General features: G+C 42.7%; 1 protein-coding gene across 5 annotated transcripts; it reads right to left on the reverse strand.

The window, feature by feature from the left end:
• Positions 1-275: 275 nt before the first annotated feature.
• On the reverse strand, positions 276-54,592 carry LOC132836831 (rho-related BTB domain-containing protein 2-like). 5 transcript variants are annotated; one of them, XM_060856350.1, is made up of 10 exons: positions 54,145-54,592; positions 39,319-39,521; positions 33,602-33,705; positions 31,930-32,115; positions 28,936-29,921; positions 21,287-21,405; positions 11,264-11,414; positions 10,811-10,899; positions 5,576-5,681; positions 276-2,293 (listed from the first exon to the last, which is right to left on the reverse strand). In XM_060856350.1, the coding sequence occupies exons 2-10, from the start codon at positions 39,508-39,510 to the stop codon at positions 2,100-2,102; spliced, it is 2,127 nt and encodes a 708-aa protein (XP_060712333.1). In that variant the 5' UTR covers positions 39,511-39,521; positions 54,145-54,592; the 3' UTR covers positions 276-2,099. The 5 variants fall into 5 exon arrangements, 3 of the variants coding, with proteins under 3 accessions (XP_060712333.1, XP_060712335.1, XP_060712334.1); XM_060856351.1 differs by lacking the exon at positions 5,576-5,681 and having other exon boundaries at positions 2,161-2,293; XR_009647401.1 differs by lacking the exon at positions 5,576-5,681 and having other exon boundaries at positions 2,279-2,293; positions 10,811-10,894.
• Positions 54,593-72,089: the final 17,497 nt, after the last annotated feature.

Genomic DNA, 72,089 nt, shown 5'->3' on the forward strand with positions numbered 1-72,089 from the left:
ACATTTACAAAGACATTTTCGTGTATTTACACAAGGATCCCTACACTCAAGAGACAAAAACTTACCAACTGACAACATTTAAAAAATATTTTCACATCCAGTTTATTCTTCAACTCGATCACTTTCTGCTAAACAACTACCCAAGAGAAATCTCCGATTTCCTTAAAAATGAATTGTTCATGTTGATTCACAAGGTAACAAATGAAGGTGAATGTTTGATTCTAATAAAAAGACTACTTTAGATCCATACAATAAATAAGTAGATATACGGACTCAATGTTCAATCTAAAAGGATTCACAACTCAAAAACTCATCCAACAGGTGATTTCTAAATGCTTAAGTACACAAGCTCAGCAATTGGTAGAATTACTACAAATCACCAACCGATTTGTTGTGCACTCTGGTTTCATAATGATTTTATAAGATGACGGAGGCATTTGGACTTTGCTTTCACAACATACAAGTGATGCCCATCAGTGCCTGCTTATTGAAGAACCGCCACAAGGAGGGGTGTCTTGTTCTTGCTTCATGACTCAAACTGTGCTCATTTACACTTGTCTTGTTTTGGATCAATCCATCCATTGTTGCAGGAGAGCTTTGGAACAGTCTGGTGTTCCCCATGTGCTTCCAGCACCAATGCATCACCCGAAGTATGTACAAGTACAGTCTCAGGATGTGCATGGGGTACAGTCAAACAACATGGGGGCTGTAACTAAGTTTGAAAACTGTCCAACCCAAGAATCACGATACAATCGCTATTTTTCCAGCACAAGCCGAAGGAAATGGAAATGGATCAAAAGGAAACTGACTTTTCCTTGATTCCATCCCAATTTCCAACGGCCCAGACCTGGAGAACATTCTCGATGCATGTCATGAAGAAAATTTCAATATGTGAAAGCTGCATCAAATATACCTGCAATATCTTGTCTGACCTTAGGTTCAGTCTCTCCCCAGGGCTGTCCTGGACTGAAGATTTAAGAACAGTTCAGTCAAAATGCAACATTAAAAAAAACGGCAGCATTTTTAAAAAATGATGTATCACAATTGGGGGAAAAAAATGCACCTGAAGAAATTGCTGTGTGTAAACCTCCTCGGAGCTGGGAAGAAAATAATTCAACTCGCTCCTCTCTCACCTCACATTGTCCCCTTATGGTGTGTCAGAGTTCAGTTTGCACAGGTATCATTTTACAACACTGAATCTTAGATGTCACGTTGAGAAGGAATCACCTTGCTCCTGACTGAGATTTATTCACTGAAACTTCCAGTTCACTTGACTTCAGTTTTTCAAATACAAAACACGTACATTTTGTACATAGGTCCAGCGTGTAAAGGGTAAATTCCAAATGCAGGGATTACTTTTTAAGTCAACAAAAAAAAATTCTTAGGTGACATTCCGACATTCAGGAGGAAGATAAGTATTCTGTGATAAAACTTCCATGAAATTAACCCTGACTTCTCATTCTTTAAACAGAAGCTATGAGCAGTATATATAGGTGATCAGAACCATTCCATTCAAACCCAAATAATGAACCCTTGGATATACCAGAGCTGGCTCAGCCATAGTAGGATCCATGCAAAGGAGATAGCATGCTTCCCCGAAATGTACTACTGTAAGAGATGGCTCCCTGTTAGCAACCAGGTTTAAACAGAAGCTGCCAATTATAAAATCACAATCAAAAATCTCCCACTGCTTTACTGTAGTTTATCTGATCTGATCAATGTGGCAGAGGATTCAGTTTCACCAAACCCTCCCAAGTCTGGCAATAATTATGGGGTTGAGCCAACAGTTCAGCTTTATTAATGCCTCGTTTGTGTGTTGGTGTGTATACATGTGCTTGTGTGTGTGTGTTAGTGTGTTTGTGTACATATGAATGAGAGAGGGAGAGAGAGAGAAAGAAAGTTGGCACCAGCCATCAGAAAATAAAAACTCACTTTGGCTCCCATGGTTTAGCTGTCTTTCACCACTTTGGCCCAGTCGTTATTAAAATCCACTGAAGGCTTGGCCAATTGGAAACTAAGGCCTTCAAACCGCCGTACGCTGGGTGAACCGACAGTTTTTTTTCTAAAATAGAAAGGGTCAATCAATCCAAGCCATAGTTTCAGACAACAGTGGAAGAGGACGAGGCTGTGGAAGGTGAACTTGAATTCCAGAAAAACCACTTGCGCTTCAGCTGACGTTTCTGGCACAAGTAATCCTCTTTGTCACGTTCTTTCCTGGCTCGCTGGTAGTGATCATCCTCTTTTAGAAACCAGACAGGAGGCCAGCGGTGCTTTTCAAAGTAGTCCTGGTTTTCTGAAAGGACATGTTAACAAAATCATCAATGCAGTGTTTGCTTCACACTGATTTCACACCACCTTATATAAGGTCTTCCCTTCCTGAGTGGAACCTGCAAGCCTGCATTGTCCAACACAATCTTTATAGCTCCACACACACAATCCCCCTGCTATTCCAAGTATGAGAAACAACTTGGATTTTATTTGTGTCTTTGACAACCTGAGACAACAGAAAATGTCTCACGACCCATTAAGTACTTCTCAAGTGTTGCCATCCACAGAGGGAACACCGTGGACGATCAGTGCATAGGAAGATCCCACAGAAATGAGGTAATGTGATTGCATGATAATCATGATGGTTGAGGATAATTGTACAAGACTCCTCTGTTTTTTTTTCGGAGCAGTCACCAGGGATCTTCTACATCCAAAGAGGGCAGACATGGTTTAGCTAACATCTCGTCCAAAGAACAGCACCTCCAGACAATGCAGGGATCTCCCAGGACTGCATAGGATTCTCAGCTGAGATTATGTCGTCAACCCTCCGGAGTGATATTTGAACTCCGTTTTCATTTCATGGTTAGCTCTGATCTGGGTACATTTCCCAACCTAAAGGCTCCAGAGTTTTCCTAACCTTTCTGCTCAAAGGCTGCGGATGTTGGAAGACAACTGCACCTTTCCACACTGAATTAGACTGTGATTTTTGTGAAGTAATTCTATAAAGGGATACGGAGCTCAAGCAGCTCGTCATAGCTCGGGTACGGATCAGTCATAATCAAATAGTAGAGCAGACTGAATGGTGAACTAATTCTCTTTTATGAATCCTGTCGTATATTGGAATTTCCTTCTGGATAAGTGTGCAATTCCCATCAAAAGTACCAGACTACAGAATAACGACAGGCAATTTGTTCAAAGCACGGACTCATGAAATCCCAAAAACTTTTAGCTACTTGTGTTACAGGGAGGGGGAAGGTGTGCAAAATGATGCTTCACACTCCTTTTATTGAGATTCCACAACTGACCAGACAAATCTGTCTGGGTGGGATGAAGGAGGACTTTAAAAAGGGAGATGGACTGAGGATGTTTCATCCCAGCAAATATAAACCTCAGGGCTAAAAGTAGGATTGTCATTAATAACTGGATGAGGGAATTCAGGGGCCTTTTCTCCAAGAGTGGAGAAAGGAAAAGTAGAATTTGCTCTCTATTATCGGCAGTGTTTTTGGGAAATGATATCAGTGCATTTACAGGAAAGCAAGAAAAGCAAATGATGCAAGAATTTGATCGGAGGAGATGAGTAAGCTGGGAAGTAGTAGCTCAGATGGATCACCGATCTGTGGTGCTCAATAACCTTTTTCATTTTGTAATGTTCAATGTAATTTTACTTTGAGCAATGCTCCCAGATCCCATCCTCAAAGCTAAATACTTCAACACTTCAAAATTTACAGCTGAAGACTGGCTGATAGCCTGTGGGATTCCTACCTGGACAGAAATGTCCAATAGCTCCAATAATGGCCTTCAAAGTGAGTGAAGCTCCCAAAAGGAAGTCAATACGTCAATCTGGGGGCATTTTAACCTTCAGCCCACCAGATGGATTGGTGCAGAAATTCACAAAATCCAGCCTGATATTGTGGTGTAGGACTAAGGAATGCAGAAAATCTTTCAGGTCAGGTTTCAGAAAAAGTCCTTATCAGCCCTCTCAAATAGAGATGAAACATTGCATAGTCTACATAAAGAAGAGGAGAAAGGAAGGGCTGCAGATGCTGGAGATCAGAATTAACAGGTGTGGCACTGGAGAAGCCGGTCAGGCAACATCCGAGGAACAGAGAGTTGTCATTTCGAGTACAAGCCCTTCCTGATGAAGGGCTTCTGCCCGAAATGTTGACTCTCCTGCTTCTCAAATGCTGCCTGACCTGCTTTTCCAGTGCCACACTATCTAAAGAAGAGGAGACTTCTAATATCTGGTCTTCTTGTCAATATTTATCCCCCAACCAAAATAATTGAAAACAGAGCATCACGCAACAGTATGTAGGATCTGGTTGTGTAAATTGGCTGCTGTGATTCTGACTTTAAGGCACTGACAACACTTTACAAGCACTTCAGAGGCAGTGAAACAGTACGTGATATCCCAATATCACAACAGTACAATCTCAAAAAGAAAATCTGCTTTTTCATCTTTCTGAATGGAAAGAGACTGTTAGCTAGGACTGAAATAAACAAACAATCTCTTAGTGAATGAGTGAAACAGCTTCTCAAAAGAGTTTCATGTTAAAGGACCATTGTGGTCAGCTCCAACATTTTGAAATAAGGCTGGACTGAGTCAAACAAGTGAACCATGGGCAGTGCTTACAAAATCCTATCGTTCCCCTCTCAAGCAATTGACAACTATTACCGTGACGTGTTGGAACAAGAATGGAACTTGGAGCAATTTTAACCAGAAAAGGGTGACAAACTGAAACAAGAAAATGGCTGAAAATGTGTTGCTGGAAAAGCGCAGCAGGTCAGGCAGCATCTAAGGAGCAGGAGAATCCATGTTTTGGGTATGAGCCCTTCTTCGGGAATCATGCCCAAAATGTTGATTCTCCTGTTCCTTGGATGCTGCCTGACCTGCTGCGCTTTTCCAGCAGCACATTTTCAGCTCTGATCTCCAGTCCTCACTTTCTCCCTGAAACAAGAATATACCAGTTACCAAATCAGAGTGTCAGACAGCACAGCAGTCCACCACTGGGCCCATTGTACCCCTGCTAGCTTTCTGACTGAGCCCCAGTTTGTGCTGTTTTCCTGCACTTGTCCCAAATAATTTATTTTCAAAGAGCAATCCAATTCTCTCCTGAGAGTTACTGTTCAATCTCCTTGTGCCATTCTTTCAGGTAATGCATTGTGGATCATAAAACCTCACTGCATTAATTCACATTTCCCCCTCTAGCTTCATTGGTTTCCATCTGTGTACTCTAGTTCCAGAACCTGCTGTTGATAGAGAGGTCCCCTGTGAATTCAGTTCTAGAGAGAATGACATCCAGGATTGTTGGAAGTTGTGTTATTTCTTTGAATTCTCACAATAGACTTAGCTCACATCATACTCTACCTCTAATCTAATTTTTAAAAAAAATTAAAAGGGCTCTAACTGCCTAAAAGTCAAAGCACAAATTAAAGAAAGGAACCTGAACCTCTTGTGAATGATCAAGGATCATTAACAAATTGAACACTGAACACTGAGTGAACACTGTAGGGTGTTACAATGATGAAAGTCAAATTGTATGGCAGACCACATGGTGGTGTTGAACGAGAAAGGGTATCGGAATCCTACCGGGAGACTTGGCCTTCATTTCCCTGGGAAACTTGCGACATACGTTGTTGTAGTTTGTACAGATGTGATGCAGGCACCATTCAGCTAGTTGATGGGCACAGTGGAACTGCTCAGAAAGCAAGAGAGAGAGATACATATCAGCTTATTGTTGCTCTTCATTAAATCCACTGCTCAATTAACCTTTTCATCAATCACAAGCCTCATTTAGACAGAAGCTCCCAGAGTCCCAGTCAACACTTGTCCAGACACCAGGCTGGTCACTGCATGGCAATAGAAATCTGGGAACAGATGTGCTGATGTTGTGAAACCTGAAAGGATTCAGAAAAGATTTACAAAGATGTTGCCAGGGTGGGAGGATCTGAGCTACAGGGAGAGGCTGAACAGGCTGGGGCTGTTTTCCCTGGAGCATCGGAGGCTGAGGGGTGACCTTATCGAGGTTTATAAAATCATGAGGGGCATGGATAGGATAAATAGACGAAGTCTTTTCCCTGAGGCGCGGGAGTTCAGAACTAGGGGGCATGGGTTTAGGGTGAGAGGGGAAAGATAAGACACTAAAGAAGCTCATTGACTTCTGGGACAGAAAGCAGCATTGGGTCTCTGCATCAGTTCTATGCCCCCTGCTTATGGAGGGCAAACAGGTCCTGGTGTGCTTTCACACCCAGACGGCAACCTTCTGGCCTCAAGACCCACCAGCGATATCTACGTGGCTCCCCATTGGAAAGGTATGTTTACAAATTGAAAAAGTCTTGTGGTATCTTGCGAGAGTTGCCTGCCTTTGACCAGATGTCGAACAAATTCTGGAACACGGTCTGGCTCTGACCTGAGCTCCCTCCCTTCAGAGTAACGGCCATGGTCGGGAAGCTCCTGCTGAGTATTTTGCAACTCAAGTCAACATGGATTCACCATGCTGCTGGATGAATGAGAGGGCTGGACTGCTGAAGGGACAACAGTTGGGAGGACATGCTGGATGGTGGAGGAGTGAGCCAATGGAAACAATGGGAATTTGTGTTTTGTGTGTCCTGTGTGTGTCCAGCTCAATGCCAAACCATTCAAAAACTATCGTGCTCAACCTGCACTCATGGTGGTCAATGCAACTCCGATATACTGATCATCCCTCAGTTTGAACTGACCCCTGACTGGACGTAATTTCACACTGGGCCTGGGCTGTGTAACCACTCTCAGTAATCGCAGTCTCACATCTTAAGCTGTCTGTTAGCAATATCTCTTGCACCATTCCTTTCTGCACACAGGGATTTCCTGCTCCACTGCATTGACTTTGTCACTCTTGTCCCTGGTCAGGCACTCCATGGCCTTCCGACCTGCCAGTGGAAGTACAGCCCCCCCCCTTTCTCCATCATGTGTTTGGCAGGGAGCAAGTTGCACACAGCAGTCCCACACATTCAGTGAACAAGGAGTTAATGGAGTCTAAACTGTTAGTTATCTCTGGGGCCCAAGGAGGCCAAATTCTTCATTTAATATTGGTTGTGCAATGTTTCAGACCCATCTTCACTACTGGAAGGGGCTGCTCTTCAACGTATTGTTGGATTCCAGCCCCTTCTTCCTGATCCTTGGCCAGCCAGTGAGAAGTTGGAGGGAGTCGGTCCTTGTTAGTCTGTTTCTGAACCTTGCTGAGGTGGGAGCGGTTTGTTCCACACATTGGCCCATGGAGCCGAGGCTGAGTGTGATTGAGGGGGAGGGGGCTTGAGTGTGTCGACTGCTGCCAGTTATCCATGGCTCCCTGGAGGAGAAATACCTGGTACCCTTGAGGGCATCTAGGACCAATTGGCATATCAGGGCCTGAAAAGCAGCTCCAGGCTTTCAAATGACATGTTAATTGAAATTGATACATTTCTATCGAGGTTTGTTTGTGAGTCCTGCCCGAGAGCATGAATTAATCTATTTATTACATCTGATGATTTATAAAGAGGGATGGTCTCCTCTGTCATTTCCATTTCGTTTCGTTTCAATAACCTGACAAGACCCTTTAAAGGAGTTTGTCATTTGGTTTATTGCTTATTTTGTTCCTCAAATGAAAAAAAAAGTGGTCCCATTAAATTCATGAATTAATGTAATTATTAAAGAGTATAGAAGGGAGAAAGAGACTGGAGTGTATTATCTCATCCATAATGCTTTTTAATTTGTTAACCTTCCTTTCAACAACTGTGCTTTTGTTACAATAATCTGAAAACACCCCTTAAAAAGAATTTGATATTCATTTGTGAATGTACACTGAAAGTACCATCAGAAAGCACTGTCCGACAGTGAGTGGATTGCTAGCCAGGGAGCAGAGGTCGGTGATGCTGCTTTGTGGGAATAAACTTTCCATCAAGTAAATAATCGGTGTTCAGGTTCACATCTCCCCAGCTACTTCACATGGTGGGAAGAGAAGAGGAGGGAAAAGTAACCGGGATGGCCTCCCTAAACTAAAAGTAACACTTGGATACTTAACACTCACAGCATGATTGTCGACGATGACCTTACTGTTAATGAGCTATAATTTTTACTATTGAGATAGACAGATTGTTAATCAGTAAAAAGGTCATGGGGGGGAAGGCAGCAAAGTGGAGGTGCGGATGATCAGATCTGCAATGATCAAATTGAACAGTGGAGCAGACTTCATGGGCTGAATGTCTTAATCTACTCGGTTTGCACATTCTCCCCGTGTCTGCGTGGCTCTCCTCTGGGTCGTACGGTTTCCTCCCACAGTCCCAAGATGTGTAGGTCGGGTGAATTGGCCTTGCTCAATTGCCCATAGTGCGAGGTGCATTAGTCAGAGGGAAATGGGTCTGGTTGGGTTACTCTTTGGAGGGTCGGTGTGGACTTGTTGGGCCAAAGGGCCTGTTTCCACACTGTAGGGAATCTAATCTAATATAATCTAATCTAATTTGTCCTCAGTCTAATGCAGCACTGATCACTTCAATCTGTTTCAACACACAATGGTGCAAATCCTTGACATCTGTATTGCTTTCAGCATTTGGTGTTTCATCTTATCATTTGTAAACTGGCTAAACAGAGTTTTTGAGCTGTCTTCCTGTTAGGTTCAGATACATTCTAAAGACATTTGGACATTAATGGCTTTGAATAAATAACACAAGGATCTTGGCAAGTTGGATTTCAGCTCCAGGCATGTCCTTCATTGTGCAAATTAAAATAGTCTTGGTATTCAGCGTGGAACGAAACTAAGTGCATTCCTCTCAGCTATCACTCATTGATAAAGAATTGAAGGCAGAAAGCCTCTCTCCCTGGCCCTTGCTGTAAGGTCATAAGAACAGCAGGACCAGGAGCAGAAGCCGGCCATCTGGCCAAACCTGCCTGCTCCGCCATTCAATAAAACCATGGCTGATATTTTCTTGGTCTCAACTCCATTTACTCGTCCGCTCACTTTCATCCTGTTTGGAAATAGGAACATAAGCTCCTCAGTTAAGTTCACTTTCTATATTAATGATCAGGATGAAGGGACTGGGGGCATTCTGGTGAAGTTCGCCGATGATATGAAGTTTTGCAGACAGGCAGGTAGTACTGAGGAAGTGGAGAGGCTGCACAAAGATTCAGACAGTTTTGGAGAGTGGTCCAGGAAATGGCTGATGAAATTCAACGTGAGCAAGTACAAGGTCTTGCACTTTGGAAAAAAAGAATACAGGCATGGACTATTTTTTAAAACGGTGAGAAAACGGGTGGCATGGCGTTCCACTGCTGCCTCACAGCGCCTGAGACCCGGGTTCAATTCCCAACTCATGCGACTGACTGTGTGGAGTTTGCACGTTCTCCCCGTGTCTGCGTGGGTTTCCTCCGGGTGCTCCGGTTTCCTCCCACAATCCAAAAACATGCAGGTCAGGTGAATTGGCCATGGGAAATTGCACAGAGTGTTAGGCGAAGGGGGTAAATGTAGGGGAATGGGCCTCAATGGGTGCGCTTCGGTGGGTTGGTGTGGACTTGTTGGGCCGAAGAGCCTGTTTCCACACTGTAAGTAATCTAATCTAATCTATAAAAATTCATAAACCCGAAGTCCAAAGGGATCTGGGAGTGCTAGTCCAGGATTCTCTAAAAGTTGATTTTCAGGTTGAGTCGGTGATTAAGAAAGCGAATGTAATGTTGTCATTTATCTCAAGAGGGTTGGAATGTAAAAGCAGTGATGTGCTTCTGAGAGTTTGTAAAGCTTTAATTAGGCCCCATTTAGAATATTGTGTTCCAGTTTTGGGCCCCACACATCAGGAAGGACACATTGGCACTGGAGCGTGTCCAGTGGAGATTCACATGGATGATCCCTGGAATAGTTGGCCTATCGTATGAGGATCAGCTGAGGATCTTGGGATTGTATTCATTCGACTTTAGAAGGATGAGGGGAGATCAAACAGAAACTTACAAGATAATGCATGGCTTACAAAGGATGGATGCTGACAAATTGTTTACAGTAGGCAGGGTGACAAGGACCCGTAGGCACAGCCTTAAAAAGTAGAGGGAGTCAATTTAGAATGGAAATGAGGAGACATTTCTTCAGCCAGAGTGGTGGGCCTGTGGAACCCATTGCCACAGAGCGCAGTGGAGGCTGGGACATGGGGTACCTTCTGCAACTAGTTCACTTCCTGACTCCCTACCTCCTCATCACTACCTGTGAGGCACAAGTCAGAAGTCTCATTGAATACTTTCCATTTCCCTGGATGGGTGCAGCTGCAACAACAGTTAACCTGGACAACACAACCCACTGGACGATGATGAACTCAATCAGGAGTTAAGCATCCACAACAGGACTGACAGCAGTTTGTTCTCCCCTCTTTGACAGCACCTCCAAAATATGTGACCTCTTTCCCCTTCAACTCATGCAACATCGTGACTTGGACATCCAGCTCCATTTCTTTTTGGTAGCTTAGACAATATCCTGGAAGCAAATTTACAAAAGCAGATCACGTCGGTCTGCATTTACTTCTCAAGGGCAACAAGGGATTGCAAACAAGGTCACGCCTTGCCAGAGATGCCAAAACCCCAAAAATAAATTTTAAAAAGCAAGTTTTGAAATGGAATTTTTCTGTTTTTCTCGTCATCCCTGTTCAATCTCTTCCTTTGTGCAAAGCGGTCTCCATTCCCATTACTGTGCTTACCGACGGGCATGGGACATACCTGGTTTCTCTGTTTGTGGCCAACTTGGACAGTGCCTTTTTGAGCAGCAAATGGATTTGACCATCTAATTTAGCTGGGATTACAAACCAGTAGACGTGATCCTTCAAAACACACTCTTACCTGAGCCATTTCCAGGTACAGAAGAACATCTCCATCGATGTCTACACCTTGATGGGTTGCTTCAATCAGGCCCATTACTGTGTACTGCTCTACAACAAAGCAAAACCAATTCATTCATTTCATTTCTCAGTTATCAGATCTTGAAGATGACACACAAAATCTGGATTTATTTTATGCACTGAATGTGGAAGAAAGCGGGAAGAACTTTAGGCAGGGACAAGGGAATTGGGAATGGATGATGTGGAAATGGTGAAGAATCTGAACAGTTACGTTACACCTGTGTGCACATCAGATAGATTTTGGTAAGGTCCCACCTGGGAGATAGGAAAGAGAAGCACTTGTGGGAACAACATTTTTAAAAGTTAAAACTGAAGCATTTTCAAAAGCAAACTCATTTCCCACCAAAGATGAGGATCTCAACACCGTGAACCTTAACAAGATCCAATTTCTTACCTGTTAGTGCTACCAGGTGAGGTAGGCAGAGGCGGTTTGCCAGCACAATGAGTTCCATGGAATCCAGGTCCAGGCTAGAACAGAACTGTCCTGTGTACAGGTATTCTAGCACAGCTTGCATGCAACTCTTGTACGTGTTTGGAAAGTACACCTTTTGAAATATAAAAAAAAGGGTAAAACGTCTCGGATATACTGAATGAGAAGCATAATGCCAATATCGCAACATGACCTGACGATAAAAATTAACCAGACTCTTTTCTTTCAGTTCACAGGAGAGAAATATTTTGTTGCAAACCGCACAATTTCAGAATTCCCAGTGTCAGCTGTCAGTCAGTAGGAGTGTGTTTGCTTGTAAGTTTCACACTGAAGACCTCTGAGTAGTTCAACTTGAATTCCATTAGAGTACACTCATGAAGCACTGCCCCATTGTTCAAAACGGAGTGCCTGCACGATGTTTAATCAGGATCTCAAGTTGCCCTCATGGATCTCCCTGGTGTTCTGGTCAACTTTCATGCCTCAATTAACACCATCAAAACAGATTACTTGGCCATTGTCCCATTGCTGCTGGTGTTATGTGGATGTGGAATGCTGTCTTTTCTACATTACAATAGGAACTGCACTAACTCTTGCGCAACTAAGAGGTATCTTTGGTTTGTTTTTTGGATAGAGTCAAACTCCAATGTTTGTTTCTTTTCTTCATATGTTTCTGTACAAAACTGCTTTAGTGAATTTGTATGCATAAAAACTCTTATGAATAAAGTATTTTTTGAAATGTGAAAAAAAAAGTCACTGCACTTACAAGTGTATTGCTTTGGGATGTCCTGAAATTGTAAAAGATGCTGTGGAAAATTTATGTTACTGCACGAATAATAAAAAAAAACAACTTTTCAGCTAAAAGAATGTTTAATAATCACAGAATTGAGAAGATACCTCAGATGGACCTAAGATGACTTTGTCTAGATCAGCTTTGTGAAAAGAATATGTCACCGATATATTCTGTACACATTCTCCCACACACACTGTGTTCTAACTAGCTCAGCTTACGAAGCTCACAGTAATCATGTCAGGACCAAGCAAACCTACACACCTAGTGGGGCAATCCACGTGACTCCAATCACTAGTTTTCTGTATTGGAATCATGGAATGATGCAATGCCACAGAAGCCATTTGGCCTCTCATGGTGGTGTGGGAAGAGCTGTGTTGTCAATCCCTGTGCCTCCTTTAAAGGTTCATATGCCCTGGGCCTGTGCCATGATTCCTATTCCTTTCTAATTCATTGCATATCAGGTAGGAAATACAACTGAAGGCATTATGTTGTGAATCTGAAACCTCACAACTAGGATTGGCCATGGTTCAGAATTGTCCTTGCGTCTCCAGGTAATGAAGATACATCTCTCAATTATGCCAACAAATCTGAGCAAAACAATATGTGCTTCATTTTTGAATATCTTTACTCCCTGCTGTATAACTCAGTGATTCTTCAGTCCAAATTGGCCAGGCACATTGATCCAGTCCCATTTGTCAGTATTTGGCCCATATCCCTTCTAAATTTTTCCAATTCATGTACCCGTCCAAATACCTTTTCAATGTTGTAATTGTACCTGCCTCCACTGCCACCTCTGGTAGTTCTCTCCATACTTGCACCATCTATGTGAAGGAAGCTCACCCTCATGTCCTTGTTAAAGCTTTCCCCACTCACCCACGCCCTCTACATGTGGACTCCCCCGAATTGAGAAAAGGACCTTGGCTATTCACGCTGATGATTATATGAACTTCTATAACATCAGACCTCAGCCCTTGCTGCTCTAGGGACAATAACTCCAGCCTATTCAGCCTCTCCCTCTAACTCAAAACTCTAGTTCCTTTAACATCCTTCAAGATCTTTTATAAATCCTTTCAAGTTTAACAACATCTTGTTCGTAGGATACAGACTGGAAGTGTGCACAGTTTTCCAAAATTGGCCTGACCAATGTCCTGTCCAGCTACAACATGACATGGCAACTCCGATACTCAATGGAGTAACCGATGAAGACAAGCATGCCAAATATCTTGTTCACCACCCTGTCTACCTGGGACTTCCCTTGCAAAGATCTGTGCACCTGCACCCCTCGGTCTCTTGGTTCGGCTACACTACCCACAACCTTACCATTAAGTGTATGAAGTTCGAGTTGTTCCAAAGTGGAGGAAAGCTGTTTTGGAATGACTGCCAATAATCAATGGACAGGTTCCATATCAAGGGCAGGAGAAATTTGGCATGGAGGGATTAATCCCCAAACTCAACACTGGGATGGCAGGAATTTCTGATGATGTGACATTGAGGAGACTATGCTGGTCATCTGTTATGTCATCAAGAAGTAGAAGTAAGCTCATTGAAACACACACACATCTTACAGTTCCCCTGACTGGTGCATCTTGGGTGGGGGGGGGGGGGGGGAAGGAGGCATTATTTCTAGGATAAGGGGTAGACCACTCCAGACTGAGTTGCGAAGGAATTACTTCACCCAGAGGGTGGTGGTTGGTGGACTTCTCTACCTCAGGGGAATGTGGAAGCTTAGATATTGATCTCAGAGCACTGGAGATTTTGGAAGACGAAAGGACAGCAAGAGATACGGAGAAAGTGCAGAAAAGTGCCATTGATGGAGATGATCAGCTGTGATCTAGTTGAATGGTGAAAACAGGATAAAGAGGCCGAATGACCTACTCCTTTGATCTTACCAATCATCCATTCAGGCAACTCAGAACCTCTCCAGGTAGCAGACTAACGCCAGCGGACAGTCGCTGCACCATCTCGTGTCGCCGTTGATAATAACGCGCCTGGATATAACTTGATCTCAGTCAGTCTTTGCTCTCACAATTCGGGGACAGAAACAAAATGCACAAATTGCATCAGTCAAGGCACACCGACATGTTCTGACACACGGTGCAACGAGACTGACGCTGTGTGGGTGTGTGTTTTGTGCTGACATTTGCACACCACATTCATGAAACACTGACCGCTGTGGAAAATACATCGACTTCTCTCTCCTTCGCAAAGTGGGGGAAGGATCTGACAGAGCCAGGAAAGCTACTGCTAACGAAAAGCAAACTGGGATCAGCCACGACCCTGTCTGCACGGCTGTTTCCTCAAAAAACCCAGACTCTGCCTTTGCCAAAAGAAAAATCACCAAACATCTCAGGAACAGGTCCGAGTCAACAAAACCCTTTCTCTCTCTCTCTGTCTGTCTGTGAGCAGCTGGTTTCAGTTTCTTCGATTGATCTGTATCATCGTCGTTTTGCTTTGAACTTGAAATAAGGGAATGTCAAGTTGCTGGATCGTCAGCTCTATAAATAGCGCGATAACCTTCAGCCAGGAAAAACACAGCGCTGGAAGGTCAGAGCTGCATCCCCTCACATCTCTCTCAATTACTGCTCAAAAGATCAAATCAAGCCCTCCAGATCTTTCAAGCAACTGACATCATTGGTACACTGACGACTGACTGGTTAATAAAACAAGATTGACATGGGCATTTTCACCATGTTTTGTGTTATATAACAGTGCGGCAAAGTACAGATGTACTCAACTGCTGTCACTGAAACACACAGCAGCTTGCTGGCCGGTGGATGGGAAATCTCTGTCTCAAACACACGGCACCTGGCCCCAGGTTTTCCAGCGGTTCTGGGGATAGATTGATCGCTTGACCAAGATGAGGGCGGGGGAAAATACAGCTCTCAGCTCATTTACTTTATTGACGTTGTGGGGTCTTGCTCTGTGTTCATCGGCTGCAATCTCAGAACGATTACAACAACATGGAAGGAGACCATTCGGCCCCACGTGTCTGCACCGGCTCTCCCACTCAGCAATTCACTGAGTGCCATCCTGCTGCACATTATTCCTTTTGAGGTCACACACTCCAGTTCTCCAAGCTTCACACCCGACCCTGCCTTCACTATAGTCTCAGGCAGTGCATTTCCCCCCAGCCAGTCATTGCGGGACAAACGTTTTTCCTCATATTCATTTTGCTTTGGTTGTCAAGTCTCTGTTCAGGTCCCTCCTCATTTTGAATGTGTCAGATATTTTCTCAGCCTTTTCATCTTCAAGGAGACCAAGCCCCAAATTATTCCATCAGTCTTCAGAATTAAAGTTGCTCATCCCCGGACATATTTCTGCAGGAGCATGGAGAGGCTGAGTGGGGACTGCGTTGTTCTTCCCAATCACCTTTCTCTCTGCGATACATTTCCCTTCCCACTCCTATCTCCATTCAGTAAAGACCATTCTCTCTGGCGTCTCGTCAGGTCCATGACCCTCACCAAACCCTATCCCCACCCCGACACCTTCCCCGGCCACTGCAGCAGAAATTGCAAAACCTGAGGCCACACTTCCCCACCCCCTCACCTCACCTCCATCCAAGGCCCCTAAGGATCCTTCCACATCCATCAGAGATTTACCTGCACTTCCACATGTGTCATTACGGTTTCCTCTAAATTGGGGAGACAGGACACCTATCTGCAGAATGCTTCAGCGAACATCTCCAGGATGCATAAAGCAACCCCACTGTCCCATGGATGAACACTTCAACTCCCCATGCCAACTCCCACAAGGAGATGCTGGTCCTGGGCCTCCTCCATCGCCAAGCCCTTACTCCCTGCCACCTGGAAGAAGAATGCCCTTTCTTCCACCTTGTGACCCTCCAACCACATGAAACCAATGTGGATTTCACCAGTTTCCCCTATTCTCCTCCCCCCCACCTTATCCCAGATCCAACCTTCCAACTTGGCATCACCCTCCTGACCTGTCTACCTTTCTTCCCGCCCATCCGTTCCACTCTCCTTTCCAACCTATCACCAATACCCCCCACCTCCATCGACCTATCACACTCTCACCTACCTTAACCCCAGCCCCACTGCCCTCCCATTTATCTCTCAGCCCCTTTGGCCCACAAGCCTCATTCCTGAAGGGCTTATGCCTGAAAAGGTGATCCTCCTGCTCCTCGGATACTGCCTGACCACCTGTGCTTTTCCAGCACCACACTGTGGACATGCTCCTCCAGATTCCTGTTCGTAAATCCAACCATATTCTGTTCTGGCACCTGCTCATGACGTATGTATATACACCCTAGTCTCTGCTGCTGCACATGGTTTCCAAATAATCACCTTCATTTTAGACTGCCTTGGTGTTTTTTTTCCCCAACAAATGGAATACCTCATGTTTCTCTGGGTTGTGCTTCGTCTGCAACCTGGATGGTCACTCCATCCACTCGTCCCTGTCCTTTTGAAATTCTACACCACCCCCCTCACAGTTCACAACACTGCCTGGTTTTGGATCATCTGTAAATTTGGAAATTGTACCTGGTTCACCCAGGTCGACATCAGCAATACATCTCAGAAGGTGCAGTCAAACGGACTCATCACTCATTGCTGGATTTCTCTTGTAACCCTGTTTCAGTTGAAGGTGTAACTTTTGATAATCTCAATCCTCTGACGTCATCCTTCAGTTAAAGAATGCATGAAAATTGCTGACCACCCTCCCTCCCCTTGGTCTCAGTGAACACATCTCATCTGCACCACAGCCTTTCCAGTGTGTGATACATACAGCTGATCAAATACCTTCTCCTTATTAATTTGGAACTCCTGTCCTGAATGAATGACCTCTCCTGTCAGCCTGGCCTCATCAGCATCCCCTTCCTTGGTGTGGACAGATGTTAAATATTCATTTGGTGCCTCAGCTCTGCCCCATGTCTCCACATATAAATCCTCTCCGAAGTCCCGATTAGACCTAACTTGCCATTTTCACACTTGTTACTTTTCGTGTGCTGATACAAAACTTGGGAATGTCCTTTTATGCTGGCTGACCATCCCATTTCATGCTTCCTCTTTGCTCCACTTCTTGGTTTTTATACCTTCTGTCCGCACCTTCCAATATTACAACCATTCCAATGTGCTTTATTGGCTGCAAGACATGGAGACATTGTGACAGATTCCAGTCCTAGCAATCTTGAAATGCTTCCTATTAGTAAATGTGCCTGTCCTTGACACATTTACACTCCCTAAGAACTCTCATTTACAATACTTCACTTATCTCCAGATAGTGATGCAGGAAAGCAGAGAAATGGATAGAAACTAGCCTTCTATCCTGTTTTGGTGTTTACCTTACTGGACCTTGTCACAATGCTGCTTTACACTCCTTCACATCCCCCGTTTGGTTTTGATCTTGCAAATGTCTTTCTTGTTATTAACTCTGGCTATTTCTTCAGGCTGGGGACCTGTACCAATGCACACTATCTTGCTTGTAGGTTTGGCTGGGTTCTTCCACAGCCAGCAAGTCCTGGAAAGGGTCTTCAAATTCAGGCCTTCTAGTTCAGGGGCAGGTGATCTACCCACTCCAGGCACCCAAGTGTGTTTTCACAGCAGTCTGATATGGAAACATCTTTCAGAACAGGTCAATGAAGAACGAGAATATAATTGTCTCCATTGTTATCATCCACTGAGGTTTTTGAGGCGATGTGAAGACAGGGGCACTGCTGGTCATGAAGAATGAGGACATGACTGGTTTCCCCCATTCTCCCATGACTCATCACTGTCCTGAGGTCCTTCAATGACAGCACTTGCAGTCAGAGCAGTTCAGCTTCCAGATGAGGTTTATTTTATTTTTCAGCAAGATGAAACTGAGGAACTACCTTTTCCTTGTAAACTTTGTACCGATATATTTTTTGCTTTGGTTGTGTTTAGCATTCAGTTCACACACCCCATCAATGTAATGTGCTATCAAATGTAGTGTCGTATAGCCATGCCAGCTGATTCAAATATAAACCCTCATGAAATAACTACCAGGGAGTCAATGGTTCTTGAGGGTTCAGCAGGAGTTTGGAGTTGAGACCACAATCAGTGCCGCCATGATCTTGTTGAATGGTGAAGCAGGCTAGAGAGGCTGAATAGCCTCCTCCTGCTCCTAATTCTTTCAAAGATTATTTGTTTGTGGGATATGGGCATTGGTGGGTGGCCAGCATTTATGCCCATTTCTAGTTGCCCTTGAGAAGGTGGGGGTGAGCTGCCTTCTTGAACCACTGCAGTTCACCACCTGTCCATGGACCCACAATAGCTTTAGGGAGGGAATTCCAGGATCTTGACCCAGTGACAATGAAGGAACGGTGATACATTTGCGAGTCAGGATGGTGAGTGGCTTGGAGGGAAACCTGCAGGTGAATGTGTAGCCATGTATCTGCTGCCTTTGTCCTTCTAGATGGGAGTGGTTGTAGGCAAGGAGGGTGCTGTCTGAGGATCGTTGGTAAATTTCTGCAGTGAATTTTGTAGCAGTAGCAGCAGTGTACACTGAGGGTGGGTGATGGACGAACTGCATGCTTGTAGATGTAGTGCTAACCAAGTGGGCTGCTTTGTCCTGGATGGTATCAAGCTTTTAAAGTGTTGTTGATGATGCACCCATCCAGGCCAGTGGGAGTATTCCATAATCAATGCAGCCTTGTGTCTTGTAGATGGTGACAAGGCTTTGGGGAGTCAAAGGAATGGTGTTACTTGCCATATTATTCCTCGCGCTGACTGCTCATGTAGCCATTCTGTTCATGTGGCGAATCCAGTTGAGCCTCTGGTCAGTGGTACCCCCAGGAAGTTGATGGTCTGGGATTCAGTGATGGAACACCTTTGAATGTCAAGGAGTTGTGGTTAGATGGTCTCTGACTGGTGACGGGCACAGCCTGTCATTTGCATGGTGCAAATGTTACTTGTCACTTGTCAGCCCAAGCTTGGATATTGTCCAGATATTGTTACATTTGAACATGAACCGCTTCAGTGTCTGAGGGATGGTGAATGGTGCTGAACATTGTGCAATCATCAGGGAAAAATCCCACTTCTGAATTTATGATGGAGGGAAGGTGATTGAAGAAGGAGCTGAAGATGGTTAGGCCTAGGATACCAGATTCTGGATGAGTGGTGCTGGAAGAGCACAGCAGTTCAGGCAGCATCCGAGGAGCAGCGAAATTGACGTTTCGGGCAAAAGCCCTTCATCAGGAATAAAGGCAGTGAGCCTGAAGCGTGGAGAGATAAGCTAGAGGAGGGTGGGGGTGGGGAGAAAGTAGCATAGAGTACAATGGGTGAGTGGGGGAGGGGATGAAGGTGATAGGTCAGGGAGGAGAGGGTGGAGTGGATAGGCGGAAAAGAAGATAGGCAGGTAGGACAAGTCCTAGGATACCAACCTGAGGAACCCCTGCAGAGACGTGCTGGAGCTGAGATGAGTAACCTCCAACAGCCACAACCATCAATGTGTGCGGTATGACTGTAACCACCAGAGAGTTTTCCCCTTCACCCCCATTCATTCCTGTTTTGCTCGGGCTGTGTGATGCCACACTCACTCCAGGGTCGTCATTCTCACCTCTTTTGTCCATGTTTGAACCAAGACTGGAATGAGGTCCGGTGCTGAGTGGTCCTGGCAGAAACCGAACTGGACGTCAGTCAGTGGGCAGGTTGTTGCTGAGCAGGTACAGCTGACCAAACTGTTGATGACATATCCCATCACTTTACTGATGATCGAGAGTGGATGGATGGGACGGTAATTGGCTAGACTGGTCCTGCTTTTTGTGTACAGGATATATTTGGGCCATTTTCCACATTGTTGTGTAGATGCCAGTGTTTTGACTGTACTGAAAGAGCTTGACCAGGGGAGCAGCAAGGTCTGGAGCATAAATCTTTAGTACAACTGGTAGAATGTTGTCCGAGCCTGTAACCTTGGCAGTATTCAGTGTCGCCAACTGTTTCTTGATAGCATGTGGAGTGAATCGAATTGGCTGAAGACTGGTATTTGTAATACTGGCAACTACTGGAGGAGGCTGAGATGAATCATCCACTTGCAACTTCTGGCTGAAGGTCAGCCTTATCTTTTGTACTGAGCTCTTCCATCACTGAGGATGGAGATAGGTGTAGGGCCTCCTCCTCCTCCTCCTCCATAGATTTACACTACAAATGTTGCTAAGCTGATGGGAAAGGATCACGCTGTCGTCACTGAGGAAATGTAGCCAAAGGGCTGAAGCTCAGAACAGCACTGGGGTTGAAAGAAGGAGAGGATAACTCAGATAGCAAGCTTTGGTCCAAACACTGTGGTACAATTGGTGAGTTGAAAGGAATGCCATCAATTCTGAGATTTTGATTCAGAATAGGAAATTATTCAGGGTCAGTCCTAATCTCAACAGCATAAAACCTGGAAGGTAGAAGGACAGCATGTGTTTCAGCTGGTTTACAGGTTAGCCTAAAAAGATAGGAAGTTTTGAGTGAGCTAAGAATGAGGACTGGAGATGGCATATGGAAACCCAAAGTAAAGGAAGTGTAAGTAAGATCACTTCCACTGTAGATGGGCAGGTTTCTTTCAATGTTACGTGAGAGACATGTTTCTGAACCAAACAATAACAGAATTGGTGAATCAATTATTTTCCAGTGTCAGACAATTGTTTATGCCTTCAGACAAGGCAGCATTCTTTGAGCCACAGCACAGGAAACAAAATTTGATCAGCATTGGCAATGGTGTGATACATTCAAATTTCTCTTGGATATTTTCAGTTTCTTGATGAAACAAACTACTCTATTGGAGACCCCTGTGTGGGACGCAAGACATGTCCCTTTAACATGAACACAAAATTGTGACCCAATGACATTTCTGCGTGGTGCACTTGGCCAACGCTGGGCACTGCAATTTGAATGCAACCTCAACATTTCATACTGCCAGATTTCCTGACCTCACACTGCAGCTGCACTGCAGAATTCAATGCAGTGCTGGCAGTTACATTTTCTCTGACATTTCCTTTCAATAATGATTGATGCACCATGCCATGTCATGCTGATTGTTCCTGGAAGTTACTACACTCAGGCTTTGGCTGCTTTTCAGTACTAGCTGCAGTTGAAGTCAATGTCTTTGATGCAGTATTTGAGCACCTTTGATTTGGGTGCTATACGTAGCAAACATCTTGTTTCACTATCAATCCCTTTCATCAGCAATTCCTGAATATGCAAAATTATGTCAACGAACAACATCCGATGTTTCCTTACCTCCTTAGTTGAGCTTTCCATGAACGGACCACCAAACATTGCAGCCATCCAATCACAGCTAGAAATCAGCAAGGGCTTGTGTGCACAGATTGTCCCATCTTCCAACTTAAAAACCACATCTGCCAGCAGAGAAGAACAGGAGAAAGGCTCATTTCAACATGATCTACGTCTCTGAAAGTTTCACAAATTGTAACAAACTCAGAACATGAAGCATCTGTTTCATCAGCTGGACAGATTTGAAGTTAATATTGATTTGGAATGATTTAAATGACCTCTCCCCACCTTTGCCAAGCAAAGCAGCCCCAACTTTTTCCATCTATCTTCATAACTGCAATTTCTCACCCTAGAATCAATCTTGTAAATCTTTTACTCTCCTCAGTGTCTTTACATCCTTCCTCTTTAAGTTGTTGCCATGGAGATGTTTCGCTAACTCCGTTCAGAAAGATACGTGCTGCAATATTGACAGAGATCCTCATTCCTCAGGCAATCAGACACCAACTTCCTGAACAATGCACAGCATGATGCTGCTAATGACTGGTGAGAAATTTACCACAGTGGGATATATGTTACACAAGTCAGAAGCTTTTAACATGACAAGTGATCCAACCAAAGTAAGGACTGTCAGAAATCATGACAGCAATTGGCTGCTGCCCAACTAAAGGATGACTGGATAAAGTGTTTCTGAATGGAAGATATACAATTAAACTTGGTGCTCAACATCCAATCATCAACCATGAACTTTTTCCATCTCTGCAGGAAGCTCACAATAGGAATGAGCAACATTTGTCTGTGACCCCATGTTAAAATGACGATTGATATGCAGTTGCCGTGTGACTAGCTTTTAATTCCAGATTGACTTGGGTTCAAATGTCAACATAATCAAATTTGAACACACATCTCCAGATCAGTAATCCTAAATAAAATCACCTCCAAATCCTTTCACCTATTCAATGCAAGCCAAGACATAAAACTTGGCCTGATCGCGGTCTGGCTTTTGTTTCTATTATTTGTGCATGTTTCCGGGACAGTGCCCTGTTGAATCTTCCAGATTGAGTTTCTCTATGTTCTTCAAGACAGTAATGAATACCCAGCCCTTTCCACATCATGAGGGACTCTGTTTCTTTATATTCCTCCTAAATTCAGGTAAGAGCTGTCACACTGCTACCTTTGAGTCAGTTTTTCATCTCCTGACATCCTTTAAAGTAAGATTTCTGATCTCCAAAGCGACCCTCATCTCTGAAAATGTCTCTTTGATACCATCAAGAACACAGACATCATTCTTTACTCAGGTAGCTTGAACTACAGGATTCAGATATTCTTAATTTTGGAATATTGGGATTTAATTAGGTCATCTACTCTCTCCATCTGTCAGAATGACATAATTGTAACAGCACAGAAAGAGAATATTTGGCCAGTCAAGTCTTTGTCGACTCTGAATGAGAATCACTTTTTGTTTTTATTCAGTCATTTGTTTTGTATCTCTATTGATCTGCCTTGGTTTCACTGACCTCAAAACCTTTCTCCAGCAAACAATTTATCAATGAGCTTTGAAGTTCACAATCCATTCCCACCCCCAACATGTTCTGGTCAGTAGAAAAGTTGAAGACTTGGATGAAGCGTGCTTTCACTAGACCTGACTTGATCTCATTTTAAGTTGATGTGTTCCTGTCTGCAATCACCAGAAGAAATGGTCAGGATTAAGGCAACAGAATCATGAATTAATATCTGATAGCTCCAGGACAGAACATGAGATGCTTTGGCTTGCACTCCTGTTCACTGAAACACACTTGAAGGCTCTGGAGAAATAGGCCAAAGTACAAAGACACTGTGAATTTGCTTTCCCAACTTCCTGTCGCTGATTCAGCAGAAACACTTCGGCGAAGGTCAAGAGCATAAAGAAATTGCTCGATCGTGTTTAAGTTGTGTACTGTCACAAGCAATCACAAAGTCAAAGCTTTTCACCTTGCACTCAACCAACCAAAGACTTGAGAAAAAGGGACACCAATTTATGCAGCATGAGAAGAGATTGATGAGTACAACAAGATTCAACAAGAACAGTAAACTGTCAATCTTAACTGTCAGTGTCAGCTGGCAAATTTCAATTGGTCAAGCTGTTACCATAGCAATGCCAACGTGACTGCCTGTCTCCTTCATCTCTTTCTGATTAAAAACCAAACCGTGCAATGTCATTTGCCTGATTTGACAAACAGAGATTTATCTGCCCAATGTCCTGGCAGAATCCTCACGAGAAATTCAGTACAAATTGGATTCGGCCAAAAACAACCGAAGATTCAGCCAATTAATTTCCTCACTCCCAAGAGAAAAATCTTGTCTTATCTCGTCTGACCATCTCATTGATGTCTGCTAAGACTCTGAATATCTTTGTTGTACCCTCACTGGATCCTGACATTGCACTTGTCTGGTGAAAAAAAAAGACGTCTCTTGTAAAATTGCTTTAACTTACTTACTTTGGCAAGAACAGAATGCTGGAGAAGGAATCAGTACGTCCGATCGAAACACTGGGAGTGTGTGGAATTACCAAGGCTGACAAGAGAACATCTCCTTTACTCATTGCATGGCTCTGGCTAAAATAACCCAAAAGTTTTGAAGCTCTGTTCACTGACTCAAGCTCAGTCAAGGCACACGAGTCAAATATTACTAGCAGCTGAATGAAGAATGAGATAAATGACACCTACATTGCACCCAATGAGCTGTCAGTCAATACTACCTAAAAGTTTTATTTCTGAATATTTTAAAGGAAGAGTATGGAAACCTTTCTTCCAAACTCGGTTTCTTGATTGTGATGAGAACTCCGTGAACTTTTGCCTACACATAATCCTTTCATGTCAGACAAAAGAACAGAGCCACCTCTGTGACAAATCCCTTTCATGTGCACAAAATGAAATTGTCAGAGGAATGCAAATAATTTCCCAGATATACCTTCAGCACAACTTCCAAGCACAGTCGATCTTCCAGGGAGAGAAAATGGAGAAAAGCAATAGAGCTGGATTGAGCATCCGAACATTTCACTTCAGCTGAGAAAAGTGAGGATTCACACCTGAAAATTATGAGCAACTTCAAGGTGCTTTGTTAAGAAAGTGTTGGACTAAAATACTTTCCAAACTGGGAACTGTGATCATTTCTGTTGGTCGAGCAGACTGTTTCCCTGCAATTTTTAAAGATTAAATGGAAATATATCTCTGGACATTAAGGTAACATTGCAAAGGGTTAAACTACACTGAGTGAACATTCTGGAAGTGGGTGGGGATGACAGACAGACAGGAATGTGAATGATTCCCACTCCGATTAGACAGTCATTTGCTACTACTCCCCTTACTATAATCAAATTCAACTATGACTTAATCTATTCCATACTTTCATAGCCATCCCCAAACCAATCAGGTTCCCTTGCATGCTCACCACTGCAGCCCATCACACCAACATCATGGGAGGAAGCAGCAGCAGCCAGAACTCATTTGCAGGGCCACCCGAAGCTAGGACACATCACACCGACATGGTTTTGGGGAATCACCAAGTCAGAAAATAGTCTGCGTAACGATTCCCCAGGATTAGGACATTAGCATTTGCATTAACTCAGAGGACGACCTCATCTGACCATTGGACCTGGGAAACATCTGACTGTGAGGCTGGGGGTAGTCTTGAATGGCATGTGACTGTGGGGGAGTGGCCAGACTATCTGGAAGCATTGCCAACTGACCTATATAAAAGGGGATTGTTTACTTTATTCGGGTCTCTCTTCTGACTCAACTTGGCAAGCCTGCGAAGAGTATCAGAGGGGTCACCCAGCTTGTACAAGCTTCATTAAACTTTTAACTGTTTGCAGAAGTTGGTGTGTGTGAATTGCATCCAGTGTATGAAACCTCGAGAAAAGAACCAAACATGCCAGCCCAAGGAAATATATGAAAAAGAAGCCAGTGTGGTTTTAATTATGTTCCATTCACGTCTGCCATCTGTTACCTGCACACATGGGTCAATAGGCAATGTTAAGAGGCTATGTGTACGTTCTGGTTAATTCTCAATCATGGAAGTGAAACACATGTTCCTCTGTGAAAAGCCACTGAGTACTTCAGCTGCTCTCATATCAATTCAATAAAATGCTTTCCAGTTACATCATCTTCCCGTGATCATTGAACTTAGTGCAGCTTTCTTTAATAAGAAAGACAGTGAATTCCTGATAGGGGAGTCGAGTGTTGGTGCTTCTCAACTTGTAGAATCTAAGTGATTTAGAATAAAGCTTTTCGGACACGCCAAAACTGAAATTCTCAAACACCTAACATATCCGTCCAATGTAATGTAAACAAACAGGCCATACTACCCCACTGGTTTTTACAATCCACACAAGCCTCCTGCCATTCCTTTTCAACTCACTCTGTCAACGTATCCTTCTATTCCATTCTCCAGCATGTGATTATCTGGCCTCCTGTTCATTCCTCATCTACTCCTTGTTCTCTCTACTCTCTGGGTTAAGATGTTCCTGCTGAGTTGACAATTGGATTTCAGAATGTCTCTTGCAGTTACAGTCAGAGTTACTATGTTACTTGACGTTCAGATGAGTCTGAATCATCCCAACTTTACTCTTAGCTCACAACACAATAAACCAATTCCTGTGCTCGTATTTTTAATTTCATGTCTGTGCCAAATATCCTTTTTAAGTAAAATTGGCTCAGCAATCTGGATTGGATCCATACTTAAAGTGCAAAGGTGAAAAGACAAATCTGTGATTGGCCTTGAAGTATACAAGGAGGCATTTCATCTCCTCGAAGCTGTTCTGCAATTGTTTTATAACATCACTTATCTGCCTCTCAATTTGCATGCCTCATTCTCATTTCACAAGCAAGAATAGACTTTAATCCAGAGGAGGGTGGGGGTGGGGAGAAAGTCGCATAAAGTACAATGGGTGAGTGGGGGAGGGGATGAAGGTGATCGGTCAGGGAGGAGACGGTGGAGTGGATAGGTGGAAAAGGAGCTAGGCAGGTCAGACAAGTCCGGACAGCACTACCTGTCTCCAAAAAGCATATTGTAAACGTCATGCACAAGGCATCAACTGTCAAGGTTCATTCTTGTCAGCAAAATATGTATTCTTGGACTCTAATTACTTAACACAATTTTATTTGAAGGTTTGCATCACCGTCATATCCAACATCCCCGCTGACTACTCACACAGAGTTAGGAATCAAGGTTCATTTACAATGATGCAAGGCTAATAGGAAGAAACATATTGCCAAGTTCACCTTCCACCTCAGGAAGAGACACAGGGACCTGGCTGAAGTCTACAATACCTGTTAGATTATAGTAACTGAAGTCAGGATAACATGGTCAGCTTCTTTCAAAGGTGATTAAAGGGAACAGGCTCAAGATTGTGATGATGCCTGACCTGCTGTGCTTTCCTCAAGATTGTGAAGGGCAATTTTAGTCTTCTCCTGGCATCGAGGCTCATCATCAACAAGAAGTTAAAAGGAAGACACAAGGTTGACATGGCAACTTTGCATTAATTTTATTACCCCTAACCCTATCTGACAACGCAATAAGGAGTTGGCGAGGCTGATGTTTTTGCAGGGTGACAATCAAAGCAGCCGAACAGCCTTCATTGCAAAAAAAATCCTGCTGAGAGACACAGTGGCCGGATTTACACCACCGAAACCAAACAGTCATCAATCTTAGCGCAGTCAGTGTATTCAACATCATGATGTACGCTGGGCTTTGAACCTGTACAGTTCTGCTATGTTGCATTCTGCACTCAGCTTATATTATTGGGAAGAAGCAATTTTTCACGGATGCAGCGACCTAGACATCCTGCTGGAAGGGCAGGCACTATGTTGGGCAGCTGCAGTTAGTCATGATGAGCCCATTGTGAACATTAAAATGTTAGGGTCAAAAAGTGTGGTGCTGGAAAAGAACAGTAGGTCAGGCAGCATCCAAGGAGCAGGACTGTTGACATTTCAGGCAAAAACCCTTCATCAGGAATGTGATTAAAATCTTACAGGCTACAAAGAATTTGCTTTGCGATGTAAAGTACAACACACACACTCCTCCATCTCCAAGCAGTGGAACCATGCCTCTTTCAGGCCCCCAATTGTCAGATTGTTTTGATCAATGACTGCCCCACCAAAGCCCCCAACCACTGTCCACAGTCAGCACCCAGATTCACGAGATCAGCACTCTCAGATTTGTAAGAGCATAAGACACCGGAGCAGAATTGAGGCCATTCAGTCCATCGACTCTGCTCCACCATTCAATCACGGCTGATCAGTTTCTCAACCCCATTCTCCCGCTTTTTCCCCATAACACTTGATCCCCTTGATACTAAAGAACCTATCTATCTCAATCTTAAATATACTGACTGACCTGGCCTCCACAGCCTTCTGTGGCAATGAATTCCACACATTCCCCACTCTCTGGCTGAAGAGGTTTCTCCTTATCCCTGTTCTTAAAGGTCTTCCCTTTACTCTAAGTCTGTGCCCTCAGGTCCTCGTCTTTCCTCCCAATGGAACCATCTTCCCAAAATCCACTCTGTCCAGGCCATTCAGTATTCTGTCTGTTGCAATTAGATTCCCCCTCATCCTTCTGAACTGAGTATAGATGCAAAGTCTCCAACGTCCCTCATGTTCCAGCGTTTCATTCCTGGGACCATTCTCATGAACCTTCTCTGAAGATGCTCCAAGATTAGTCCATCCTTCCTGAGAAATGGGGTGCAAAACCACACACAATACTCCAAATGTGGTCTGACCAGAGCCTTGCACAACCTGAGAGGTACATCCCTGCTTTTATATTCAGTGCAGCATCAGCCAAGTACACACACCTCTGTACAGAGAAACACCTTCCCATTCAACTGGCACCATTCCATAAAATCATCATCAAAATAGAACACTGGGGCAATGTATATCTTCACCACACTCAATGCTGTGGGCATGTGTCATCCCATCAATCACAGAATCCTGACAGTGTGGGAGCAGGCCATTCAGTCTATCAAGTTTACACTGATTCTCTGAACAGCATCCCACTTACACCTACCCCCACCCCTTTCCTGTTACCCTCCATTTCCCATGGCTAACCCATATAGCCTGCACATCTCTGCGCAATGGACAATTTAGCATGGCCAGTCCAACTAAGCTGCACATCTTTGGACATTGGGAGGAAACCAGAGCATACAGAGGAAACCACACTGACTTAAGGAGAACGTGCAAACTCCAAGCAGACAGTGGTCCCTGGTGCTGTGAGGCAGCAGTGCTAACCACTGAGGCATAATGCTGAAGAAATGGAAAGCAAGTTTTCAGCATCAAAAAACTCTCAAGCCTCTGCCTCAGAAAGCTTGCAGGCAGGGGAGTTAACAGCCCGAATGTTTGTCCTGAAGGTATAAAACAAAAGAAACAGTGTTATTTTGCCAAGATGTGGAACTGAAGTCAGGGTTATCATTATAAATCCATGTACTGCCTCAGGTCCTCTGATTAAACGGCCATTTCAAATATATTGACTGGCTGAACACTGTTGAACTGGGGACAGATACAACACACAACCAAGGAAGCCAAGAGATGACTGGTCTGGGCAGACTGGAGTTACATTTTCAGATTTACAGGTTTTTTTTAAGCTGTTTTTGAAACACACATTGAAAGCACACCAAACAGGTTTACCTGAGAAGGTCCCCTTGGCAAGGCATTCTTTGACACGGTTTGCCCTCCTCACGTGGAATGCTTTGGTAATCTCTTGGTTCATGAAGGCCTCATTGTTTAAAATATTGGCGACCATCATCCGCAAGTCAAAAACCTCCAGCAGCTCTGCAATGTGGGCTATCTGCATCAGCTCCTTCTCATTCTCATCCAGCTGGCCAGTGTACAAGTAATGCATGACAGCACTGAACGCATCAGGGTGGACAGAGTAGTCCATCCTGACAACAGTCATCAGCCGATTGTTCAACGTGATGGGATCTTCAGCTAGCTCTTCTTGGATGCTGATAAAAGCTCTGCTCCACGTTGATAATATCTTTCTTCTTTTCAGCCATGCTTTTGCACTTTGATCACAGGCATTCAGTTTCAAGATACCATCACTGGTAGAGGCTCGAAGATTGGATAACAGCTGGGTGGTTGGAACTTCATCTGTACTCTCACTGACGTCAAAACTAGCAGCTCTCATTAAGTGTTCCCTGCCCTGCCTGTCACTGTGGCCCACTGCTCTTTCGCTGCCAGACTCTGGCTCTTCATTGAGGTCCATTAGAAACAAGTCATAGAATTTAGAGGAGGAGGTAGACAAATAAATCTTGTGGGCGTAGATTTTAACCTTGTCTTGAAGCACCAAGATGACATCTGCACAAAGAGGATTGGCCAATAAGTGGGCGGGATGCTCCTCATTGGTTTTGGGGGGATCTGGGACAGTGATGATGGGGGGAGGTGGCTTGGGAGGCAGAAATGGGGCCTGGAGTAAAGGCTTTTGTACATTCCTCAGGTGTGACTTCCAGAACTGGAGGTGCCGCCTGGAAATTAAGGCAGCTCTGATGGCATTATCGAAGACATCTTTAATGCCGAATTGGGCCACCACACTGGTTTCATAATAGGGGATTCCCAGTTCTTTGGCCACCTCACGACCCTTTTCTGGAGGCAAAATCTCATTGTGTCGTATTGGCCTGTGAATGAATAAAGCCAGAATGTAAGATCAACAAAATTAACTCAAAACCACTTATGTCTTCTCATTTTCTCTCACTGCTTCAAAGGCCCAAAATGTCAAACTTGTTGGAAGCACCAAATCGCGATGTTTGAGATTTGTGACTGTATTTAAAATATTACTTAAATCCAGATTTTCTTCATATGAAGTACAAATCAATATTTTAACCATGCAGGCACCTCAGTTAATCTGTATTCTCGTTCATGATTCTTGGACAGATTTGCAGCACAAGCAAAGTACATCGGAGATCGGAGTAACTCAAACATCTCAGATGCACTTTGACAGGAACAAAGTGGAAAATTAAAAAGAAACACAACACAGCTGCAGTAATTGAACAAAAAGTGAATTATGCAGTCCTGTACTTCAAAAAATTAGAGGATACCACATCCCAGTGACAAATTCTAAGTCTCTGAGCCACAAGACATTCCAATTTGCTCAGCCAGTTCTTCACTGGGTTGGGGGTTGGAGAATCCAACAACTGAAAGGTTTTCCATGTAAAGGGAGAATAAAGAAAAAAGATCCACGTAATTCCCTGTTTTCTCTTGAATTTACAAGGTTAAAGGGTGATCTGATCAAAGTCTTCAAGACATTAACAGCAAAAGACAGGGGAAGATAAAGATGAATTATTTCCGATGGTTGGGACTTCGAGGACTTGGGACAAAGTCTGAGAATTAGGTCCAGACTGTTCAGGAGAGATGTTCGGAAGCACTTCCACACACAAAGGGTGGGAAAGGATTGGAACTCTTCCACAAACAGCAGTGGATTCCGGATCAGTTTTCCGTTTTAAACAGATACCTTTCTATTGAGCAAGTATGAAGGGATATGGGCCAAAGGGAGTGGATGGATTAGGCTACAGATCAGCAAGGACCTGATTGAATGATAGAACAGGCTTGAGGGGCTGAATGGCCTTCTCCAGTTCCTATGTTGTAGATTCTTATATTCATAATGGGAGATTGAAGCTGATCATGAAGAAGCACATGGGGTAAGGTCAGATGGTGGTACAAACCTACTGTATCTAAGTGATTCCCTATCGTGAATATTCCACCTCAACCCCAGATCTCAATGATATTCAATTTCTCTACATTCAATGAAACTGAATATTCTCTGGCACATGTGACAGCATATTAATAAGTTACTGCCTAAAATTTACGTCTGTAGCAGTGAATTAAGTATTGCCAGTTTTGCATGGGAAATAACAGGCTTTGCATGGTTACAGCATTGAGAAAACCTTTAAATAACATGGGCAGCAGTTAGAAATATTCAATACTCACGAGTATCATTTTCATCCAGGTAATTCTTAATCTCACATGAAACAAACATTAAACCAAGGCTTTTCAATGAACGAGATGGCTTTATAAACAGTGCAGCAGATGATTTGGGAGTTAACAGTACAGAGTTGCTACTCTGTTGAAGGGTAAGGGTGGGATGGCCAGCAAGTTGAGGAGACATGTTGAAGGGTACTGGAGATTTGATATTTCTTCGTTTTAATTTTCCAAACCGAAACATCATAAAAAGGAGTCAGGCTGGCCAATCACATCCATGATGTATTCCCGAATTCTCTCTTCATAGGTTTCTCCTGAATGACTCACAATGAGGTTGCTATGCACTGGCACGGATTACCTGTTGGTACCTCATTCAGATACACATTTCTACTTGTGATCCAGGTTCAGTCAGTCTATTCTGGTGGGGGAGCGAAGGGCACAAAACCTGGCCCAATTCTACCTCCACCCAATTTTAGTATGGATTCCTTCCCATACTTCACCCGTCAGAGGATACTGGACTGGCTATCCTGACCAAAGTTCGCAGACTCACATTTCACATGGACTGTCTGCTCATCAATTCTTTAGATAAAGTCAATTGAACTTTCAGGGGAAAACTCTTGCTGTTGGTTATAATTTGACCTGATACTAAAATAGGAGTAGAAATTACACTTCCTCACTTGACGTGAACATAGGCATTAAGGATTGTACCTTGCAAGAGGCCTCCGTGCACGATTAACAGCTTCCAGGTCAGTGTACCGCAAGTCCAACTGGCAGCCTACCAAAATGACAGGGGCACGTGGACAGAAGTGTTTAATCTCCTGGTACCACATGGTTTTTACGTGATGCAGAGAGTTGGGGTTTGCAATGGAGAAACAGAGCACAACCACGTCAGATCTGAGCAAGAGAGAGAGAGAGAGAACAAATGTACCCATTACAATTCCAAAAGAGCTAGAGACCACACAGTGACATAATGCTTGTGTAGCCAATGGATGTATCAGAAACCTTAGCGCTTGCATTTTATTGCATAGCATGCATCACACAGCAACAGACCATTCAGCCTGCCTGATGCATGCTGGTGTTTAATGTTTCCAATGGACTCGCCCTATTTAATCTTAGCTGAAAATGTGTTGCTGGTTAAAGCACAGCAGGTTAGGCAGCATCCAAGGAACAGGAAATTCGACGTTTCGGGCCAGAGCCCACACATTTTCAGCTCTGATCTCCAGCATCTGCAGACCTCACTTTTTACTCCTATTTAATCTTAGCCTGTCACAACATTATTATGGATGAGTGGTGCTGGAAAAGCACAGCAGTTCAGGCAGCAGTCGAGGAGCAGGAAAATTGATGTTTCGGGCAAAAGCCCTTCATCAGGAATACAGACAGAGAGCCTGAAGGGTGGAGAGATAAATGAGAGGGAAGTGGGCAGAAAGTAGAATAGAGGAGAGGTTCAGGGCAGAGGAAATGACCTGGGAGTTGCAGTGGGAGAGGGACTCCCTGAGATTCTTGTCGAGAGAGGAGGAAAACTTCAAGGCAGGCATCCTGCCTGACCTGCTGTGCTTTTCCAGCACCACTGATCCAGAATCTGGTTTCCAGCATCTGCAGTCCTTGTTTTTACCTACATCATTATTCTGGCCTTCTTCCCCAGATACATTTATCCAGCCTCCCCTTAAATGCAGCCGTAATTTGCTTAATAAATAGCTGTTCTTCACTGACATCTCTAGGAACGAAGCACTGCAATATCTGACTGTGTCTATTATTGAAGTGAACGTCGATTGCATGTGGATTAAATCATTGCAAATTAGCTGCACTTGAAAATCAAATATATGGACTAAAATAGTTGCAAATGAAACTCCTCCTCGATTGACACCAATGGAAGTTTGATCTCAGGCTACTTCATTGGCCAGGTTTTCAAAATGATGCACAGGATGTCTCCAGAGTGAAAGGTTCACAGTGCAGTTGAGTGACGCAGCAGAGATGCTGCATCATTCGGAGAGGATATTTCATTGGCTGAGGGCTGCAATTCCCCAGATTCACAACCTTCTCTCATTTCAGATTTGTTCATGAAATACCGAGTGACTCAAAAAGGATTACAGTTTGGCATTGAATGCTAATTTTCATTTCATGATTGTTCACTCTGAAAATAAGCCCTGCAGGACGTTGTGAGGCATGCATTTACAAAGGTGAAAAAAAGTCTTTTTTCACATTTGAATTGTGGTGGAATGTAGCTTATGGAAAGCAGAATATTCGGAAGAGAATGGAGTTTTCATGTCATTGGTTGCTTCAGTATTTTTTTTCTCCATGACTAAATGCTTCAACTGGAAATCTGGAGTTTCCCACTCAAACAAATCCAAGAATAACATCTTCACCTTTTGCATTGCTGTACCTGCCATAGGCAAAGCGCCTATCCTTGTGATGATCACCAAACGTATCCCAGAGCCGCAGTGAAACACTGACATCATCAACCACATCACGTGAACGCTCCAGAACCTTTCAAACAAAAAAAAACAACTGAGGAGGTGATTTTATGCATTTCCAATCCCTTGCCTTAAAAGTGACACCCCCAGTCCCTGCCCCATAATGACCAGTGCAAAGGAACAGAACATAAACCAGACATTTCTTCCATGAAGAATGTTGTCCGAGTTGACACCCACATGTAGTAGAGTCAGGTGCTTAAGTTGATTTAGCAGATTGCGTGCCCACCCAATGTTCAGTTACACTCAGATTGAACTAGGTTGCCAAAATACTTGTCTGCACTGCCAAAATACCAGAGTGTGGGAGAGAACAAACTGTCTCCGAGGTGCATAATAACAGGACACCATCTTGAATTCTCCTTCACCTTTTGGTGTGAAGATACAAGGAAGACATTCAAGCATTGGCAACAGTGTAAAGAAGAACTAAAAAGGTTGGTGTCTGATGGTGGAAGGCTGAGTCGTAATTTTGGATTGGTGCTTGTTCGTGCTGCCCATGACCACATGGCACAAAATAACCAATGGTTGACCATAACTGATTAGACAATGGCTGACAGAATGCAGCAGAACATGGCTGACAGTAGACAGACAGCCTTGAGAAAATGGGGTCTCAGCAAGTCAAACAGAGCAAAACTGTTCAATCAAGGTCACTAGCTTAGATTGAGCATACAGCTTACATAAACAGTTGTTTCTCTTCAATCATTTAATCAATCTGTTGCAATATTAAGAGTCGGTTTTAGTTCAGATTCTTCAGATAATCATAGATATAGATTCTGAGGTAGTTATAGATCCGCATATATGCGAAAAATTCACCAAAAGAAACAATTCAAACCAGGTTCAGCCCCCTCCCCATCCCCACCGCCCACCTTATCATTGAAGTTAGTGAAAATATCATGATCATGTCCATCTCTTTTATATGTTCTATGAGACAGCTAATTACAGAGGGGCATCTCAGTGTCACAGACCAATAATATCAAGGGGGATGTGGGCACTCTAAGTTTGAACTGCACACAATCTGAAGTCTTTGCATGCCTTACTGCAAAAAAAAACCTGAAGCTGTAACAAAGTGGTACCTGAATCTATCAGTGGACTCAAAGTCTGATTGGAAAAATGCAAGAGTGTTCTTGGTGATCTCAGAATGGTGTGGAACAGTTATAAATATGGGGAAGGATGCAACTGGAACATGAATGTAAGTTATACTGAAATTGTACAGCAGGGGAATATAGCTTCCAACTGTTAAAAAGCTATGTCAAGAACTTTTAATGATCTCAGTAGAATAGAGGATGAACAATCAACCCTGATTTGCCAGTGCTGTCACATTGAGCAGGTAAAACACCATGCCTTTACAGAAAGGAAATTGGGATGATGTAACGAACACCAGTGATGTCCTCTTGAGTCTGCAACTCAACATACCTATATCTATTTATAAATTAAAACTTACATCTTCAAAAACTTGTCAGCTACCGACCAATGTTAACGTGTTTTTAATAGGTTAAACTGGATGCTCCTGATAAAACTATCTGCATTAAAAAGTAACTTCGATGATTTTGGGACATCCTGGACTGTTTCGCAGTTAAACATGTTTTATTTAAGTGTATTTGTCATCATCTTTCTACTGAAGAGCAATGATGGACATACAGTAAACAATTCATTGTAGTGCAATGTACTGAAGTGTACGCACTGTTGTAATACAGCACTCCACCGGAGAACAGCCAATTCCCATCGAAAACAATACAATGATAAACAGATAACCTGCCACATTGACTGATGTTGTGTTTCCTTTGTTGCTAAAGAGCTCTTACTGACCCTGTCAATCTGGACCTATGAATACATTCCAAGTATTACGTCATCTGACAGATGACATGATATCTTGTATGATAGTTATGCAGGTAATGGACAAAACCAGTAAAAGCCAGACTGAGAAATAAATATTGGCCAAGACATTACACTGGCAAAACTTTCCCTACTGTTCAATGAATGAAGATTGCAGGGCTGAACATGTCCACCCGGGGGTTCTGTTTCATAATCCACATGAAAGATGGCACCTTGGACACGGTTGCCCTGCCTATGCATCTATAAATCAGCAGAGATTACATGCTCAAGATGTCTGTTGTGGTAGTGTCCCCACCTCTGGGCAACCGGCCCAGGTTAAAGTCCTACCTGCTCAGACATGAGTAATAGCATCACTGATGAGGAAGTTAGCTAAATTATTTGCCCAGGTTCCTGGAGCAGTTGAACCTACAATGGGTTGGAATGGTGAGCCCACGACATTCTGACAGAGGCGAGGACGTGACTGACTGACATATTTTCAAAGACATTACCCTCTTCAGCTGTAATTAATGCCAACATCAATTCTCTTTCCCCAGTGATACAACACGTCATGCTCCATGATTTTCAATGCTGTTCAGATTTCTTGAACCTCAGAAGTAGAGCGCAACACCAACCTACCCATGTGAATGATAATGAGTCAAATTAAACTACTCTGCCTTTCACAAAATCCAATTGAGGGTACTGGAGCTTGGCAATGACGATACCAGACCTCTAATCAAGGGATTAAGTGTTTAGGTCACACCATCGCTAAACATACTTTATTAAATCTGACTCAAGCTCATCAAACTGAAGGGTAATCCCTTTCTCTCTCCACAGATACTGCCTGACCTACTGAGTACTTGGGGCATTTTCTGCCTTTATTTTGAAGTTTAAGTGTTTGTTGCGCTGTGTTATTGTTTTCCACTCAAATAAATGTAAGTACAAATAACCATGTGCAACAATAACTTATATAGAGTCATATAGTTATACATGACGGAAACAGTCCATGCTGACGAGACATCCCAATCTGGCCCATATCCCCCTCATCCCTTCTTATTCATATACCCGTCCAGATGCCTTTTAAATGTTCACTTGTACCCACCTCCATCGTCTTCTCTGGTAGCTTGATCCATACACCCAACATCCTCTGCCCCTCAGATCCCTTTTAAATCTTGCCCCTCTCACCTTTAACCTATACCTTCCAGTTTTGGACTCTCCTAGCCTGGAAAGAAAAGACCTATTCACCCTATCCATTCCCCTCATTTTATAAACCTCTTAAAGATCAGCCCTCAGTCTCCAACGCTCCAGGGAAAAAGTCCCCAGCCTATTCAGCCTCTTTCTATAGCTCAAACCCTCAAGTCTCAGCAACATCCTTTCAAATCTTTTCTGGACCCTTTCAAGTTTAGCAACATCTTTCCTATAACAGTAAGATCAGAAGTGAATGCAATATTCCAAAAGTGGCCGAACTACCATCCTCTCCGGCCACATGATGACAACCCAACTCCTCGACTTCATGTTATGACCAATGAACCCTATCTACCTGTGACTCCATTTCCATGGAACTACGCACCTGCACCCCAACGTCTCTATTCATCAACACTCCCCAACCATTAACTGTCTAAGTTCTGCCCTGGTTTGCCTCATCAAAATGCAGCATCTTGTATTCATTTATATTCAACCATTTCTTGGCCCATTGGTACCTTGATCAGAAGGGCCAATGTACCCCAAGATAAAGTTCTTCATTGTCCGTTACACCTCCAATTTGGGTGTCATATGCAAACTTATTAACGTACCTTCTATATTCATATCCAAGATACTTATATAAATGAAGGAGAAATAAATCTAGTACTTGCCAATTTGTCACAGGCCTCCAGTCCAAAAAACAATCCTGCACCATCACCCTCTTCTAACTTCTCGCCAATTTTGTACGGAATTGGCTAGCACTCTCTGGATCTCATGTGATCTCACCTGACTAACCAGTCTACCATGCAGAAGTTTCTCGACTGCTTGGCTGAAGTCCATAGAGATAAAGCCTACAATCTTGTTTGTCACCTCATCAAAAAACTCAATCAAGTTGGTGAAATATGATTTCCCATAATTTCCAAATCTATGCTTACTATCCCTGATCAGTCCTTGCTTTTCCAAATGCACGTCAAGTCCTGTCGCTGAGAATCGGCTCTGACAAGTTACCCAACATTGACTGAAGGCTTACCTGTTTTTAGCTCCTTGGCTTTTCCTCAAAGTGTTTCTTAAATAATGCCAATGCATTAGCAAACCTTCAGTCTCTCAGCATCTCCCCCATGGTTGTTGATGTTCCAAATATCACAGTAAGGGGCCCAGAAATCTCTTCTTGCAAACTTTCCGGGAAGCACCTGATCAGGCCCCAGGGAATTATCGACCTTATTGTGTTCCAAGGCCTCTAGCACCTCTTCATCTCAAATATGAACTCTCTTCAAGGCATGACCATTTATTTTGCCAAGTTCCCTCATTTCCATATCCTTCTCTACAGTAAATATTGATGCTAAAGATTTTTTTAGTATCTCAACCATTTCCTGTGGTTCCATATTTGGACAGCCATGTTGATCTTTCCGGGGCCCCGATTGTCTCCCTGGTTACTCTTTTGTCCTTATTGTTTTTGTAGAATCTCTTTGGATTCTCCTGAAGTCTATTTGTCAAATCTATCTCACATCCACTTTTTACTCTCCTGATTTCGCTCTTAAGCATACACCTACTGCCCGAATAACTCTTTCAGGGATTCACTGGATTGCAGCTGTCAAGACCTGATATATGCTTCCTTCTTTTGTTTTTGACCAGAGCCTCATTTTCTATCATCTAGCATCCTCAACACCTACCAGCCCTGCCCTTCACAACTTGAATTTAGATTGCATCTTTAAAGTAATACACTACCCTGCATACTTCACAGAATATTATGAAATCAAATATAATATTGAATCACAAAGGAAATTTTAGATCAGTTAACCAGGAGTTGGATTAAACACACAAAATGGATGGACGGACGGACGGACGGACGGAAGGAAAGGAAGGAGACACTTGAAGGAGGATATTGAGAAAATTGCAGAGCTGAGGGCCAAAGCAACTGAGTAACAGTTGCCTCTCTGCAAAGGCCCAAATTTCATGGAATGAGTCCCACTTGGTCCTACCTAACCGACACACATACAAAGTCAGACTGACCCTCAAGACAAGCAGAAACTCAACTGGTCTGGTAGCAGCATCTGTGAAGAGAAACAGAGTTAATCTTTCTAACACCATTCTGACAAAGGGACACTGGACTCGACATGTTGAATCTGTTTCTCTCTCTACAGATGCTGTCCGACCTGCTGAGGTTCTTCCACACTTGGTGTCTCAGATTTACAGCAACTGCAGTTCTTTGGTTATACTTTATAGAAACAGCATGACCAACATTCCAAAGACAAATGAAATGGCAAGATACCGTGAGTACAAGCATAAATTCCAGTTCTTATTATAGTGCATCCATACGGAGACACACAGCAGGAGCCCAACAGGGCCATTTCGCCCCAACTCTTCTGTACCATTCACTCAGTCAATCTGACTGTACCTTCAATGGCTCTTCCCTGCCTAATCAATAACCTTTGACTTCCTCGTTGGTCAAGAATCCGTCTGCCTTGACTTCAAGAATATCACCAGGCCTCCACTGCTCTCGAGACAAGAATAGTCAACATTTCTTCTGCACAAGATCCTGCTTTTGCAATATCTGAAATCTCACTATCAACTTCTGAGTAAAAAAAGGTTTCACAAATGATCTAAAATGGATAGCACTGCACTAAATGCATGTTCTACTTACCTCTTGGCACACACGGTACTGGTCAATGGCCCAGACTGTTGGTACATGAGTGGCCAATAGTTGGTATTGTGTTAGGGTGGCATTACAGGCTCTTGCACAGATAAGCCTGGTCTTTCCTACTGCGTTGTCGCCCACGACCACACACTTGATGGTTTCTACGTTTGGTCTTTCGTAGTCCATGTTTGTATCCATCAACCCATGGGCTAGATAGGATAAACAAAATGATCAAATTAAAACAAAACGTACACACTGGAAATGCCAGAATTATTGCTTTATTTCTTCCTACCAGAGTTTGCAGCTGAAAATGACATTCAGCCCATTGTGTTGCGCCAACTCTGTGCTGGGACAGTACTAAACAATTAACCCAGCGCTCTGCACGCCCCTCCTTGAACTGTACACATTAAATTGCAACAATCTGACAAGTTGTGCTCTGATAATGTGAAGGAATCACAAGGTTTTTTTGTATGGCTTCTAAATTATTTCACTAGCTTTGAGATGTCCTGAAGCTATGAAGGGTGCATCATCTATATTTGCAGGAATGTCTATAAAAATCATATGTACTCGGAGAAATAGCTGTAATAAATTGCGTTTCAAGGGTTTTTTCTCAAATGTAACTCAGTCACCACTCTACATTTTGTTTGTTCCCTCACTAAACATAGCTGTGATTAAACACACATTGCATCCTGGTAATGTTGCAGTGACCTCGCACAAGAGACAATACCCCCTGATGAATATCAGCACCTGTAGCACAGACATGGACAGAATGCTCTAACTGCAAGGAAAATTTAAATTTCTTACATAGAAATCAAACAAACTGTGTAAAGTGTGTGTAACTTGGGAAAGCTGAGTGTTGTTACTGACAACTGAAACTGCAATGTAATCTTAGGTGCCAGCTGGGATTTATAAATAGCACAAGTATTTATCATGCATTTATTGAGCATACCATTCTTTCAAGTATTATCTGTGTCTCAGAGAATATTTCTCAATCTAATGTTGCTATCAGATTTTTATAACTAAAAAGATAGCAATTTTCCACTGATTGAAATGACTGGATAAAAGATTGCAGGCAGACAGTTGCACAAGTAGGTGACCTAACTTTGGGCAGGGTACACTCGTCACCATATTCCATCACTCAGAACTGATGAATGATTACACTGACAGACTGAAAAGCCCAGACATGTTCGCAAGCACACATTCAGAAGATGGATCAGGATCAAGCACAGAAACAGCTGAATGGTTTCCCCTTCCTGTTGGACAAGGCACTCTACAATCTGTGCTGCCTATCCATCAGCTGACTCAACACTGGGCAGGAATGGAATCTGGGATCTCTCCAGCTCTCCATGCCACAGCTGATCTTTAGATAAACAAACTATCCAGCACATTGGATTAACATATTTACCTATCCATCAACTCAATGAGATTGAAGTCAGAGCTTGGCTTATGATTGGCACAGACGTCATTGATCTTAAAGTGGCAGGGGAGCTCAGTGGGTATAACTGCTGACTTACAGCACCAGGGACCCAGGTTTGTCTCCAGCCTCGAGTGACTGTCTGTGTGTTGTTTACACATTCTCCTGATTGGTTTCCTCCCACAGTCCAAAATGTGCAGAATTACAGGGACGGAATAGGGAGGAGAGAGAAAAAAAATAAAAAAAAAACAAAGAGTCTGGGTGGTATGCTCTTCAGAGGGTTGGTATGGACTTGATGAGATGAATGGCCTGCTTCTACACTGTAGGGATTCCATGAAACCACATTCTTGCTTTCATCCAATGAGTTGTGGCCCAGTGCCAGCACTGTTGCCACTGCCCCCTCTGCAATGGGTAGGATGTGTATCTCTGATGTATCAACAGAAGGGATCAAAAAACCTCAAGGTGGAGGAAATGCACTCCAATTCTCTCCTGACAGATGCCTGAAACACAAACCATGTGATCTTTATCATTTCAGGTTACTGTGTACTCGGCAAACTGGGCTGCAGTTTATTTATAGACTCTGTCAGGCCCAGTGAAACTGAAGTGCTCTTGAATTCTTTCTGCACATCACACATATTAGATCTCATCTCAAATGCATTCGTGGCACACAACAGCAGGGTCTCAGGTTATTTGGTTTTACATTAGCCAGTAATAGATGATATTATGAAAGATGCTGATGTGCCACAGTATGCCCTCTGAAACATGGGAATGGTTTGTCCTTTTGCCCATTTAATTTCTCCTGGCAATTGAACTGTGCAAGGTATTCCAAATTGGCCGTGGTGGATTACAGTTCACGCAAGGAGTCAGAGTTGCTATGGCAACATGCACTTTCTTGTGTGTAGTTGAGTTTGGAGCTGTGAATAGTGATGAGCAAAGCCCCAACATGTTATGGCTGATCAGGTGTCTCTCCTCTTCCTAGCACCTGTTATAGACCAAATACTCAACCTGTCTGGCCATATTATAAATGCACCTTCATTGACCATCAAGTCCTGGACCAGGTCTTCACACCAGAGCTCATCATTCAGAGAAAGGGATGCCAACAATGGGACACTGAAGACACTACCTGGGTCAGGAGCAGATCGCAACAGGAGAAGGTCACTCTACCCCTTTGACCTATTTTATCAATTGCTGAGGTCAGAACAAATTGCTAACTAAATCTGGACCCCAACCTTGGCACATATCCTTTAATATCTGTGGATATCAAAAATCCACAAACCTCAAATTTAAAAGAGAGATCTAATCCAGCATTAATTCCACTATTTGTGGAAGTGAGTTCCAAAATTCATTCCAACAATTGTGAGATGTGTTACCTGATAGCACTTCAGAAAGGTTTGACTGTAATTTTTAAGCCACACCTTCCTGCCCAAGATACGTCGACCAGCAGAAACGGGTTCTCTCTATCTATCCTCTTTGTTTCCTTTCATGTTTTACTCACTTTGTTCACATCACAGAAGGAGTCATCAAGTCTGTAGATGCCCTTGAAATGAGCATCATTCCGTGTAGCCAATTTTCTGCTTTTTATCCCCAGTCCCTTGCAAATTATTCCAATCCAAATATTAAGCCCATGCCCCTCTTGAATGCCTCAGGTGAACCGGCCTCCACACACTTCCAGGCAGTGCATTCCAGCGACTGTGTGAAGAACTTGTTTTTTGGATCACATCTGCTCCTTTTGGAAATGATTTAAATTTATGCTCTCTTGTTCATAATCCTTTTTAGATTTCTCCTTATCTCCCCCATCAAGCCTCCTCATTATTTTGAAAAGCTCGGAAATGGTCTCTCACACCCCTGACCTGTCCCTTCAGCTTGGGTGAAGAAGTGGTACGTAATGTTCACACCACACAATTGCCAGGCGATGGTCATCTCCAACAAGAAACAGACAGACAGACAAACAAACAAACAAACAAACAAACACAAACAAACACTGCCACTTGACATTCAATAGTACTACCATCACTGAATCCCCCACCATCTACATCCTGGAGGTTACCATTGACTAGGAACTCAACTGGAGGAGACATACAAATGCTGTTAGCAATTTTTGAGAAGATTTGTAGCCCAGGTTGATGATAAGTACGTGAGCTAACTCGCTGTGGCTGAGAGTAGGTCAGAGGTTCGGAATCCGACAGCGGGTAATTTACCTCTTCACTCCCCACCATCTGCAAGGCACCAGTCAGGAGTGTGATAGAATATTTCTCATTTGCTCCAACTTACTCAAATACTTAAGTTCACCCAGGACATTGCAGCCTGCTTAACTGGCACCACATGCACATCCACTCCCTCTGCCACCGATGCTCAGCAGCAATAGCATCCAACATCTACAATTTGCACTGTAGAAAAATCACCAACACTCTTAGGACAGCACCTTCCAAACCCATGGCCAATAACATCAAAAGCACAGAGGTAGCAGATACAAGTTCCCTTCCAAGTCACTCACCATGCAGAATTGGAAATGTATCGCTGTTCCTTTGTTGTTGCTGGTTAAACGTCCTGGAGCACCCTCCAAATAGCACTGTCAGTGTACTGACACCCCAGGGATTGCAGTGCTTCAACAAGGCAGCTCACTATCACCATCTCCAGGGCAATTAGGGATGGGCATCATGCTGGTCCAGCCAGTGATATTTTCAAAAGCTGAATGAATTGGGATTTAGAATCACCTTTGGCCAGACACAGTAAGAGTGGCCAATTATGTGCCCAGAAGTGAAACACTTGAATTTTTTGTTGTCATTAGCAGGAAAGCTGAAACCATATTTTCTGAATTCTTTCGGCATTACCTATTCACCAGCAAAACCAATTGAACACAACCATACTAACTGTTAATTACCACAAGAAAAATCCACTTGAAAAGAATGAAAGGTTGAGCAAGATTTGAACCATCCATACATCAATGTCTTTGATACAAAACAGCATGTTGTATCATGGTTCCCAACCTCTCCGCCCCCACCCCCTCTCCGGCCTATCACCCTCACCTTAACCTCTTCTACCTATCGCATTCCCAACACCCCTCCCCCAAGTCCCTCCTCCCTACCTTTTATCTTAGCTTGCTTGGCACACCCTCCTCATTCCTGAAGAAGGGCTTATGCCCAAAACGTCGATTCTCCCGCTCCTTGGATGCTGCCTGACCTGCTGCACTTTTCCAGCAACACATTTTTAAGCTATCATATCATGGTTATAAATCTAATGCAACCAAAGGTGACTCAATTTGTTATCACCTCCATTTGGAACCACCTGCTAATTTCAAAATGCATTGACTCGCCTTCCTATACACAGAGACACAGGCACCCACACAATCAGCTGTTCACATTTACAGATCATAAATATCCTGAGAATTCACTGCATCTCATTTCTCCACACACTCTAACCCCATTTGAATCTTTCTCCTTCACTTTTATTAGCAACAATTTTGCACTTAATTGATGCCGTGTGAAACTTCACACAAGTGGGAGCTCAAATGCTATTTCTGTTTGGGTTATTTATGGAATGTCAGTCACACCACCGATCATTTCATCTAACACCATTCTCACGTTCCAGCAGCTCCCCTCAGAATAGGAATTATTGCTAGAAGCATGCTTTATTTTTCCTTTCTCCCACTCAGGAGGGTAAAACTCAACATCTCCTGTTGTTGCAAATGCCGTGTCAACTTGGTGGATATCTGATTTGTTTTTGTAAACCGATTTTGCGAATGAACCCGTGCAGAAATATTTTGTTACACACCTCTGGAGCAGATGGGGCTTGAACCCGGGTCTCCCGGTCCATAGGTGGGGACACTACCACTGTGTCACACGAGGACCCTCACACATGCATGAATGTTCAAGTTGGGATTAACAGCAGCTGATAGCAACCACCAAAGATCAGGAGATGTATCAAAGACCACTTTAGGGTCTTACACATTGGTAGAGTCCTGATCGAAAGGATCACCTGGTAAAGCTCCCAATCAAAATTCCCTTACAAATTCGCTGATTACGAAGCACAGATCATCATCGGTGCTCAAGCAATGCTAGCTGCAAAGTGGGGCCATGCAAAGTCAAACTCCTCCCCTTCAGGATGCCCTTGCTCACATTTATTTTGCTGAACAGATAGTTTCATTCCCAAGCCTGATTCATATTTAAATTTCAAATCCTTTTCCCAATCCAACACAGACCTTCCCCTCCAACGTTATTGCGAAAAAAAGTTCAATGGAAGCTCAAGTTGCAGAACATCAAATTTTGATTAAATATCTGACAAATAGTGTAACAATGTCAGACCGTAACCTGTTACCATTTTTCAAATGACAGCTCATGGTTCTGCTGTAGTCATCTACAGACCCGTTAAATGAGCTTTTGTTCTCTTCTGGGTCGATTACCACCCTTTCCTGACCTGTTGTTACCCCACACACACACACACACACACACAAATACGACCGCCAGGAAGGTCTTCATTAGATGGGTCAGTGGGTCAAGGAGTGGCAGATGGAGTTTAATTTAGATAATGTGAGGTGCCGCATTTTGGAAAGGCAAATCAGGGCAGGGCTTATACACTAAATGTTAAGGTCCTGGGGAATGTTGCTGAAGAAAGACACCTTGGAGTACAGGTTAATCGTTCCTCAAAAGTGGAGTTGCAGGTAGACAGGATAATGAAGGTGGCATTTGGTATGCTTTCCTTTATTGGTAAGTGTTTTGAGAATAGGAGTTGGGAGGTCATGTTACAGCTGTACAGACGTTGGTAAGGCCACTTTTGGAATACTATGTTCACTTCTGGTCTCCCTGCTGTAGGAAAGATGTTGTGAAACTTTAAAAGGGTTCGGAAAAGATTCACAAGAACATTGCTAGGATTGGAGGGTTTGAGCTATAGGGAGAGGCTGAATAGACCAAAGCTGATTTACCTGGAGGCTGAGTTGTGATCTTATAGAGGCTTCTAAAATCATGAGGGGCATAGATAGGGTGAATAGCTAATGCATTTTCCCGAGAGCAGTGGAGTCCAAAAGTAAAGTGCATAGGTTTAAGGTGAGAAGGCAAAGATTTAAAAGAGATGCAAGGGGCAACTTTTCGAAGCAGAGGGTGGTGCAAATAATGAAATTAACTGCCAGAGGAAGTGGTGGAGGCTGGTACAATGACAACATTGAAAAGTCATCTGGATGGGGATATCAAGACAAAGCATATGGGCCAAATGCTGGCAAATGGTACGAGATTAATTGAGGATATCTGATTGGCATGGATCAGTTGGGCCGAAGGGTCTGTTTCCATGCTGTACAGCTCTATGACTGCCTTCCAACCTGCCACATACCATCCCTTTTGCTCTGTATTCCCCTGTGCCTGCCTCTAGATTTGCTGAAGAACTATTACACCCTTGACATCACCGAAGTGAAACTCTTCACATTGTTTCTCTGGACAGAGGTGCTGCATGACCTGCTGAGTATTGTCTGCATTTTCCATCTAATTCTCAAGAATGCTGTGCCTTAAGACTGAAAGAGTGTTGTGATGTATGGGTGCAGTGAAACATCAATAATATCAGTATGTGGAATGAGCTGAACTAAGTGGGAGGATCCCAGTGAGGATCACAAACATCAGTCAAGATCTATTAGGTCAAATGGCCATTTTCTGTGCCACAAATACAACCACATCAACCAGCAGCAGGCCTGCCTTTTTAAGACACCCATGTGTGACAATGCTGCTCCTTTAACAAGGTCATGTTGTCATTTTTTTTTCAGCAGGGTCATAAAGACATGGGTTCCGAGGTTCAGTGTTTATCTACTTGAAGAAGTTTTGAAGCTTAAAAAAAAACCCTTGTCCAATGAAAAGGGAGTGGCCAGTTCTCCCAGCTCAGCTTTTCTCTGGTTTGGTTTGGTTTTAGCAGTCTGGTTGCTCAGAGCTGCTGGTCAGGTTAAGCTGGGAAATCCAAAGGAACAACAACAGTGGAAGGAGGTTCCATGTTCAATCTCTCTACCATCTCTCTCTCTCTCTCTCTCTCTCCCCTGTAACAACCTGTGGCTAGTTTTACCTTTTTGCTGAGGTGGGGCAGGGGGCAGAAGGTGGCAGGGGGATTGGTTAAGTTATTTTGTTTTCTGTTCTCTTTCATTCGGTACACTATAAATGGATTTGTATTTTTTTAAACTCTTGAAAACTCCACTCATACCTGCTTGATCTAATGAGAAAAGTTTGGGTCTGGGCTTTCTTCTGGAAGTGTTTTCAGGAGGAACTGGCCTGGGTTCACATCACATGAATAATTTCTGGTTTGACAGAAGCACCAAGTCTAGATGGCAATGTGAATTCAAAACATAGACAACAGGCTCAAAGGGACCACATGGTCTATATCTGCTCCTATTTTGTATGCTCATATTACACATTTCAGTGAAGATGCATAGTTAGAACGAGAGACTTGATTTAAATTATTCCAGAGCCAATGAAGAACACGAGTTGAGCATCTACTTTGAATGTGAAAACATACGTAATGTTTTCGCAGATCGATCTAATCTGCAGCATGTCACACTGATTCCCAACATTACTGATTTATTTCCTTTTCACCCCAAAACAACAAGAATAAATTGCTCTTACACCAACAGACCATGTAAAACTTTAGTGCAAAGTCTGTTTCAAGAAATGCCTATTCTAATTCCATGATAATAAAAATACTTTACTCAGTGAAATGACAATGGTTGGCAAAACTCAGAAAAGTTTTAGCAACAGTTTTATGCACAGCCATATTGCATTCCTTGCAATTCCTCAAACAAAGTAACACCTGAGCAAATGAATACACCTACAAATTATACAAAGGAAATGAATTTCTCAACTAATCCAGAAGTTATGATTATTTGCCAATGCACCATGGTGAATTGCATTCTGCTGTTCAAGCATATCAAATAGAGCTCCATGTGCTGGAAAACGTGGTTTGTATTACAGTCAGGGAGATCACGTGGCTTGTGGTTACAGTGTAAGGTGTATATTGTGATAGACAAGGCATTACAAATAGCGTAATAAGTTGAATTATTAGTCACAGAATTTCATGCCTTCCAAGTTGCAAGGACATTGGCAGCGTTGTTCTTGCATGTTAGAATAGTCATAATCATAGAGTCAGAGATGTACAGCATGGAAACATACCCTTCAGTCCAACTGGTCCATGTCAAACAGATATCCGAAATTAATCTCGTCCCATTTGCCAGCACTTGGCCCATATCCATCTCAATCCTTCTGATTTATATATCCATCCAGATGCCTTTTCAATGTTATAATTGTACCAGCCTCCACCACCTCTGCTGGCAGCTCATTCCATATACTCGCCATTCTGGTGTGAAAACGATGTTCCCTTGCAAATCTTTTTCCTTTCACCTTAAACCTCTAGCTTTGGACTCCCCTACTCTGGGGAAAAGGGTTTTGTGTATTTACTCTACACCTCATGATTTTATAAACCTCAGCCTCCGAAACTCCAGGGAAAATAGCCACAACCTATTCAGCCTCTCCCAACAGCTCAAACCCTCCAGCCCAAGCAACATCCTTGTAAATCTTTTCCGAACTCCTTAAAATGTCACAGCATGATTCCGACCTGTGCTGGATAATTCAATCTCATTGGTTCAAAGAAATCTGTGAAGTTAAAAAAGAGATAACAACTTGAAATGCAGTTGGTTCATAAATATCTCTCCAGTTTCCGCCAAAACACAATCGGCTGAAAGTGTTTTTGGGAAGTAGTAATGTTTGTATGATGGATGCTCAGAAGCCAAGTACAGCTTCATCCTATGGGTTTCAAAGAAGAACTCTTCGGTGTCAGTCAGGAATCCCAGCTGTCAGTCTGACTTCAGCTCTTTCACACCTCACAGTCGAGAGTGTGTTGCTGGAAAAGCACAGCAGGTCAGGCAGCATCCGAGGAGCAGGAGAATCGATGTTTCAGGCATCAGCCCTTCATCAGGAATTAGGCTCATTCCTCATGAAGGGCTTATGCCCGAAACGTCAATTCTCCTGCTCCTTGGATGCTGCCTGACCTGCTGTGCTTTTCCAGCAACACACTCTCGACTCTGATCTCCGGCATCTGCAGTCCTCACTTGCTCCTCTTTCACACCCAGTCATCTCAAACCAGCGCACACCAATTATGGTTTGGTTTTTGAAGTGTCAAGTAGATTGTCTTCAACCTTATTGAAAATTATAGTCAGCTCAGCACGATTTAATTTCCATCCCAAATAGAATCGCAGCTATTGATTCCGTACAATTTCACAATTTTGAGGTCCAATGCGTCACACTCTCCTATCTGAGTCAGACGGTTATGAGTTTACGTCTCAATCCAGGAGGGGAAGAGACAAGTCAAGGATGATAATCTAGTTCAGTACCATGCGAGTGCTCCATTGTCACAGGGCTTTTTTTCAGGATCAGATGTTGAACTACGTTCCCATCTTCTCTCTTAAATGAGCAAAAAACATGGAAAACAGCAGTGCTGGAAATCAGAATCCAGCAATTCACAGCTCTTCGTTCCATTTTTAATTTTAAATAATCCCTTGACAATATTCCAATTCAGAATCAGGGTATTGTGCATTGCTGGAATGGCAAGTTAAGCAGAACTGTCAAGTAACTTCAACACAAGAAAACAAATCGAGGCATTTCAGGGTGGCAATATAAAACTAACTTTTACAATGAGCAACGTCTGATGACAAAGAGCTTGATCAAATCTTTTGGTTTTAACATGTGCCTCAAAGATGTAAAGCCGGGTCTGAAAGGAAAGAGATTAAGGGAAGAAATTTTAAAAATTTCAGGCACCAACATCTAGAGGGACTGCTCCCTCTGACAGGATTAAACTTGGAGATGTTGAAGAGACCAGAATGGCATGAACACAGTGATATCAAGTAGTTGTGGGGCTGGAGAATTTTGCAGAGAGGCTGGGTCATGAAGCAATTTGGAAACAAGGGAATTTTCAAATCAATTGCTCCTTGGTGGTGTGTGCCATTGCTGTTTAAGGAGCCCAAGGGTGATACAGGAACAGGACGGTCTGAGTTCAGACATGGTCAGCAAGATGGCCTCAAATTAACAGTCAAGTTTGACAGGTCAGTCACAATTTGGGTTAAAATAATTTTAACAGCCAAATAAAATGGGGGTAATAGCTGACATGACACTTTGGTCTTCAGGTCAATATCACTGTCCAGTCTCCATTGACTGTTCTAGAATAGGAGAAACTTGACCACAAAGGCTGAAGCAAGCAAAATTGTGGATCTCTGTTCCAGAAAACAACCCATTCCTGTCAATACAACAGATCTAAAATGTCTTCTTTTTGACTTGATCCATCACAAGTATTCAGTGGTCAATCGCATATACAGAAGCTATCAAACACAATTTTCAAATAACTTAAAATTTACTCAATCTTGCTTCCATGATTAGCAAGAATTTTTTTTGTAAATCTCAAGGACCGTGGATCAAAGCTGAAAGCTTGCTCATCTGCTTGCTGTACTACATCCTCAATTGGGTACTCAGTATGTTCAGTTCATGGCTAAAATTAACACTGTGCTTGTTAAAACTTAAATTAGTTTGTAAGTCTTCTTTCCTTGTTGCAAATCCTGAGCAGTACGTGGTGGAAACTAACAAGGCCCCAGCAGTTTGAGGAGTGGAGTTTCTCCTGGTGTCCTGGCCAGTTGTATCCCTCATGTCAGCAATCGAGTTAGCTGGTGACGTATCCCATTGCTTTATGTTTGAGACCTCACTGTACTCAAACTTGACTGCCAAATTTCCAAGGTGACCACACTTCTAATGTAAATCACGACTGTCAAGTGCCTTGGTTAACAAAGACACAATTCACATCCAACTTATTTCATTTCCTGAACCTCACGGTTGCTGGTTCAGTCACATTGGACATTTTCTGTCAATCCAGGGCAGTAAAGCCTGCCAAACAATAATTTCCACAAACCATCTCAATAATATCAAAGAAGTAAACTACACTGCAGAATGCATGCATAAGATCTCCTTCAGAGAAGTATCTGGCTACTCAAACGAGCATTCAACTCAAATCCTATGAGATGCAGTTGCCTCTTAATACTTAGGCAATAAATGATTTCTATCAATGTTGGTCAACTTGAGGAACAAATTAAAAGATGGAAAAATAAAAATGTGTCTGTAGATACAGTGGAATAACATGCTGTCCATTCTGGTTGGGGATGCTTCCACACACTCAAGTATCAAACACACAGACAATCACACACAATCACAAAGAAATTAGCCCTCATAAAACATTCAATGCTTTCAGGAAGTTTGATACCAGGTTCAGCCAAGGTCCATTGCAAGGTTAAAACATCTGCACCAGCATTACAAGGATGGAGACTAAGGAAAGACCATTCACTCCCTTGAAGAAGTATCTTTGAACTGGAAACATTGACTGTTTTTCTCTCCACCAATGCTGCCAAACCTGCTGAGTTTCTCCAGCACTGGCTGTTTTTATTTCACACCCCTCCAGCTCATTCTAATCATTCAATTAGATCATGGCTGATCTGCATCTAAGCTGTTGTTGCTTAATTAGGTTACATAAGACGAAATTTCAGTGCCTCATATGCAAGTCAAATGATGTCATTTCACATGTTACTATGCATTTGAACTTGTGTACAAATCTGCAAGGATTACTAATTTGGTAAATTTTACAATGGATGTTTTGTGCTCTAGCATGTGAATAATTATGTGTTGAGTCATTTACTAAAACTATTCTGACTAATGTTTAAAATCTACAAACAGTAATAAAGAAACCAAATTACGTCAACTGTTCTGTTTTCTGTCTGGGTCTTGCAATTTTTACAATGGAAATATTTACTCACTTAGACATAGTTTTCAAAGTTTAAATCCACTTAAATAAGATATTGAATTACAAATACCCTGTGGATATAATAAAACATGGAATTAAGTCAGGATGGAGGAGATGATGGCTCCCAGGCTAATGCTGTTATTTGAGGGTTTCACTCCATCATAACAGTTGGTTGAATGTAAATTCATTTAACAAATTTGGAAATTAAAGTTTCTGTTTCCTTTGAGAAAGGAAATCTGTCATCTATACCTGGACTGGTCTGCAGATGACTTCAAAGGCACAGCTATCTAACTGATGCTTAAATGCCCATTGAAATGGTCAAGCAGGTTACTCACTGGAAGAACATTTAGGGATGGGCAACAGATGCTGGTCAGTGACATCCAAATCTCAAAGAAGAATAAAACAAAGTCATTATGACCCTTATCGACAATGATTACACTTACCCAGTTTTGCAATAAGGTATAGAGCCATAGAGATGTGCAGCACGGAAACATACCCTCTGGTCCAACCTGTCCATGCTGACCAGATATCCCAACCCAATCTGGCCAGCACCCGGCCCATATCCCTCCAAACCCTTCCTATTCACATTCCCATCCAGATGCCTCTTAAGTGTTGCAATTGTATCATCCTCCACCACATCCTCTGGCAGCTCATTCCATACACATAGAACCCTCTGTGTGAAAAAGTTGCCCCTTAGGTCTCTCATATCTTTCCCCTCTCACCCTAAATCTATACCCTCTAGTTCTGAGCTCCCCAACCCCAGGGAAAAGACTTGGTCTATTTATCCTATCCATGCCCCTCATGATTTTATAAACCTCTGTAAGATCACCCTGCAGCACCACATAGCAGTCAGGACAGGAGAAGGGGAATAGGCGCCTCCTGTTTATCGATGAGGTGGTGACTGATGGTGGTATCCTGACTTAGAATGTCCTTGCTTAACAGAATTTTAAAAACTCAATCTTAAATTTAAACTGATCAAATTGAATCTTCTGAGGCAGCTCAGAGGCCACTCAGAATGAAGAAAGGGCTCTCCTGACCCCTCTCGAGATATGACCAACAGCAGAAAACCTCTCTCTCTCTATTAACACCAGTAACTCCTTCCAAACTTTGAAACACATAGAATCCTCACAGTGTGGAAGCTGGTCAGTCTGTTGTTAGAGAATTCTGGATCATTTTTAAAATTTGGGGAAACAGCCACAACTTAGAGAGGAATGTTTTTGAGTTTCAGCTTTTACTGAAGTTTTAAGCAGACCTGAGGTCCTTGAACTCAGATGGTTGTGGATACCACTACTTCCGAGAAGGAAAGAATATATAGTGAACTTGGCAGTGCAAAATTAGTGTCAGTCCTAGATGAGAAGTACTGAGATAAGCTGAGGTGTATGACAGTTCCAGAAAGCAGTTAGCTGCAGTTCCAGTCTAAAAGTTGAAGTCACAAGGGACTGAAATCTATCAAGATGCTCTACACAGGGACTCTGGTGTGAGGTGTATGGTGCTTTGATTAGGAGTAGGAATTAGGCCATCATGAACTAATCTATCATGTGGCTCGATGTACAGGTATGATCTCTGAACTGCTTAATTCTCAAATTTATATGCATTTTATTTTTCTGTAATGGGTAAAGGTCGCTGCCTCAGGCCGTCTAGCTGAAGTGCACTGCGGGGCTGGAGACTGTAAAATTGCACAGGCTGAGTACCTGACAAGATACACTGTGTAACAAGAACATCAAAAACATACTGAAGCAGCTCAGAGAAGCAAAATGATGCACTGAGAAAAAATACCCATTGCTCTTCCTGGGTCGAAGGGCCTGTTTCCACACTGTAAGTAATCTAATCTAATCAATATCCAGTTTGAACCTCCCCCCCCCACCCCCATCCCACCCCGGGCTGTATATCTGACATGGAGTGTTAGAGGAGTGCTCTTATACAGAGTGTAACGTGCTGTAAGTGGAGGTGTTCTTGCTAATCCTGTCATTTTCAAGTTGAAATGTTTTGTCGTGTATTGTGACAAATTTTATGAATAAAGTATATTTGGGGAGGGGGAGAAAAGCTGGGCTTCCCTTTTTCCTATGTTGAAAAATAATTCAGAAATACCTATTTCTATAAAGCTGCATGAAATATGACTGCCTCCCCACCTGCGTCTGTTACAAAGTGGGGGCCTGCAGGAAATGTTCAATTGCAGGAGGAAAACACTACGTTAAAAAGGTGTGAATGGGAATTATGAATCCCCTGCAGCACGATTGATTAATAATCCAGCCCGAGAAGACTTGGAGAGGGGAGGGGGAGCAAATACTTGGAACATGACACGATGGGCTCAGACAGGAGCTGAACCACATGCAGTGCTTGTGTGGGTCAGGCTCCAGGCGAAGTGAACGCGGCGCTCGACCCAACCCTCAAACCGAGTGCGCGCAGCTTGTGTGCTCTGCACTCAGAGAAAAGTCCACATCCCGAACCCTGTTACCAGGACAACCAGCTCAAATTTAGCCACTAATGAGCACGAATGGACTCTTAACAGAGACAGTCATTTCCCAAAATAGAAGAAGGATACATACCTATAAACATGTCATCAATTTATGTTTATACACGCACACACACAGATATATCCAGCAAAATGGTAATAAATCATCACGTACCGTGCCCAATGGAAAATCTTTCTTCAATGAGGAAGTAGGTTCCTCTCGGTTCGCCTGTTTTTCTCAGTGAATCGCAGGCACCTTCGTCATTGTATCCATTTGAATAGTGTATCAATTAAAAATAAATAACTCGACATTGTCGCAAAGGGAATGACTTCACGCTACGAGCTAAGACAAGAGAATCGTGCCACAAGCCGAAATCCCTGAAGGAATCATCTCTTCCGCAGAAATTACAGCGCCTGACTCCTGAATGTGGGAGAGAGAGAGAGAGAGAGAAGATGGAGTTGCGGGGAATGGAGGGGGGGGGGAGGTGGCAACAAGGGCTGCAGATCCAGGTCTGAAGGAAGATTGTTTTCCAACCAGCTTCACGCTGCAGCTATTACCTTCATTCATAAAAAAAGAAAGAGCAGGGATTCTGCAGCGGAGAGCGAGCGAGGGCTCAGAGATACTGTGCCCACCTCCTTTCCCCATCCCCATTGGCGCAGACAACAGCCCGCCCACTGCCCTGTCACAAGGATTTGGGGTGTTACCGACACGCCGATTGGCTGAGCATCATGGCCAGGATCTGATATTGGAAAGAGTCAGTCCCCTCCCCTTGTCCCAATCCCGCTGCTCCTCCCACTATCACCTGATGAGGGGAGCGACGCTCCGAAAGCTAGTGCCTCCAATGCAACCTGTTGGGACAATGACCTGGTGCTGTGTGGGTTTTAAGTCCAACAGCAGCATCTCCAAATCATGACTCCTCCGGCCAGCAGCTCACCCAACACCCATGTCCAGAATACAAACAGGAGGTACTCAATCCTTCACCAAAAGGACAATCTAACTGCTGCACGGAATTACAATGCTGAGAACACTTGCTGTAAAAAATAAAGATAGGGTCTATTAGATATTTTGAAAATAGTGAAAATATTGTACTGGAGCAACTCGGCAGTGACTGTGCAGGGAGAAACAAAAATGAACGCTTCCAGACCAGTTTTTTTGGTGTTATTTTTCCCGAGCGTCTGAAAACAGATGACACTATTTCCGTGTTTGATGAAAAGCAGATACGTTTGATGCGAGGAACAATAACACCCGAGCTGAACAAGATGGATTATGTTGCGGGCACACAGTCAAACTTTGATCCAAATTTTATGCCACGCCCCACCCCCCCAGCAGCTGATGCCTGGCTCGAAATCAACTTTGATTCCCGTCCTCCTGCCTAACTCACCTGACCATCTCAACTCCACTGAGATGGGACACTCATCGAAGGGATGTTTGAACATGAACCCTCATCGTGATAAACTGAGCAGCGCATTGGAAATCCCGAAGACGAAGGAGAACGGACAAACATGTGCTTCGCTGTGTCTTTGATCGTTCAATTCCATTGACTGGGAGATAAATGTGCTTTCTTCAAAAACACACAGATATTTCCAACCTATCTTGTAAAAGGCAACACGAAAGACTAAACAGCATCAGAATTCTGAAAGAACTCATACCGGACGCGTAACGTTAACTGTGTTTCTCTCACCACAAATGCTTCCAGACCTACTGAGTTTCTCCAGCATTCACTGTGTTGCTTGAGATTTCCAGCATCCGCGATATTTTGCTTTCATTCAATACGATTCAATGGCTGACTTGAGAACATCGATGAACATGAGACGATGGAATTCTGGGGTCATGTCCTCCTCCAAGATTTGCACCTGAAACAAAGAGATATTGCTGGAAAACTCAGCCGGTCTGGCAGCATCCGTGGACAGAAAACAGAGATAAGGTTGCGAGTGCAACTTCTTCAAAAGGCCATTTCTAAGGAAGGGTGGCGAGACGCGAAATGTTGACTGTTTCTATCTCTCTACAGAATTTGCCAGACCGGCTGAGTTTTCCCAGCAATTCTTGATCCAGGATTGCCTTCCATGATTCGGAAGTGTCACAATAACTTGCTTATAGACAGTGCCTTTAGTGTAGTTGAACGGGAATACGATTAAACAGAATTTGAGAAAGAGCCAAAGGGGAGATATTAAAATCCGTGAGCAAATGTTTCCTCCAAGGCGTAGCTTTAAGGAAGTAAATCTTCCTGAGAGAATAGCAAAGCGACCACCAATGATGTAAATCATTCATAGACAACAGACGAAAATTCGGGCCGAGATGGGGAGATGGTGGCAGAGACTGGGAAAGGTGTAAGGGCTGGAAGAAGTTACAGATATCGGGATGGGTTTGTAAAGGTTTCAGTGATATGGAGAGGTGGAATAGTTGGGGAAGTTAGAGAGAAAAGGAGCTTTGGAGAGGCTGGAAGTGGCCACCAGGAATTTTTTTTTCAGAAGTATCAACATTATATGTCTAGCTCAATGTGACTATTTCAACGATTTCTCTTCATCATTTATTCTAGAAGTAGATTTGCATTTATTTAGCACCTTTCAGAATGTTTGAATGATAGTCAATGAAGTATTTTTGAAGAGGTGTCACTGTTCTGATGAAGGACCTGCAGCAATTTGTACACAAGCAAACAGCAGTGTCATTTTAACCAGCCAATCATCCTTCCGTCACCACCCAAGTGCTTCAGGTGAGCCCGGCTAAGATGGCGTTCTGATACCTTTTTACCCTTGGGTCACATCTTATGAAATCTTGACCATGTCTCGACACAATTCCAGTGACAAAGTCAAAAAGCTGTGGTGCTGGAAAAGCACAGCCGCTCAGGCAGCATCCGAGGAGCAGGAAGGATCGACGTTTCGGGCAGAAGTTCCTGAATCAGGAATGAGCCTAATTCCTGATGAAGGGTTGATGCCTGAAACATCGACTCGCCTGCTCCTCGGATGCTGCCTGAGCGGCTGTGCTTTTCCAGCACCGCACTTTTTGATTCTGATCTCCAGCATCTGCAGTCCTCGCTTTGTCCTCACAATGACGGTGACACAGTTTGATAAAACTAAGGATCCAAGCCAGGCTACGTCACAAGAAAGTTCAGCATTAACCGTTATTTGAGGATTGGATTTGCATGTTCCTAAAGCAGATTGGTAAGGCCAGCAAGTTCCCGGTCCAAAAAAAGGCAGGGCTGGTTTTGAGACATTTATGAATCTCCTAAATGACACTGGGGTCTATTTTACACCTTGCTACTTATCTCTCTAAAGATAGTGAAAACTGCAGGTGCTGCTAAGTCAGAGTCGGTAATATGTGGAGCTGGAAAGTTACAGCAGGTCAGGCAGCAAGGGAAGTCGATGTTTTGGGTCAATTCCTCAATCAGATTGATGAAGGGTCCCGAGTCGAAACGTCGACATTCCTGCTCCTCCCTTGCTGCCTGACCTTCCAGCTCCACATTCTACCGACTCTGTTTCTATAAGGTAAAAACGAGGACTGCAGATGCTGGAAACCAGATTCTAGATTCGAGTGGTGCTGGAAAAGCACAGCAGGTCAGGCAGCATCCAAGGAGAAGCGAAATCGATGTTTCGGACAAAAGTTCTGTTTCTATAAAACTATCCAATCTTTCTTGCCAGTGAAATACTTACTGATTTCAGTCGGTCTGATTTTTAAGTCTACTTTAAATAAGAGAGACACATGGGCAAGGAAGACATGCTGGCACAGGGTAACAGGTGAATTTGATTACATTGTTATATAGATTGAGATTTAAAAGAGAAAGACAAGTCACAGGAAAAGGGAAACGTCCAAGGATTGGAGGAAATAAACAACAGGAAATAAAAATATTTGCATTTATCTCCCCTGTCTTTCACAATCTCTCAAAGCATTTCGCAACGAATGAAGTGTTTTTTGAAGTACAATTACCATTATCTTGAGGGGAATAGAGGGTTCAAACTGCCCTGTATAGCAAGATTCAAACCCAGTAATACAAAAACGGGTTTTCCTGTTGTGATGCTGGGAGATATAAATATCATCCAGATGCCAAGAGAACTGCTCATCTTTCAGCAGTTCACATACATTTGTTTACACTCATCTGACAAGGCAAATGAGTCTTGGTTGAAGATTTTATCTGAATGATTGCCCTTTAAGTGTCAGCTTTGACTCTGTTCCCAAGTCTCTGTAATTGTGCTTGGACATAATGTCCCTCTGACATCGCGGCATGAGTGTGACCACTGAATGCAGGTTCACCTCTAAATGAAATAGAGTCAGAGTCTCATGCTACATTTGCGTCTCATTCGGGTCAAGTGGCTCTGGATCAGGTCCTGGGTTCATCTGACCAGTCCTGTGACAGTAATTCATGTGCTCAGCAGACCAAACTTGACATCTTTTTTCACAGTGATTACAGTTTTTCCGGGACAGAAAGTGATTGTTCCATTTCAATGGCATAATGCTACTGTTGTGAAAGAAAAATTCTAGGTCTGTGATTTAGCAATGGATACGTTTTGAAAATGGTAAAATTTATATCACACATAATTTTTGGTCATCATGGACCAGTTAGGGCCGAAGGGCCTGCCACCTTGCTGGAGGACTCTTTTTACCAAGATATACTTTGGAAAGATAACAGCATGTGTCACAATTCAGCTGTCAATGATGTTCAAAGCAAAGTAATTAGTCAGGAAGTGTCTTGGTCAGATGTTGCAAGTGGAGCTTTTTGCTGAGGGTGAGGAGAACATGACTGAGTATCTGGAATAAAATAGGAGAAGACATGGATTATGATTTGTAGACCAACGATCCAATTTAGAGACTGTCAGCTAGATCCAAGGGAAGAGGGACAGAATGAAGCTGTTGTGATTTCAGGCAAAGAGGTACGCTTCCTGAAATGGATGTGGTCAGTGACAAGAAAGGAGGCATCAGGAATTAGTACAGTAAGGTGATAGTGAAGATTGTGGAAACGATGCAGAAAAAGATTGTGAACAGAATGAATTGATATGGTCGTCCACTTGAGATATGTGATGGAGATGAGATTGCCAGGACATCGGAAAACAGAACAACTGAAGATCACATTAAAAAAAATGGTGGCTAAGGAGTTAAATGCAATATGATCGGAAGGGGAATGGGTAACTGATAGGAGAAGATAGAGAATGGTAAGCAAACAGCATTGTGATGGTCCTCAGAAAAATGGGAGGAGTTGAAAAATAAAGTGAGATTTAAATAATTCTTCTCACATTTCTCGCATTTTGAAGTCTTAAAATAGAAAGTGGTGGAAAATAAACCCAAACTTGAAGAAGTGAATGTCCATGGTACATTTTTCTCCGTTTGATGAGTTAGTGGATAGTTTGGATATTTCTGGGACAGTCAGTCTGACCAGCTGTACTACTGCTGGACCTCGATTACATATCATTTAAAAACAAATGTGAAGTGATTGCCCATCTTGCTTTCCTCTTTCAGATATGTTGCTGCAGGGCATAAGAACTACCTTACAGTGTTATCAAAATGGCTTGAAATCTCTGCTTACGTTACATATATTGAAGATCATCTTCTCATACATGTTAAATTCAACAGAACAGATGCGAGGAACAGAAATAATCGCAGTCATAATTTATTTGATTGGATTAAGACAGTCAAATAACGATCCTGTTGTTGGGACGAGATGAAAAGTAGCGTTGAGAGGTTCATGTGGAACATTAGCACTGACGAGGATCTGTTGGGAACAATTGTCTGTTTCAGGGGTATAGATTCCGTTGAATTTACAATCCATGATCAGGACAAAGAACGAGTCTTTAATTAGTGCCATCTGCAGGTTTAAAGCAGGGCAATCTTGGGAAATGCAAACTCTGAACTGAGAAACGTTGCCGCTTTAAGTGTGTTAACTCTTTTTAATTCAATGACAGAGGGGTCACTTGGAATTGAACCAAGTTTCCACTTTGTTGCTCAGTTGGCGGGAACAGTGATTTCAAGACCCAGAACTGAGACCAGGTTTAATGGGAGGGCACTCACTTCTCCTGAAGTGGTCAATTGGAAGCCTTCATCTGACGCTGAGCTCGCCTCAAATTCCTCTTGTCGTGCAGTGGTATTGTGCCGACCCTTGGACCAGGAGGTTCGGGTTCGAGTCCCACCTGCTCCAGTTGTTTGAAGAAAACCGACAAGTTGGCTGATATTATTCATGCTGACCTACTGAACCCACCTGTTGCCTGCCACTGTCTTGGCGCCCCCAAAATGAGCAAACTTCCTCAGCAACATACCTCAGCAAACAACTTTAACTTAAGGAATGGGAATACGTAGCTAATCTCCACCACTAGGACCGCAGTACAACCCAGTCCGGCGGGGATCCTGCCAGAGGAGGAGATCCTTTCCATTGACCGAGTTGCTGACTAATCGCCTGGACATCAGCAAGTAATGAGGCCATTGCTTAGTTCTAGAGAGTTGCACCACGAAATAAATTTTAAAAATGCCTGAGGAAGGAAAAATGCTGATTAGCTGTTCATGACTCTCCCTGTGATAACATGTAGTGGCATGACATAACAGCACATCCAAAAACACTGACAAAATTACACACAGGTTTCAAGCGAAGACAAGCTTCATGGAATTGCACATCGAATACATTTTAAAACACCACGTATTATTTGACTTCCATATTCTTGGTCCAAACACATATTCCTGATGAAGGGCTTATGCTCGAAACGTCGAATTCCCTATTCCTGAGATGCTGCCTGGCCTGCTGTGCTTTGACCAGCAACACATTTTCAGCTGTGATCTCCAGCATCTGCAGACCTCATTTTTTACCCAAACACATATAAGTAATTATTCAATTCAATATTAATCAGACAGTTCTGAAAAGATTTATTCTTTGTCTAGACTATGATTCTTCTTTGAATCTAAAACTTTCAAATTTAGAACATGCAAATGAAATCTGAGAATAACAGCAGAGAAACAGTTAAGTGGACTGAAAAATACTTTCAGAATATAAATCAGAGTATGTGAGCACACGTCACCGACCGTTTGACCTCTGCACAATACATTGCAGGTATATGCAGAGTAACTCTTGAGAAGGCAACTACTTACGGCATTGTCAATGCAACTTTAATAATCTGTACTGTCTGTCAGAGCAATCATATTTCTAGCTTCATTTTACCCCCCGAGAAAATGCATGATGTGTTATAATGTAAAAGTGGCAGTGTCATGTCCAAACTGAATTGATGTCAATGTAACTTGAAAATAATTAATAGATTATACTGTGTAAACAAATTATTTTGTTTTGCAATATCTCCCATTTTCTCAATTTCTTTGCACGGAATATTAATCAGCACCCAAGATTCCAGACTTGTGACCTCCACCCAGTTCAATTACTCAGGAGTTACTTTCCTGTATCTTAACTGACAATGGTAAATGCACAGAGAAGTGGGTACAAAAGGGGCAATGCTCTGAAAGCTTGTGATTTCAAATTAACCAGTTTGTCTATAACCTGTTGTTGTCTGACTTCCGACCTTGTCCACCCCAGCTCAGCAATGTCACCTTCACATCCCATACTTATAAGGCTCGGTAGTTCAGTTTCTGCTTCACAGGAACATTCTCCGATAGTGGAGGATTCAATGATGGTAATTTTATGTTACCAGGGCCAAGATTAGATTCTCTTTTGTTGGAAATGGTCTTTCTATGACAAGACTGGCATGAAGTGTGGCATAAGTGGCATAAATATTTATTGTCAAATATCAGTCCAAGCTTGTATGTTGTCCAGGTCATGCCGCAGTTGAACACAGACTGCTTCAGTATCTCAGAAGTCACAAATTGTGCTGAACATTACACAATCATCAGTGAACATCTTTGTTGTGCTGAGGACACTACCCTGAGGAACTCTTGCAGAGATGTCCTCGAGCTGAGATGATGGATCTCCAACAACTATCAGCATCTTCATTTGTGCCAGGTATGTCTCCATCCAGTGAAGAGTTTTTAACTCAATTTTCATTGACTCAAATTCTATTCAGGCTCCTGCATGCCAAAATCTGTCAAATGTCACATTGATGTAAAGGTCTGTCACTCTCACCTCACTCCTGGAATACAACTTGTTAATTCATTTTAGAACCAAGGCACTAATGAGTTTGGGAGCTGAATGGCCTTGGCAGAACCCAAACTGAGCATCAATGAACAGGGCATTTGTGAAGCAAGTTCTGTTTGATTGCATCTTTGATGATCTCTTCCGTCCGTTTATTCCTGATCCGGAGTACGCTGATGGATTGGGATGGATTTGGTCAACTTGTGTGTACAGGACAAATGTGAGTAAATTTCCACTCTACCAGGTAAATAAATTAATGTCGTCGTTGTAATGCAAAAGCTGGGCGAGGGACACAGCAGCTCCAGAAATCTTCAGTACTATTGCTGGAATCTTGTCAGGGCCCATTATCTGAACAGAATTGAGTACCTCTCGCCATTGTTTTGGTCTAATGTGGAATGAAGACTGCCATCTACAATGCTGGGGATTTTTAGAACAGGCCAAGGTTGATTGTCCATTCGGCACTTCTGGCTGACTATTGTTGTGATTGCTTCAGCCTTACATTTGTGACATTTATATGTATGTACAATTGTTATCAGTATTCATTACTGATACACCATACTCCAGATAAATTGTTGAGAATGACTCCAAGTACATTTTTCCTTTCTGTTGGTTCCCTCTGGTGCAGGCCAAGTCTGGCAGTTTTGTCAGTGGTGGTGCTGCTGAGTGACTCATGCTCACGGATATTGAGTCCCCCACCCAGTGTACATATTGCATATGTACCACCCTCAGTGGTGTTCACCCTGAAGACATACTGATTGATCAGCTTGTGGGTTGGGAGAGGTAAGTGGTGATCAGCAGAAATTGTTCCACCATCTCTTCCAGCTCTTTGCAGCTGGGGGAACAAGACATATCTAGAGGTGGCTGAAATATTGTGTGCAAGATACAATTTTGTGAATATGACTGTGCCAGACTGTGTGATTAGCCTATGGGGCAGCTCTCCTCCCAGTAACCCCCAGTTAGTAAGGAGGATTTTGCAGGGTTGACAGGCCTGAGTTTGTCATTGTCATCTCTGGTGCTCAGGGCAGTGCCACATGGTCCATTCAGTCTCATTCACATTCCTGCCTCAGACTGGGGCCTTTGCAATGACTAATAATGGCATTCACCGCAATTGCTGCTGCACTGGGAGGGTATCTCAATGGCCTTCAAAATACTTAATTAGTACCTCAGCTCTGTTTTCTGCCACCATGCCTGGATCTTCTTTTTGGTCCATACCATTTATCCATTTACAATTGATGATTGATGATTTTAAAATTAGATTTTGTGTTGTCTTCTAGTCTGTTCTCATCTCTTCTCCTCTTTCCCTTTCTTATTTCCTTATTTCCATATATTTTCTTTTGGGAAGATGAACTGGGAAAATGGAAGTTTTGTGTTGCAGATAACAAACTAGGTTTTGTTGACAATTTGAAGGACACTTGGAACTGTGTGATGTTCACTTGTTGGTCACACAAGTAATGTAACATTTTGATGAGAAGCTGGATTTGATATTTTTGTGAGACAGATTGAGGTGCCTTTGGCTTAAAACCTGCCTAACAACAGCTTTAATAGTAAAGTTACAGTTTGTCAAAGACTTGAGGTACATACCTCCTGAAAGCTTGCAAGTCAAGTCACATCTCTTTTTCTTTCTCCCACTGACTGGAAAAGTAACAACACTACAAAGAGTCTCAGAAGAAGAACTTTGAACTCAAGCTAAAATTCTCGGTCTATCAGAGTGTCTACCAGATTGAGGGCTGCTGCAGTTGACAACAATTTGATATCATCACCAGAAGTGTGAGGAGGTCACTTCATTCCACCCTTGTGGTTTGGAGTCATGGACCACAGAATTTATTCCTTTTTGCCCGTTTTTTTCGACCCATGATATTTCTGCAGAAGTCTTCCCTATTTGTGAATGAATATGTGTGTTGGGATTTAAAAGAGCACATTGTTTAAATTTGTATTTAGTAATTCATAATGCATTTTGTCACTTGCCAACAGACAAATTTGTCATAATAAACACATTTTTTCCTCTCATTTATCAATGAAAGCTGATTGCAGTTCTTTTTTGCTATCTTTGATAATGGTTAAAGTCAGGCTAACTACCATCTTTTTATATTCAGTCTGGGTCTTATTTGTACTTTCAAATTGACAACTACCATTCACAATGTTTATTGATCTCATCTTATTCTTGCTTTGATTATCTGGGGAGCTAACTTCCATTGCTTTACATTTCCCCCCAGAGCAATGTAATTTGACACAAACCAAAGCAGTTCTTTTCTAGGCAGTCTTACCTGCCATCTCAATCCAAATTTGGTCTCTTTCATCTGCTCCTGGCTCTACCTCTGCAAGTGATTCTACTTCAATTGTGTAATTTTGCTCTCAATTGTTCCTTTTCCAGAATTAACCTGAATATTTGAAACTGTGAGGGCTGTTTCCTTTCTGTTCCCTGATTGACACTTGATTCATTTGACCAGGTTTATTCCACAGAACAAGGTTTAGTGAAGCCTCCTTTCAAATTGGACCTCAAACCAACTGATCAAGAAAACTCAATTGTATGTACTTTAGAAACTCTTCTCCCCTGTATGTCAATTACACAATTTCATTCCCAGTTTTTAATAGGAGAATTGAAGTTCTCGGTTGTAACTCCTCTGGAACATTTGAATCTTTTTGTATCTTTCTTCTGAGCTGTTAGCCTGTATAATACGTCCAGTGGTGCAATGGCAGCTCTGGGCAAATACTCAGCAGCATTAATATATTTGCATTATTACAAAAATGTGAGAAAAGTTTGTCATTCTGGAGAGTCATTGTAGAAAACAACAAACCACTCGCCTCCATTCCAGGACTTCCATCATGAGCAAAGGTACCAAAGTGACTTGACAACTGCTGGTACTTTTTATGTAGCGTAACACAGAATTTATATGATTTGGAGATGCCGGTGTTGGACTGGGGTGTACAAAGTTAAAAATCACACGACACCAGGTTATAGTCCAACAGGTTTAATTGGAAGCACACTAGCTTTCGGAGTGACGCTCCTTCATCAGGTGATTGTGTCTGGAATCTCTTCCAGAAAGCAACAGAAAAGCTGAAATTGACCAACACAGAGTCATCAAACAACATCTGTAGGTTCACTGTGCATGGTGACATAATTTCTTCAACCATCATTTTGATATAGAGATTACAAGCATGAAAATCACAGACATTAAAAACACTGGTGTGAAGAAGCGTTGCTCCAAAAGCTAGTGTGCTTCCAATTAAACCTGTTGGACTATAACCTGGAGTTGTGTGATTTTTAACAGAATTTATAGGAACATGTGAAATACCAAGTCTAGGCTGGAGCTTGTCTAGAACCTGTTCTACATTCAATAACATTGTCCTATGGTACATTGTGGTTGGCTATCTATCTCAACTTCACTTAACCATTCTAATTCAGATCCTTTCATTCCCCAAGTATTGAAAATTCTATCAATCTCACTCAGCTGCAGACTGATGAGTTGGGGGAACAGTCTCTCAGCACCTCCTTTGTGGTTTCCACATTTTAAAGTAAGCAACTCTCTCTACTCCATGGAGAAAAGGCTCATTCCATTCAATCTCCACTTTCCAATAATTAATTTAGTTTTCATGATTGAATTTGACTACTTAGTTCAACACATCTATGTTTATATCCTCAAAATGCCTCTTTCCATCAGTCGAAATATCATTCAGTCAACATATTCTTCTATTCGTTTCTTCCATCTGGACAAATCTGGCCGCACCTTAAAAATGTCTATGTTGTTTGTTTCAACTGTTCCACTCAAGCTCTCGATTCTCACCACCCTCTCAGTATTTAAGTTTCTCCTGAATTCCTCATTGAACAACATCATCAACTAATATTAGTGACCCTCAGTTATGGAGGAGACCACAACTGGAAATGTCTTCTCTTCCTTCTACCTTGTCAAATCCATGTATCTTACACATTGTGCTGAAAATACACTTTTCCTTTCACAAACTGTTTCATTCAATATCTCCTGAAATGCAGTGTAAAGCCAAGTACAACTGAGATTTGGATTCTGAAACTTTGCAAGTAACTTTGTTTCCATCTTCACATATGCTACCTGGTGTGCTGATTATTTCCATGGGTTTTTGTTTTATCTATTAAACAGTGCAGTCTTCTGAACACATCACAAAAATCCAACTATTCAACGACTGCTTTGTGAATAGCCTGGAGTTTTTAGCATCTTTGAATACTAAAGACCTGGTTTGATTGTTGATGCTTGCTCTGACGTTTCATGTATTTAAATGTTCAGATAATGTACGGTTTCCTTTTTGTGTTTTATTGCCTTGTGAATTACTTTCCATCAGGAAATAAATATCTCTAACAGAAAATAGTCTATTGAATCACTGGAACAGCAGAATGCAAGCCAAACTGATTCTGTACATGATAGAAAAATATTTTGGAAATATCTGTTTTTAATGTCTGTGATTTTCATGCTTGTAATCTCTATATCAAAATGATGGTTGAAGAAATAATGTGACCATGCACAGTGAGCCCACAGATGTTGTTTGATGACTCTGTTTCAGTCAATTTCAGCTTTTCTGTTGCTTTCTGGAAGAGATTCCAGACCAGACAGGCCTGAAGCATGAAGACAGCTGAATGACTTCGCAATGATGTTCCACAATAAAGGCTTTCAGTCTCTGTTTCATGGAATCAATGTAGTCAGTAAGCTGTGTATGTGTAGTGACACACACACATCATTCAGTCTGCACCCAGTCTGTGATATTCATCAGGAAGTTGTCTGCACATAGTGTCCTCAAGACCCTAATGGAGAAGGAGAGGGTTAATCTTGTTGGGTTGTTTCCTGAGCAGCCTGTTAAAGTCATTTGGTCAAGAGCCTCATCGCCAGAACAATCCAACAAAATGTCACTTGAGAAGGGCACCACCTGTGAGATCGTTCGTGTATGCCCGGACCCTCTGTGCCACTGCACACTGCCCTTGAAGTGCCTGCGGAAGGGGGAAGAGACAGTTACATATTTCCTTGTGGAATGCGCCTGTGTAAAAGGAGCATGGAGAGAGACAGTGAGTTTTGTCTAAGTACATCCTAAGTGCTCCGTGATGCAGGACTATGTACTCTATGATTTGTTCCCCAAGACACTCACCAAGACAAACATCAACTGTGCCTGGAGGACGATCAACTCAGTGAAAGACACACTTTGGTCTGCCCAAAACTTGTTGGTCTTCCAGCGTATAAAGAATTAACCTCGGCCGAGTGTTGCTGACTAGCAGATTCCAAGATTCAGGACAATGTATTGAGGGATGCAATAAGCTTGGGGCAGCTGCTGCCAAGGTGCAGTGGGGGAAGATATATGTAAGTAACGTGTTGGGTAATTAAGAAATTGCTTTGGGTTTGCTGGAATTATGGAGACAATCAAACTGCAATGTTTGCTTGTTCTCCATATGCAAAGACTGTGCAGAACTCGACTATTTTAGTAACTGTGTATGAACGTAAGATATTTTTATGAGTAAAGTATTTTTGCAATAAAAGAAAAAATGTGATATTGTTGCCTTGTAAATAGTTAGTGTTGTAAATATATTAAAGAAGAACCTGATTATCTGTGGAGTATATTTGTGGGTGGCTCAGTGGTTAGCACTGCTGCCTCACAGTGGCAGAGATCCGGGTTCAATTCCTGCCTCAGGCGACTGACTGTGTGGAGTTTGCACGTTCTCCCCGTGTCTGTGTGGGTTTCCTCCGGGTGCTCCGGTTTCCTCCCACAGTCCAAAAATATGCAGGTTAGGTGAATTGGCCATGCTAAATTACCCATAGTGTTAGGTGAAGGGGTAAATGTAGGGGAATGGGACTGGGTGGGTTGCGCTTCGGCAGGTCGGTGTGGACTTGTTGGGCCGAAGGGCCTGTTTCCAGACTGTAAGTAATCTAATCTGCATGTTACATGGGCAATTATATCGAAATTCACAAATTGCATCATCTTCTGCTTGAGGAATCATGTTTCTTCTCTGCCAACTCAGTCCACTCCACCATTTGCAGCTCTTTGAAGGAACGTTAACATAACTGGGGTCAAGAGGATGTAAAATGGCCAGACAAGTAGTGGGATGGTTACTCTATCCTTCTCCGCATTGTAGTTGGCTTGAGATATAAGACACTTTCCTACATGGGCCATTGCCAGATGCACCTGGAGCAGGTACCATCACAAATATGCTGGCATGCTTGCTAAATCATTTGTTGGTTTTGGCGTCGAGGTGAGGAATGCATCTGACAAATCTGATTGAGTGGTCACTCAAAGACAGCTTGTAGCATTTTCAATGGCATTTATGGAAAGTGACTTTCTCAATGGAAACAGGCACTAGGCATTTACTTAGTGATCATTGCCCACTACCCAGACTAAATATAAATACTAGTCTTTGTGTCACTGCATGTTTCCTGGTTACAATTGAGATGTGCAGTTTCATTGAGCTCACCTGTTTTTAGCGTCAACGAGGAAATGAACTAGAATTGTGTTGGCCTCTGGCAATGTGCTTCTGTCAGCTGAACTACAGTGATCGTCTAAGTGGTAGAGATTGTTGCTTGTGACCCATGCAATTCACTTCTCAGTTATAAAGGGACTCTGCAGCTGTGAGCAGCTATGATGGAAGAGATAATAAGATACCTCGATACACCAGAGAAATTTGCAGCGCCAGGAGGGGGAAAAATAAACAAAGCAGAATCAGAAGGAGAAAGCTTATTTGAAATTGAGCTGCGAGAATCATAATAAACCTACTGCAGAAATGCTGCTGCACTGAGCATGAGAGACATAAGGAATGACTGATTCTATAAGATAAACAGATCAGGTTCCAGCATTAAATTCAACTCTTGGGACCACCCCGAGCAAACATAATCATAACATGATTGAACTGTGAACTGGTTTCTAGATTCGCCAGCTAATGAATGGATTAGTGCTTGTGACTTCAGGAAAGAACAATAGAAATCAAATAAATCTTGAATATGAGTCAGTCATTGGTTCCTTTCCAAATATCGTATATCCAAATATCGTATTGATGTTCCAGAATATCATCTTTTTATTCTAAAGTTCAAGTGAAGAATTGTCTAGAATGTTGAGTTCTGTTTGATTTTTTGGAAGAAGAAAAAGACAAGTAATTTACCGCGATTGCACAAGTTATGTGTGTACCAGTTCTGATTCCCACAGTTGCAGGCAATGCTCAGGAGTGAATAATCAAGGAGCTACCATTGCCACTAATTGAGGCACTTACTGTTTATATTCATTGGGATAACATCAGAGTGCAGCTTGACATCAATGGAAAAATGAGAAGGGATTTCAACGTGTATTCGCTTGAGTTGCTTGGAATACAGAAAGACACAGCCCCTCATTTATATTGCTCCTCCAGTTCTGCAAATCTCCAAAATATAGTTTCTCCCCCATTTCTAGCATTTTGTACTGCCCTGCTTTGAATCGATGTACTACTGGTAAGCTTGTCTTTAGCTGGCTAAGCCCAAGTCTCTGAAAATTCCGATCTAAACCTTTTGCATGTTTCTTAAAGAAGTCGATGATATTTGCCTTAATCATTTCACACACTTGCATTGTCAGGTAAAAGAGGTTTCTTCTGAATTCCTCAGTCGATTTGTTCACGACAATCTTATGATCTGCATTTGAACTCACCCAAAAAAGGAAAAATCTTCAATGCAATTATCTTCATTCATAACTTCAAAGATGTCTATCTGATTACATCTCAGTTTCCTCTTTTCCATCGAACACAGTCACAGGGACTAAGGCTGACAGACATTCATCCATCCAGAAGAATGGATGGAAATCTGGAATTCCTGATGGGAATTGAATGGTTCAATACGTTGTATGTTGTTGTTCCAACTTAGGTTGAGACCTGGGTTCAAACTAAGCCAAAAATAATTACATTAAAATCTTTCTCTGCTGCTGTGAGGGCTGTAAGTGAAACACATTAAACAAGTGTTGACAGGGTTCTGTATGGGTGCAATAGCACATAATTTAACTGTGTTTCGTAAAAAGACAAATGACTGATGTGAGTAACAGATCAGTCACAATGGTGCAATAGGAGAGTTTTCTGGAGAGTGCATGGAGACTGTTGTCAGGGAAGTACATAGATCAACTGTGTGAAACCTCTTCACTCATAATGGATGCAAAAGCATTGATTTTCCACATCTTCATTAACACAGAATAACACAATTCCCGCAACAAACGTCTTCAAAGAAGCATAAGAGAAATGGTATGTACAGGAGAAGGCCATTTGGCACAATGTATCAGGGGCAGCTGTTTGAAAGGTCTATCCGATCAGTCTAACTTTCTTCTCCTTCTCCAGCGACCTGCAAATGTTTCCATCTCCACGATTTATACAGTACCATTTAAAAAAAGTTATTGTGGTGTCTCTATCTATCTCCCTTTTGTGTAGGGTAGTTCAGATCATAAAATGAATGCAATGTTTGCACTTAGTTTTTCTGCTCGAATGGGAAAAGTGCATTGCAATGTTGAGCAGAGCCAAGCTGTGACGTAATTATTTTCAAACCACAGAATGTGAGTCTGATAACATTAGACTTTGAAATGGTGACACCTGACACAGGAATTGGGTTCACAGTTTTCATCAGACTTGACTGGATATTTTGAACATGTGCCTGGTCCACATGGTACAATCATTGGTGTAATCATCATCAGTTACAGAATGCAGTTATTCTTTGCCACTTGGCAGTGCTTCTTCACTACCAGCCATAGAGAGAGATTTTTTACCCTGACATAAATATCTGTTACAAGGGGGTATAATTTTTGGGTGATTAGCGGATGGTTAAGGGGAGATTTCTGAGGTAGGTTCGTTACATACGGAGTGGTGGCTGAGTGGAATGCACTACCAGCAGTGGCAGTAAAATTAGATGCATTCGGGACAGGGACATGGATGATAATAAAATGAAGGGTATGGAAGTTAGACTCACAGAGATGTATAGCATGGAAACAGACTCTACAGTCCAACCTGTCCATGCTGACCAGATATCCCAACCCAATCAAGTCCCACCTGCCAGCCCCCGACCCATAGCCCTCCAAACCCTTCCTATTCTATACCCATCCAAATGCATCTAAAATGTTGCAGTTGTACCAGCCTCCACCACTTTCTCTGGCACATACACATACCACCCTCTGCGTGAAAATGTTACCCCTTAGGTCTCTTTTATATTTTTCTCTTCTCACCCTAAACCTATGCCCTCTAGGTCTGGACTCCCACACCCCTGGGAAAAGAATTTGTCTATTTACCCTATCCATGCCCCTCATGATTTTGTAAACCTCTATAAGATCACCCCTCAGCCTCCGACGCTCCAAGGAAAACAGCCCCAGCCTTTTCAGCCTCTCCCAAGAGCTCAAATCCTCCAACCCTGGCAACATCCTTGTAAATCTTTTCTGAACCATTTCAAATTTCCCAACATCTTTCCAATAGTAAGAAGACCAAAATTGCATTCGGTATTCCAACAGTGGCGTAACCGATGTGCTGTATAGTTGCGACATGACCTCCCAACTCCTGTACTCAATCCTCTGACCAATAAACGAAAGCAGACCAAATGCCTTCTTCACTATCCTATCTACCTGGAACTCCACTTTCAAGGTGCTATGAAGCTACACCCCAAGGTCTTTTTGTTCAGCAACACTCCCTAGGACCTTTCCATTAAGTATATAAGTCCTGCTAAGATTTACTTTCCCAAAATGCAGCACCTTGCATTTATCTGAATTAAACTCCATCTGCCACTTTTTATTTGATCTTACAGTCGGATAAAAGATTGGCATATCATCATGGCCGAAGGGTCTTGTTCTGTACTGTTCTGTGTTCTACGTGTCATATGGTAAACTGGGTAATAAGCTCAGATCAGTGTAAAAGGATGTGGCATTCAGGAGGAGCTAGTCAACTGGACAGAAAATTGGGCTTGATGGTAGGAGACCAAGGGTGATGGGAGACATATTGTTTTTCGGACTGGAGGCATGTGACCAGTGGTGTCATGGGCCCACTGTTGTTTGTCATTTAGATAAATGGTTTGGATGGGAATATTGGTTTTCTGGTAAGTAAGTTTTTTGGGTGACATTGAAATTGGTGGTAAAGTGGACAGTG

Source organism: Hemiscyllium ocellatum, chromosome 48, assembly GCF_020745735.1.
Source record: "Hemiscyllium ocellatum isolate sHemOce1 chromosome 48, sHemOce1.pat.X.cur, whole genome shotgun sequence".
In the NCBI taxonomy this organism is placed as follows: Eukaryota; Metazoa; Chordata; class Chondrichthyes; order Orectolobiformes; family Hemiscylliidae; genus Hemiscyllium; species Hemiscyllium ocellatum.

What these genes read in the sequence shown, in the direction of transcription:
- LOC132836831 (XM_060856350.1), bottom strand. Translation starts at nt 39,510, where the DNA reads ATGGATACAAACATGGACTACGAAAGACCAAACGTAGAAACCATCAAG. An exon ending in AGGCGCTTTGCCTATGGCAG is followed by an intron (nt 32,116 to 33,601) that starts GTACAGCAATGC and finishes TCTCTTGCTCAG; the next exon opens with ATCTGACGTGGTTGTGCTCT. An exon ending in TGTACCTGGAAATGGCTCAG is followed by an intron (nt 5,682 to 10,810) that starts GTAAGAGTGTGT and finishes CTTTCTGAGCAG; the next exon opens with TTCCACTGTGCCCATCAACT.